Source organism: Cynocephalus volans, chromosome 14 (genome assembly GCF_027409185.1).
Source record: "Cynocephalus volans isolate mCynVol1 chromosome 14, mCynVol1.pri, whole genome shotgun sequence".
Classification (NCBI taxonomy): Eukaryota; Metazoa; Chordata; class Mammalia; order Dermoptera; family Cynocephalidae; genus Cynocephalus; species Cynocephalus volans.
This window is the reverse complement of record NC_084473.1, coordinates 82226979-82298895: the sequence shown is the minus strand read 5'-3', so window position 1 is coordinate 82298895 and position 71917 is coordinate 82226979. Positions and strand designations below refer to the sequence as shown.

Sequence of the window (71917 nt, the reverse complement as noted above, 5' to 3'; positions counted from 1 at the left end):
GTGGCCGTAGGCAGATTTGCAGCATTGGACCGTGTCAGCTCTGCTTCAACAGGATGTGGTGGAATTACTGGTGATGCCCAGGGGAACGTGGGGTGACCTGAGGTTGTGTAGCAGTGCAAATAGCAATGGTGTCTGTGTGGTCAAGTTCCCAACAGGAAGCAAACAGCATCTCAGACCAGACACCTGAGGAGTGTGTAAATGGAGGAAGGACCAATAACTAAGATGTGGGGCAAAGTTAAGGGAAACCTGTGAGAGGTGGTGGAGAGCACAGGGCTGGCCACAGCAGGAAGGCTTTACCTCTCCTGGACCAGATGGGATAAGGGAGGGAGCTAGGCTTTGGGCCACCTGTTAAGAGCTGCAACCTTTGTTAGGGGAACATAGCCAGGGAGAGATCAGGGAATAAATACTCTGACCTCACTCTCTTCCAGTCCCAGTCCTCAGTGGCTTCCACTGTCTGAACCCAACCAGAAGCCAGGGCAGAGTAGCCTGGATGATGCAATTTGTCATTACAAGACACGAGGCATGGCAGAAGAGGGTGGGGGTGGGGGGTCTTGAGGGTTGCTGTGGTTTGAATGTGTCCCCTAGAGTTCATGTGTTGGAAATTGAATCTCCAGTGAAACAGTGTCAAGAGGTGGAACTTTTAAGAGGTTATTAGTTCATGAGGGCTCTGCCTTCATGAATGCATTCATACCATTATCACAGGAGTGGGTTTGTTTTTGTGAGAGCGGGCTTGTTATTGTGGGAGCAGTTTCCTTGCTCCCTCTTGCTCCCTCTTGTGCACATTCTCTTGCCTGCCTGCCTTGTGCCACGGTATGATGCAGCAAGAAGGCCCACACCAGATGTGACCCTTTGATCTTGGACCTCCCAGCCCCCAGAATCATGAGAAATAAATTTCTGTTCATTATAAATTATCCAGTCTGTGGCATTCTGTTATAGCAGCACAAAAGGGACTAAGACAAGGGGCAAGCAGCATATATTCAATTCAGCATTATCCAGTGGAAGAAGCAGTGTCTAGCTGGCCTCAGAAAAAGCTGATTATACTTGTTAATGAGCACACCTGAGCCGCTTCTAGGAGTTCTCACAGGGCACAGGAACTTTGCAGGACTGATGTAAGAAAAAAGTTGAGAAATAAGGTTTTGAATGTGACCTTATCTATACCTACCAAGGTCTGAGGAAACTCAGTACACTTTATTACTGAAGCCCAGCTCCTCTGAGGTTGGCAGGAGAGGGAGAATGTCCTGGTTGGAAGAGCAGGGGAGGTCCCCAAACTTCACTTTGACCTTGGAGACCTCTTATCTCCAGCACTGTCACTACCGTGGCAGTCTCAGGGGAGTGTGGCTTCCACCCCATCTTTCTTATCTACAACACTGCGGTGCATTCTGACACTAATTACCCAGAGGTAGAGCAGACTTCACAGGTTAAGGACATGGTTCCCAACAAGACTGCCCTAACTTCAAATGCCAGTCACAAGTTTGGGGGTCTCCAGGTCATTTACACGTCTAATAACTGGCTACAAATTTGGGGTCCCCAAATACCTCTTTGTGTTTGATAATCTGCTAGAATGACTCACAGAATTCAGGAAAGCAGCTACACTTTCAATTTTATTATAAAGGATATTAATCAGAACCAGTCAAATGAAGAGACCCACAGGGTGAGGTCTGGGAGGGTCAAACAGAGATTCTATGTCTTCTCTACATGGAACAAGGGCACATCACCCTCCCAGCATATTAATATGTTCACCATCTAGGAGGTTCACCTGAGCCTTAATGTCCAGAGTTCTTATTGGAGTTTCATTACATAGACATGATCGAGTGAATCACTGACTGCATGATTGAACTCAATCTCCAGCTTCTACCCTTCTGGGCTGATATCAACTGGCTCAAAGCTGCAACCCTCTAATCACACAGTTGGTCCTTCCAGCATGAGCAGCCCCCATCCTGAAAATATCTAGGGGCCCATCGTGAGTCATCTTGTTAGCATAAACTTAGGAGTGGTCCCAGGGGCTCACCATGAATAGCAAAGGCATTCCAGCCCCTCAGGAAATTCCAAGGGTTTAGAAGTTCTGTCCCAGAAATCCAGGACAAAGATCAGACAATCTTTATCACACAACAATATCCCATAGTTTGGCTGCCACAAGGCTGAAACACTTCAGCTGGACCTGATAAAAGTCTAGTGCTGTGATGGCTGGAGTTTTCCTTGGTCCCAACCTGCTATGGGATAAGGGAGAGTCCTGGAGTGCTGTGTGGAGGCTTCTGAGGCTATATCCAGGATCAGCTGGAAGGAGCGACATGATTAACTAGTAGTGGCAGCCTTGGAACAGAAGGGGATAAGAAGGGGAGGGTGAGAGCATGAACGCTGGGTACTTGCTAACCTGGCCTAAGGGAGTTTTAAAAAAGGGAATAACCACAGAGTCATAAAAATGTTAATGCTGTTTGCAAATGAAGGCTTGCTCATCAGAACATATGAGACCCATTTCATTTTAGCTCCGGTCCTAATGTCACATACTGGGTGCCTTGTTTAACCATCACCCCCCAGGAAGTCATATCTCTTTGTTTCTCTTCCTCAAGATCTAGAGTCAGAAGGAAGACTCAGAGAGAGATGGGAGAGTTTCGCCTGTCTGGCGAGGGCCTGCCCTCTGCATTCTGGCTTCCAACTTAAGGAATCGCTTCTATCCCAAATGATTGTCTTGGTGAATAGGAGCCCCTTCAAGAGATATCGTGTCAACCCACCCACCTGCAGGGCTGATATTCAGCTGAGAGTACTAGTTGCCATCCCAATTGTTAAAAGATTAAAACACTTCCCACTGGTTGGCAAGTCACTGCTGCCCACTCCCGGGGTGCCCTACCACCACTCTGGCTTTCCCGGCTCCTTCCCTGGGACCAGGATAGCTACGGACAGTAATTTGCAGAGTCCAGTGCAAAATGAAAATGCAGAACTCTTTGTTAAAAAATGGTGGATGCCCACGAAGCCGGCCCTGCCAGGGACCCCCTCCAGGCCTGCTCACCATCTAATTAAAGGGTTGACCCTGGCGCTGCAGGGGCCATCAGGACCCTGTCCAGCTCCATGGCCAGTGCCCTCCTGATCAATAGTAGTTGGCAGAATCCTCCTACTGTTCACCCCTCTACCCCTGTGAATGCAGGAAGAGCGTGTAGGGTGAGGAGGAAATCAAAGTCGCTGATGTTTGAGGGCTGTCATCACAGCATAACTCGGTGCACCCTGACTCATACTCAACAATGCCCTACATGTTCTTCAATATTTTGACTATCACTCTGCCCACCTGGTTGTGTCCTTGCAGCCCAAATAGGACAACTGGAGTTGTTTTCTGGAAGAAACATGGTTTGACTGTTATTGGAAACTCTTTCTCAGAATTAGACAAGGCAAAGCCATATTCCCAAACCCTATTTTTAACAGATGTCTTTTGCCAGTATAATGAAACAGATGCTTTCTACTAATGTTCATATAAAATAGTAAAATGTGTATTTATAACATGTTTTAATACGTCCCCACAAAATAGAAGGACTTATGTTCTCATTGGATCTTTTCTTTAGTGAGCTCTGACTTGCCCTCATTTCTCCTGACCCAAGGTGGCAGCCTGAGGAGGCGGAAGGGGAGGAAAGCAGGAGGTGTAGCTTTTGTTGATTTGGGTAGCTGGTCCCCTTCCTGGAGGGGAATCAGGTGAGCAGGAGAGAACAAGAGGCTGAGGAGTGTGGCCTCCTAGGGAAGCTCACGGCCTCTCTCCAAACCTCCCTTTCCTCCCTCCCTACATGCCCTGCCCTCCACGGTGGAGGGCACCAAGGCAGGTGATCAGCGTTGGCAGGGAGTGGAGCATCAGGATGAAAAGATTAGTGTAGCCAGGGGTTCAGGGCAGGGGACGGGGGAGAGGGTGGATAGGTGGTGCAGGGGATTTTTAGGGCAGTGAAACTGTTGCATATGATACTGTAACGGTGGGTACATATCATCATACATTTGCCCAAACTCATAGAATGTACAACACCAAGAGTGAACCCTAATGTAAACTACAGACTTTAATTAATATTGATGTATCAATACTGGCTCATCAATTGTAATTAATGTACCATACTAGCACAAAGTGTTAAACTTGGTGGGGGTGAGGGTTATATGGAAACTGCATATTTTCTGCTCAGTTTCTCTGTAAACCTAAAACTGCCCCCCAAAACAAAGTCTATTAATAATAATAATAAGTGTATATTAGAAAAAACATTCTCATTCTTGGTTTTCATTCCCTGTCATGACTCTTTCTCAGCCAGGCCTTTCCTAACGAATAAAATGGAAATATTCATCAAGAAAGACGAGATTTGGTTGTGAGCTCAGGAGAAAGGCTAAAAGAGACCACTTGGTCTGCTGTGGCATTGGACCCAAGGCCACCACGTACAACTGCCCTGTCCAGGTGGTGCACTGCACATCAAAAAGAACATGCTCTCCTCCCAGACATTAGAGTTTTGTGTGCTTACTACACAAATTCCAAAAAGTGCCTTGTCCTAATTTGCTTACAGGATAAACCTGTCTGGGCTCTTAGACTTCCCAAGCCTGGCAGGCCTCCATGGGGCCCAGCCTTGCCTACCTGGAGGCAGTTTGGGGGTTTGGGGTAAGAACTTCTGTGCATTTACCACTCTTGAGAACCTTGAGATGTGGCAGGTTATGGTGAGGCCTGCATGGGAAGTCCAGAAAGGGACATAAATGGAAAATTGTGAAGCCTTGTTACCTAGGTGCAGAGAAGGAGAGGTGGCCTAGGGCTAGCTCCACCACAAGTTCAGGGCTAGAAGCCACACTTGGAGCTAAATGGCAGAATTAATGTCACGTATAAGAGTATGAGTGGATTCAGGATGCTGGTGGCTGGGGTACAAATGGCTGAGAGCCTGTGGCTCTCTTCTCCTCCACCCAGGCTGCCAAGCCTGCTGAAATTTGGGCTTGTCCACGTGAGATACAAGGGTGAGCTGTGTCTGTCATTCATCCCCATCTTTGACACTGCTTCCTTGCTGCTTCAAGAACAAGCCCACCAAAGACCAAGTGTATGCTGAGCCCACACAGGCCTGTTCTCCCACCTGGACCCTATTCTGGGTGTGGCTCCTGCATGGAGCGGGTGTGGCTCATACAGGCAGCAGGTGTGGGGACTTGGCTATATGGGGCAAATGGGATGGCAACTCTCTGTGAGCCTCTGCTAGCTCACTATCATGATTTACAGTGATGCTTTGTGGGGAAGGACTTTAGGAGGAGACAATAGCAATAACGTCTCAGTAACAGGAAAGCAAACAGATGAGAAATATATGACTGAGCAGACTCAGAAAAGCCAAGTCCCAAGCCCCAGGCTCCTCAGAAGGTGGAAGTGGAAGCCCTGGGAACTTTGAGACTTGGTGGGCCATTAATGGGTGGTTAAAATGGAGAGGACTAGGAGGAGCGCTGTTTAAGAGGGAGTTCCAGTCACTATAGGTAACACACAGAAAGCAATATGTGCATTTGGTGAGCAACTTATGAGGACCTGATGTTACTGTACTTTCCAGGTCCTTTGAGTCCCTCTCCACTTCATTCTGCTGCTCACCTACCCTTCCCTTACCTGAGCAGAAGTTTGGAGCTTTATTCTCAGGAAAGGGTAACTGAGTGGGTCTCTAGACTGGGGGCCCAGGGTCAGCTGAAGTTGAGGTGCAGAATGGAAAATGGAGGGACGGAGGCCAGATGTCATTGATCTCTAAACTCAGGCACTCCCAGTTCTTCTCACTGCATGGTCCCAGAAGGTGTTGGCAGCCTGATCCCACTTTCCACTGTCTGGGGAGTCCGAGCAGTCTAAGAGGAAAAACCTAAAGACACTGTCCTTATGTCCTACAATATGATCAGGCTCTATCTATATATGCTTAGTTGATGAAGAAGTGTCATCTGAGATGGGCCTTGAGGGACTTTCAGGGCACTTAAGGAATTTGGGGTTGAAGAATAGGTTGACAAATGTGCAGAGACAAGACAGAGTGAGGTCTTTAAGAGAAACAGTGAGTAGGGCATTGGGCCAGAGACCAGGTGGGGGAAAGGAAGAGAGATGGGCTTGAAAGGCTGCCCGGGATCATCAGCGGGCTCTGATAAAGGCACCGGGGTGAGGAGGCACGAGCGGGCTAGTGCCCAGGTTGAATTCGCCTTTCCACAGCCATGCGTCCCGGCATGTGGCTGCACCAGCCAGTGGGAAGATGCGTCTGACCTGGTCTGAGCTGGCTGCTGCCCTGGGGACCAGATGTAGGAAGGCCTGTCAGGTGGGCTTAGAAGATGGAAGTTAATTCAGGAGATAATGGGGGCACCTGCTGAGAATTTAGAAATAAGAGAGTGACTTGTGGAGTTGAGTTACACAGACCGATGAATTAATTCATGAGCCAGACACGGTGAGAGGTGATGCTGGGCGACACCAAAGCTAACTGGGAAACTCTTTCCAATGAATGGGTACCTGTATTTATAGGATGAGGAGAAGAGGAGAGACTAGAAAACTGGAATTGCTGAAAAAGGAATTGGGCCCTTTGGATGGGAAGCAAGAACTCCCACGGAATGCAGGAGTAAGGGTTGTGCAAGAGACAAAGAAAGTAGCCACCAACCTGTCTGTGTGAAAACAGACACCTCAAACGTGACAGAGGACTTCAGACATTACCCAGCTTCTTGGCAGCTTTCTCTTCCTTAACCAGAATTATTTTCCTTTCCCCCTGCTGTGGTGGTGTTTCACCTCCAGACAGCCTCATCGAAGCACCAGCCATGTGCCAAAGGGCTGACAAACGAAGGAAGTTTGTGAGGTTGGGTTTCTCGGTGAGTGTCTTGTCCTTGGACATTCGTTTTGCCTCAGCCTTCTGCACAAGGACTTCCCCGACGGAGTTCCAAGGCCCATCCTTCCATGAGCAGAGGTGGCAACAGCAGTGAAGCGTCCTGTGAGGGAAGCAGTGGCCTGCTCCTGTCTCTGAGTAAAGGCAGGAAGGTCTGGGCTACAGTGCAAATCACTGTGTGGGAACGGAAGCAAAACGTGTGTTACTAACCATTCACACCTGGGTTTATTTAGCAGGGCCCAAAGGAAGGAGTGCTTCCAGGATAAATGAGTCACACTTTAGAGTAAATTGAAGACTTTCACACTCATTGTCTTTATCCTTATAGCAACCTCGAGGACATCCAAGGATTATTACCTCCCACTCCCAGCTGAGGCAATGGGGCCCAGAGAGGTTCAGTGACTTGCCCAAGAATACACAGGTAGCTGTCGGCAGAGCTGGGCCTTGAACTCAGGGCTCCTTCCACCCAGTGCCCTTTCTTGGGGGTGGATAGTGGCGTGGGAGCTGTGATGGTCTGGGGTGTGGGGTGCTATCCCAGGTCATGGGCAGTGGGGAACGGGGTCCAGAGCACCTGAGAGGACAAGGCTGGGGAGCTTCCTGGGGCACACCACCACCTGCTGGGTTGAAGCCAAAGTCAGGCTCCCCCGAATCTCACCCATTGTCAAAGCCTCTTCCTACAGCTCTGGGTGAGATGCAATAAAGAGGAGAAGAGAATAGCAGGCAGTAAACCCCAGGCCATCCATCCACCCCAAAACCCAACCTCCATCTCTTTCCCTGGAGAGCCAGACCTACAGTCACTACTAGCTCAAGATTTCTCTATCAGAGGCAAGATCACAGTATAAGGGCTTCTCCCTCCTGGGCAACTCTGCCTGCCCAACATGTGACCTCTCTAGCTCAAAGTCTGAGGACTTTGCAGTGCCCAGAACTCAGAGCTGACTGTCTGTGAGTAAGTCCACAGTCAGTGGGTAAACATGGGAGGCTGCTCGTGGTATAGGAGCTGAATGCTGAACGCTCTCCACAAAGGAATGCTCTCCAAGCTCAGGCCCTGGACAAATGCTCAAGGAACTATATCTGAAAGAGATGAAGAAGTGGCCATAACTCTGGATTCAAACATCTAGATGCCAGATAAGCTGTCTCTTGAGGCCAAAGCCACCTTTCTTCAAGGTCTCCATCAAGGAAGGGGGTTGACTTCAAGCAGATTCATTCACAGAGGAAAAAGCCAGGGGAGCAGACAATTTATGATTGCAAGAACTTTGGCCCCAACCTCAGATGTGGTGACCTTTATCTTCAGGAGGAAGCCCAAAGTGTCCTTTGGGAATTCAAGGAGACCTCTGAGCTTTCTCCACTCGCCACCCCCCCCCCCAGTGCACACCCACTCAACAGTTTGCATGACAACACTGGAGATTTATGGGCCCAGTGCTGCCCATCTAAGGACCTCAGCTGGAGGACCCGTGACCCAGAATGGGACAGGATGACCACTCCTTGCCCCTTTCCCTCAGGCCTCACAAGGGAAAAACAAGAGACTGGGGAAAGTCCCACCCCCTGTCCTGTTCTCAAGCATTCATCAGTGACCCATTAGAACATTTTTCATGCTTTCACGTCCTTAATGGGCTAATGAATGCAATTAATTCAACATAGCATGACAAAGGGCCTACTTGAGTCAGGCTTGATGGTGGGTGCTGATGATACAAAGAGGAATTCAGTGTGATCACAGAAAGCAGTCACTGTGCAGTTGGGAAAACACATACACAACTAGTTATCATTCAAGCCAGTGCTAAGTCAGAGTTATGAGAGGACAGGGGAGGCAAGGATTATTTCTGGGGAGAGGGGGGAACATTTAGGTAGCAGGCTTATAGAGGAAGAGAGTTTGGGTTCAGCTCTGGAACTTGGCCAGGAAGGACTCTTGTCCAAAGGAGAGAGGTGAAATGCAGGTGAGTCAGAGAAGAGGCAAGACTCTGGTAGGAATACTGGGCAGGAGAGGGAAGAGGTGGGTGGGCCATGATCTCAGTTAGATCTGGGGCAGAAGAACATGTATAGGATAGGTAAAGGAGTGTAAGAGAGAGAGATTAGTAAGAGGACTTTGCAGTATTGAACACTTGGGCACTGTCACCAGAACTGGCCAGTTTCTCCCTTAAAGAGTTGCATCTACAATGAGAACTGCATTGAAACCAGGGAGACCATTCCTAGCTCTGGCACTCACAGGCTGGGGGGCCCTAGATAATGAGTTCCTTCCTGGGTCTCAGCAAGCACCTGATGTGCTAGGAATTCCAGATGCAAGGAACGTATGCCTGCCATTGGTGGTGTATAACACTGCATTCCTCCTAGCAGGAAACAGATGGCCCTGTGAAAGGAGGAAGTTGAGAGGGCTTCATGGAGGTGCTGTTATAAAGGGATGGGCATGGTTAAGGGAGCCGGCAAATGATGGGGGAATGCTAGGGACTTGCAACAGCTGGAAATTGTTATCACTCTTGGGCATGAAGGGGCAAAGGGGTGAAACTTAGCTGTGGCAGAGGGTCTGCCTGACCAGACCTGTGCCCTTTGGTAGAGAATGCAGCCACTGCCAATCAGGGAAGGGTAGGATGGAGGCCAGGGTAATAAGTATCCCTACCTTTAACTAACCTCCAGTGCCTCTCGGCTGAACACACCCAAAGGCCAGAGGACAAGGGAGCCAGTTGAGGCAGTCTGTAGAGGTCAGCTTCCCCAACAGAACAGGGCAGGGAATGAACCAGAAGGAGGCAACGGAGAATATCTCAGACAGTAGGCTGACAGCCTATTCGAATAGTTAATTATGTATTTATTTTAATGTGTAATAAAAAGAATAGGGCTAGCATATCAAACTATGAGTTTGTAGCTATTATTGCTTAGGGTAAGACTAAAGCAGATATATACATGATAAAAAGTCAGACAATTTAAAGAAAAACATTAAGTAAGTAATAGTATGGATGGTATAAGGATATAGCAAAAATCACAAAGATGGCATTTGTAAAAAAGTATGAGAAATTCTGGGCTGGATGCTATATAAGATTTCTTCCATCTCTGATACCCGTAGCATTTTTAAATATCTACATATAGCTGTCCTAAGTACAAGGAAAATAGCAGGAAATATTATAATGTACTTTCAGATCATCTTGGTTCAGTACAAAGTTATGATTATGAGTAATGTGGTGAGATAATCACAGGACTCCTCGTCATTCTGCTACTCTTTTTAGATTGCTTTTCCTCTGCTTCAAGGTTACAAAAAGCACCAGATCACCCAAAGACTTGATCAAGAACACTGCAGCAGCATTATTTATTACAGCCTCCAGCTAGAAACAACTCAAATGTCCACCCAGAGGATAAAAAAATTGTGACGTACCCCATCCTATACAGCAATTAAATGAACAAATTAAAGCTACATGTAGCAGCAGAGATGAACCTCACAAACCTGATGTTGAGTGAAAGAAACCAGACACAGAGTCCATACTGTAGGATTTCTTTTAGACAAAGTTCAAAAACAGTATAAACTAACCGATGGGGTGGAAGTCAGGAGAGTGTGGCTACCAGAGCAGGAAAAGAGTGAGGGTGGTGACCAGAAAGAGTCATGGGTAAGGCTTCAGGAAGGCAGGCAGTGTTCTGTTTCCTGACCCAGCGGGCTACATGGTATGTCCACTTAGAAATAATTCACTGACTACACATTTATGACTTTTTAACTTTCTGGTAGGTCTCTTATATTTCTGTAAAAAAAGTTTGTTATTTTAAGTATATAGAAAAATGAAAAGCTGTGATTTTTCCTTGTTGACCCTAGTAAAATAGCCATCAATAATAAAGTTCCCCTCCCGGACAAGCAGAGGGGACATATCCTTGATGACTGAAGGCCCGGTTACTTCTCCCATTTCCACCAACTCCCTTCTCCCACCCTCCTCAGCCTCCATTCTTGGTGGATCTCCTGCCATCCACAAACATTTCACAGGTGCCCAGCTTGTTTTCTAAAGCTGTTTCTACCTGGCTGACCACATGACTGATATTAGCCCCTAGGCATTATACGGTGTCAGAAAAATAGGTGAGAGACCTGCTCCTTTGTCTGTGACTGATGCCTTTGTTACCATTTACCTTTATGCCTGACTGGGGACATCTGCTTCTCTAGAGTCCACAGAGATGTCCTCACTGTGCGTAGCCCAGACACTGTCTTAATTGCAGACCTCCGCTTCCTGCACGGCTGTGGCATTCGGGGGGTCAGTATGTGGGCATCCACAGACATTCCTACCATTCATCTCAGGGGAACTGGGCACAGGTCCCAGACTCTCTAGAAAGCCTCACCCTTTCAATACCACTCCATCCCACTATACCTAGTCAAGGGAAACCCAAATCCCTAGCGTACAGCTCTCCTAAGGGGTGGAGGGAGGAAATAATATCACCAATTCTTTGAGAATGAGACTGGGAGAAGAAGATGGCTAATTTCTTTCAGGTTGTTTGCCCTACTCACTAAAAGCCAGGCCAGATGCTCTCTCCTGTGGAATGTTCAGAGAAGGTGATGTTCCTGCTTGTAAGGACCAGACAGCCCAGCTGGGAATATGAGAGAGTCCCTGAGTTCAGAACAAAACAAAACAAAAACAAAAACAAACTGGCCAGACAATCTAGAGTTTGAAGAGGCAGCAGAGACCTGGGGACCAACCTCTCCAGTTGACCTTACAATACTCCACCATATCAGTGTTTCCACATCTTCACCTTTATCAGTCCAGAGGTCACAGACCTTCAGGCCCTCCACATGGGAGTTTTGTTTCATCCGTACAGTGTTTGTCTGCCCTGTAACTTAAATTTTTTTGAATTTGTTGCTAATATTTAAAAACTGAGATAATTGACATAAAATCCAGATCTCTGGGCTTTCTTGAAAAATCTAAAGATCTAGCAACAAAGGGTGCTCAACTCCCAGATGGCAGCACTTGGCATTAGCTGAGCCATGGCTGTCTCCTTTAGATGGAGCTCTCCAGCTGCCATCGTCCCCACCTATTATCCCCACTTCCCATAGTCTTATACCTGTTTATATTGCCCTTGATCTTGAAAGATGGTTTCCTTATTTTTACAATTCTAGGTTGATAGTTATTTTCTCCCAGAACTTTGGAGATATTATTTCTCTGTCTCCTGGCAACTTTCAGCATAATTGCTATTACTCTGTAGATAATCTGTCTTTTCTCTCTGTGTGCATTTAAAATCATCTTTCTGTCTCTAGTGATCTGCAGTTTCACTGTGATATATCTAGGATTTCTGTTAATTTTCCTGCCTGTGATTTGTTAGGGTTCCTGAATCTGAAGATTGTGTTTTTCATCAATTCTGGAAATTTTTTAGTCTTTATTTATTCAGTTGTTGCCCCTATGCGATCTTTTCCATGTTTTTCTTTCTGGAAACCTGATTAGGCATGTGCTACGCGTTTGACTTATTCTGTCTTCCAACTCATTTATATTTTCTATAATTTTTATTCTCTCAATATCCATCTTTCAATTCACTAATTGTATCTTTACCCACATCTTCTGTTGCTTAGCCTGTCTGCTGAATTATTGTTGGTGGTCTCTTACTTCTTTTATTTCTTAGTCATACGTTTAATACATTCTCTTATTTCTAGAAACTATTGAACAAACTTATTTTATATTTTGAATTTCCTAATTCCATTTTCCGAGTCTTCATTTTATTATTTTTGCTGACTCTCATGTGTAGAGGCTTATTTTCTTATGTGTATTGTGATATTTTAAGTTCCAAATTCAAATCCCTTGAAACTTTGGAGGAATTGTCTTAGGCTTGGGTCTAGACAGCATATCCCTAGAGGTGATCTGCTTTTTACAGATGCCTAAGGGAACTACCAACCTGGCACCACTTAAAACAAGATTTGACTTGGAAGATTTTTGGTCACAAAGGTGGTATGAATTCCAGCCCCAAATCTGCATAAGTGTGGGCTTTTGGTTAGGAATTCTTGGGGGGAACTTTTATCTTTGTTTTGGTTCCACTCTGAGCTAAAATTAGGTATCCTAAGTACCTATGTATAGCAAGTATCCCCTTGCTTCCCTTAGGGAGTGAAGTTTGACTACCTCCATAGAAATTTCTGCCCTTTGAGGGCTCTGGGTGTGCACAACGGTCTCAAATCCAATTTCCCCTTCTGCTCCGTCTAGATTTTGTCTCCTCTCTCCAGCCTGCTTTGCCAGGATTAGCAGATGGCTCCAGGGCAAATGCTGGCTCCTCTTCACCTCTTGGTTCACTCTTTCTCTTTGTTTTTACCTCAGAGGGGTTTCCTCCTGTTCCTGCCAGCTCAGTCTTGCCATAAAACATGCTTTTAATAGTTTCCCCAGCATTTTAGGGATTTTTGACTTGGCAGATTTTTCCAGAATCCAGTTCTCATCACTTACTTCTCTGTCTTCATTGTCCAACAGTCCCCCAGAATTCTTTGTTCATCCTGTTTCTTCTTCCTGGATTACTTTTCTTTGTCTTCTCCATTTGCTAGATCCTACTGTGGTAGGCAGATATCCAGGCTGGCTCCCAAAATTCCTGGCTCCGGGTGTACACACACTTTCTCCCAGTTATTCAAACACTAATCCAAGGGTTGCTGTGATTTTGCAGATGTAATTAAGGTCCCAAATCAGTTAACCTTAAATCTGGGTTGGCCTGCCCTAGTCACATGAGTTTTTTAAAAGCATAGTATTTGTCTGATTGGTAGCAAAAGAGAAAGTCATAGAGCTGCGCTCAGACTAGCCTGGAAGAAAAGAAACATCTACACTCTGAACTTCCTATGTGGCCACATGGCAAGGAGCTGCAGGGACCTCCTAGGAGCTGAGGGTGGTCTCTGTTGGACAGCTAGCAAGAAAGTGAGGACCTCAATCCTATAACTGCCAGGAAATAAATTCTGCCAAAAGAATTGTGAGCTTGGATGAGGACCCTGAGCCCAGATGAGAACTGCAGTCCTGGCCACCACCTTGATTTTGGTCATGTGAGCCCCTGGGCCGAGAATGCAGTTACACTGTACCCAGACTTAAACTGTGAGATAATAAATTTGCATTGTTTTAATCCGCTAAATTTGCGGTAATTTGTTATGCAGCTATAGAAAATGGATACAGCCCCAGATGAATATACCTACAAATATATCCACCTCATCTTTCAAAACCAGATTCAATTTCACCCCTCCGAGGGATGTCCTTGAGCCGGGAGGCCGATTCAGCTGTATGCCTCTCAGTGCTCCTGTAGCTCTTTGTTAATAGGGCTCTTACATCTCATTATATTACTGGATTGTTTGTTTTAAAGGGTCTTTCTCTTCAGTTAAAGCAATTGGTCCTTTAGGACAAAGACCATGGCTTAGTTGAGCTTTGGAGTCTGACGGCCTGGGTTCAAATCCCAGTTTTGCTACTTCTTGGCCATGTGACTTTGGGCAGATTATTTCATCTCCATACATTTTTTAAGCCTCAACTTCCTTAGGTAGTGGGGATAAGAAGACCCTACCTCAAAGGGGTGTTGTGAAGATAAAATAGCTTACGTGAGCACTTAGCATGACACCTGGCACATAGTAGGCACTCAGCAAATGTTTGTGTGATGAATGTATAGGTGAAGGGTGGATGGAGCAAGGGCTTAAAGATGTGCCTGAATCTATCAATACATGTCCCTCATCTTCCATAAGGATTCTGTCCATGTTGTACTATTTCCTCAACCTGAGCCTCCCTCTGCCAACAGACAGCCTTCCCACAATGTTTTTGTAATGTCTCTTCCCCTCCTTTGTTTTACTCTTGCTTCTCCCATGACAGCTCACAGGAAACACTCCTAGAAAAATCTCAAGGGACCGACTGCCTTTATGCTCCAGGGCAGCAGAGTCTGTGTTCCATTGGCTGCAGCTGCGCTCTGCCCCTGGGAGCCTGAGGAAGGGACAGCACCTCAGGAGGACGAGGGCGTGAGCCCAAGAGAAGGGGAAGCCGAGCAGCAGAAAAAAATAAAGACGATGATTCAGTCAGCCTGGACCCGAAAATGCCACAGCGAGGTTTTGTTAGAAAGTGAGGGATTCCTCTCCCCTCCTGTCTCACACACATCCTTGGTCCTGGCTGTGGCACTTTCCTTCCCTTCTTTCCTTCTGGCCACCTATGAAACAGTCACACCAACATCGCCTCTAACAGCTTCGAAGATGCCAGGCCCTCGGGGAAGGGACAGCTTCTGTCTTGGCGTGGGACAAGAGCCATTTGGCAGGCGAAAAGAAACAGGCCATCTGGAGAGGCCTCTGAGACCTCAGTAATTTAAACCAATGACTCCTTCATTTTTATTTATTGTAAAAAACAACATTATAATAACATTAAAGGAAATTTTATAAAAAGGAAAAAAAGACGACTCATGACTCCACCGCCCTAACACCACAACTGTTTTATTTTTCCAAGTTCTCTTTCAGTTTTTGGCCACATGATGGAAGTCTGTTTACAATCTGTGCCCTCTTTTTTATTTTTTTCATTTAATATTATATCCTAAGCTTTTCCCAGTGTTTATAATCTTCACATTGGCCTTTTTTTTCTCCCTGCAAATATTCCAGCCACTTTGATTGAGGCATAATTAATGACACCTTGAGGATTCTTGCTCATCCCCTTGAATATTTGAGGTTGGGTCTTGGCAAATCTGTAAATGAAAGTTTGTTTGTTTGGGGGGCCTATCTGTATCCCTTACAGGTCTTTCTTCCCTGCTAGCATTTTTAGCCCAAGAGTTATATTGCCATATTTCGATTCTCAGTCTGCTCTCTAAGATTTTGCCCCATTCAGCAGGCTACTAGAAAAGTGATAATATAGCCTCTATTTTTTTTTTCCCCTCAATGTAAATGCAATACAGGCTCATGTTGTCCATTTTGGGGAATATAGAAAAGCAAAAGAAAATAAAAAACTACTATAACCTTGCTAGTCAAGATCATATGTCACTGTTTTGACCCCATTCGCCTGTGCTGGGTCCCTTTCCTACCAGACCCTACTGCTCTGCCTTCCAGCTTCATTTTAGAAGCTAACTTGAGAAGCAATGATGATGGCTAAATGAGTAAACCCTAGGAAGCATACGATCCTGAGGCCTTAGGCACCTGTCTGGTTAAAAATATGTACAAACAGGTACACAGTGCATAGCTTGGGGAAACTGAGGTTGGCTAGTTTAACCCACAGAGGAATCATCTCGTATAACTAGAATATATAGAGGCAGGATGGGCTGCAGGGCTGGTTTGATCTAGCAACTAAAAAAACATCATAAAGGAAATAGTTTCTTTGTAACCTCTCTCCTCTGCTTCCCACAGCATTACTTGCTTCCTAAGGTAAGCTCATCTTGTAGTCCAAAGTGGCTTTTTATCAGCAGTCTCTGAGGTTGCTTACTGCCTGTCTCCTCTCTACTAGGAAATAAAAGCATATCCTCCACCATAAGATAAATTCCTGAGATTTCCTCTGATTGGATCAGTCTGGTCCCCATGACCACCCATGAACCAATCCTAATGGCAAGGAGGATGGAGCTACTCTGGGGGACTTAGGCCAGTGGGTCTCAAACTCTGGTCTCAGGACCCCTTTACACTCCTAGCAATTACTGACGTTCCCAAAGAATCTTTTTAATGTAAGTTTTATCTCTTGATATTTGCCATATTAGAAATTAAAACTAAGAAAATTTCAAAATATTTACTAATTCATTAAAAATAATTAATCTATTACACATTAACATAATGTAGTGATAAAAATAACTATATTTTCCAAAACAAAAAGATTTGTGAGAAGAACGCCTCTTTTTTCTTTTAAAACATTTTTGTAAGTCGCTTTAAGTCTGGCTTGATAGAAGACAGCTGGATTTTCATATATGGTTCTGCATTTAATCTGTTACAAATTGTTTTGATTAAAATACGTGAAGAAAACCTGGCCGCATGCTGATAAGTATTTGGAAAGGGAGGAGTATTTTAGTAACCTTTTAAGATAATTGTGGATATTCTTCTTTGATACTACACCGAAACTCTACAAGAGGTAGTTTTGAAAAGGTTTGTTGACAAAGACCCTCTATAAGTTAGGTATAGAGGGAAAGTATCTCAACATAATTAAAGCCATATATGCCAAACCCACAGCCAATATCATCCTGAATGGGGAAAAGCTGAAAGCTTTTCCTTTAAGAACAGGAACTAGACAAGGATGCCCACTCTCACCACTCTTATTCAACATAGTGTTGGAAGTACTAGCCAGAGCAATCAGAGAAGAGAAGGAAATAAAGGGCATCCAGATTGGAAAAGATGAAGTCAAACTGTCCCTGTTTGCAGATGACATGATCCTATATATCGAACAGCCTAAAACCTCTACAAAAAAACTCTTGGAGGGCCGAGCCTGTGGCGCACTCGGTAGCGTGCGGCGCTAGCAGCGCGGCGACACTCCCGCCGCGGGTTCGGATCCTATATAAGAATGACCGGTGCGCTCACTGGCTGGGCGCGCCGGTCACGAAAAAGACAAACAAAAAAAAAAAAAAAAAAAAACTCTTGGAATTGATAAATGATTTCAGCACAGTAGCAGGATACAAAATCAACACACAAAAATCAGTAGCATTTCTTTTCTCCAATAGTCAACAGGCAGAACGAGAAATCAAGAAAGCCTGCCCATTTACAATAGCCACCAAAAAAATAAAATACTTAGGAATTGAGTTAACCAAGGAGGTGAAAAATCTCTATAATGAGAACTACAAACCACTGCTGAGAGAAATTAGAGAGGATACAAGAAGATGGAAAGATATCCCATGCTCTTGGATTGGAAGAATCAACATAGTGAAAATGTCCATACTACCCAAAGTGATATACAAATTCAATGCAATCCCCATCAAAATTCCAAAGACATTTTTCTCAGAAATGGAAAAAACTATCCAGACATTTATATGGAACAATAAAAGACCACGCATAGCCAAAGCAATGCTGAGCAAAAAAAATAAAGCTGGAGGCATAACACTACCTGACTTTAAGCTATACTACAAAGCTATAATAACCAAAACAGTATGGTACTGGCATAAAAACAGACACACTGACCAATGGAATAGAATAGAGAATCCAGAAATCAACCCACACACTTACTGTCAGCTGATCTTTGACAAAGGCACCAAGCCTATTCAGTGGCGAAGGGACTGCCTCTTCAGCAAATGGTGCTGGGATAACTGGATATCCATATGCAGGAGAATGAAACTAGATCCATACCTCTCGCCGTATACTAAAATCAACTCAAAATGGATTAAGGATTTAAATATACACCCTGAAACAATAAAACTTCTTAAAGAAAACATAGGAGAAACACTTCAGGAAATAGGACTGGGCACAGACTTCATGAATATGACCCCCAAAGCACAGGCAACCAAAGGAAAAATAAACAAATGGGATTATATCAAACTAAAAAGCTTCTGCACAGCAAAAGAAACAATTAAAAGAGTTAAAAGACAACCAACAGAGTGGGAGAAAATATTTGCAAAATATATATCTGACAAAGGATTAATATCCAGAATATATAAGGAACTCAAACAACTGTACAAGAAGAAAACAAGCAACCCAATTAAAAAATGGGCAAAAGAGCTAAGTAGGCATTTCTCTAAGGAAGATATACAAATGGCCAACAGACATATGAAAAAATGCTCAACATCACTCAGCATCCGGGAAATGCAAATTAAAACCACACTGAGATACCATCTAACCCCAGTTAGGATGGCTAAAATCCAAAAGACTATGAACGATAAATGCTGGCGAGGCTGCGGAGAAAAAGGAACTCTCATACATTGTTGGTGGGACTGCAAAATGGTGCAGCCTCTATGGAAAATGGTATGGAGGTTCCTCAAACAATTGCAGATAGATCTACCATACGACCCAGCTATCCCACTGTTGGGTATATACCCAGAGGAATGGAAATCATCAAGTCGAAGGTATACCTGTTTCCCAATGTTTATCGCAGCACTCTTTACAATAGCCAAGGGTTGGAACCAGCCCAAATGCCCATCATCGGATGAGTGGATACGGAAAATGTGGTACATCTACACAATGGAATACTACTCAGCTATAAAAACGAATGAAATACTGCCATTTGCAACAACATGGATGGACCTTGAGAGAATTATATTAAGTGAAACAAGTCAGGCACAGAAAGAGAAATACCACATGTTCTCACTTATTGGTGGGAGCTAAAAATTAATATATAAATTCACACACACACACACACACAAACCGGGGGGGGGGGAAGAAGATATAACAACCACAATTATTTGAAGTTGATACGACAAGCAAACAGAAAGGACATTGTTGGGGGGGAGGGGGGAGGGAGAAGGGAGGGAGGTTTTGGTGATGGGGAGCAATAATCAGCCACAATGTATATCGACAAAATAAAATTAAAAAAAAAAAAAAAAAAGAAAGAAAAGGTTTGTTGCACTGTAGAATCTGAAACCTTATCTATGAACTTTTCATTACTGTTAAATTAAAATCCATTGTCTGCCTTGTAGTTTAAATGGATCTTTTACCCATGTATGATTTTGTAACATCATGCATTAACCATCCGGAAAGCAATGATTCACTGAGTAAATGTACGTCTTCCAAATGCTGACATGTTACATGATAATTCCAATATCCAAAAATCATACTCATTAATATCACCATCGACCTCACCAGAAAAGTCCTTAAATATGAAGACACTGTCAAGCTCATGGTGAAACAAGTTTTCCAAAATTCTAAATTTCTCTTGAAAGTTGGAATTTTTTTCACCATTGTCAACAGATACTCAATTGTTTTCTCTGAAGACACAGGCACACTTATTCATTTTCAAGAAAATATCTACCAGATACTCAAGTCAGAATAACCATAGTTTGCCAGAAGTTTTCTCAAGTAAAAATGGTATTCCATGAAGTAAAACGGCTAGTTCAGTTTGTCAAGCAATCGCACAAGTGTTTTTCCTTAGAAAACAATCCCACTCAACCATCTTCATCATTTTGTAGCAAAAGTGTCTTACGTGTAGTTTTCATTTTGTCACATAAAATATTAAAAATTAAAACATCAAATTAAATTTTAATTAAAATATTAAAAAGATGTGTACGCGAGGGTTAGAATTTTAATAATTTTGGTGCCATTCCCCTGATTTGTGAAGACGCCAGCAGTTTTGCCCACCTTTGCTTCTGCACCATCAGTGAAAAAGGTAAATAATGTCTTAGATTATTATGAGATTAGTTTGACTTCAGAGATTCCCTGAAAGGTCCTGAGGGACTCCTTTCGTGGACCATATTTTGAGAGCCGCTGGCTTAGACCAATCAGAGCCCATTCGCAGGGCTAAGAGTGGGGCAAACTTCCCTAAAGTGACAAGATGCATCACAAAGGGGTAGTATGGGATGGATGTTGGGGGCAACCAAAATGCCTGCTCTCAGAATGACCAAGGTAATGAGCTTAAGGAAGTAAAGAATTATGACATCGTATTTGCTGCCCTGAATTTACAAGTAGTCTTACCGCTTTGCTAGCCAGTGTCCAGAAGCTTCTCTGAGACCAACCACTGACTTGGCGAGATACCAGTAAGGGTTTGAGATCTAGTGGCTGATCCTAGTCTACTGTTTCAGGATTTCTGCCTTAATCCAGAACAGTAGCTACAGATAGCTCTGGGACTGGTGAAAAGGGAGTTTGGGGCGGTGCCTATCTTGCTGCACAAGTGGGTCAACCTCTCCCTGTACCACATGTGTTGGAGGTGAATGAGGTAGGAGATGCTTAACAGATGTCCAGTGAGACCGAGACAGGAGGCAGCTTCAAGTTCCCTTTCTTCCTCACTCCCGCCTTACACCCACTCTTCCAGAGAGGGGCGCTGCTGAGTCCTCTGGCAGCCGTCATACTAAGGACCTCGCTTTATAGACCGGGTATCTGGGAGAGAAGGGGAAGAGCAGCCCAAGCGGAGATCAAGCAGCAGGCCTCGGGCTGGTTTCCAAGAGGAGGGTGAGGTGTTCAGCATTGTCCTTTCAGCTGTCACTGACGCAGGCAGCTGCTCTGCCTGGCTAGTCTTGGTCTACCCACTGGATTCAGATAGCCCAGTGACAGCTTTTGCTTCAATATTTTCGAAACGGTCAATATTGTCTAAGGTCCCAGTGTCCTTACCTTAAAATAATCCAGAAATATTTTTATGGCAAAATCCTCCCAACTCTTTCCTTTCCAAAACTTTGGCTCCTGATCTTGATTACCCAGACACCACATTTTTTTTTCAGCACCCCTGCTCCCATCCGGGGAAGAACAGAGACACCTCCAAAGCAACTGCCCTGTGCCAGCTGTTGCAAAAAAAAAAAAAAAAAAAAAAAAAAAAAAAGAATGACGAGGCTCTCAATTTATTTTGGCACAGTGTCTAGGATCTTCCTTTCCAAACCGAGACCACGATGCTGTGTCTGTCAACGAAATGGAAGTTCTGAAAGCAGACCATCTTCACTGACTTCACTGAAGAGTCAAGTCCTGAGGCAAGATAAATTGTAGGCGAACGATACATGCTCAGCTAAGGTGAAAAAATAACCTATCAGTGCTTTGAACTTTTTTAATTCCTAAATTTTGAGATTCACTAATATTTATGCTTTTAAAAATTGTATGACATTTCCTCTCCAGAATCACCTTTTGCTCCCCCCAACATCTAACCTTCGAGAGACGAGTTGGTGCCCGGGACCCTAGTCCCAGCCGTGGGCGCTCTGCTCCCCGCGCGGCCGCCGGGTGGAGGGGTCCCTCGCCCTGGGGGCGGGGCCGCCGCAGGAACTCTCTGGCGCTCTGATTGGTCGCCCGTGTCCTCGTGACGACCGCCCCCGCCCCCGCGCCCCTCCTCCGCATCAGCGCAGGGGAGCAGACGGCCCCGGGCTGAATGGGCGCGGGCGCGGCGCCGGGGGCGGGCGGAGGCGGGGGTGCGGGGCCCGTGGCTAGCGGCCCGCCGGCGCCCCCTCCCTAGCATGCGGACGAAGACGGCGGGCGGCGCGGAGCGGCGTCCCCTGCAGCCGCGAACCCAGGCGGCGGCGGCACCTGCTGGCCGAGGTACGTGGCGCAGCCCCCTCTCTGGCGTAGCGGAGGCCCGCGGGCTGGGGGCGGCGGCGGCGACCCGTCCCTGCCGCTGCCTGGCTGGGCCCGGCGGCTCCGCCCCAGCTCCCGCTGGCAGCACCCAGGGCACGGCGCTCCTAGATGCGTCTGGCGGGGGCTCGGGCCGAGGGTCGTGGCCCGGAGCCGCGTAGACGGGGCGGGGGGCCGCTGCAGCCCGCGCAGGTGTGGACGCGGCGGAGGGGCAGGGACGAGCTGCCAGGGTGTCAGAGCCAGTCTCGGCGGCCCTTTTCCCCACCGCTTCCCGCAGCGGCTCGGGATTTAATTCATTGCTGGAAGCTACCCAGCCTGCAGAGCCGAGTTAACTCATTTCCTCGGGACGGGCTTGGGGGACCCTCTGCAGGGTAACTAGTAGTTCCTGAAATCGCCCTCTGCATCCATCGGGAAGGCGTTATGTGTGGTGACTGCTGGTAGAAATTCGCCAGTGACCTTCCCCGCCCCCTCTCTGCAGCCAGCCCTGCGGAGGAGACACGTTTTGGCGACCTTTTGGTTTCTTCGCAGCAGCTTGCTGCGGGCATGCATTTTTCGTGTTTAAGTAGCCCAAGGTTTTCGGAGAGCGTGAGAGCATCTCCGAGGAGAGAATAGCGAGAGGCGGGTTCCTTCCTACGCCTACCTCACACCAGCTTGGTGACCTTTGCAGACGATGATCCCCTTGGGGGCTTTGGTCTCCTGGTCTGTACTGGGAGGGTTAACCTGCTGATGGCTGAGGTCCCTTCCAAGCCCCTGGTGCAGTGGTTCTGACCATAAAGAATACGTTGATGAGTGAAAACGGCCCTGCGGAAGACTTGGGAGACTAATTTTATATCCTCATGTTTTAATTCATGGCTTTTGCTTAATTAGGTATTGTGCATTTAAAAGAGAAAATGGATTTATGTGCTGCCCTTCATCCCGCACTCATGGGCTGCCTGCACCTGGTGCCAAGGGCCATGCTGGGTGTTGGGGACACAGAGAGAAAGGAGAGTCATCTCCCGCCCTCTGGTGTTGAGCCGAGCCGTCTCCTTGGCTTAGGACTGCTAATCCTCTTCTGCGGAAGGATACACATCTTGGAACTGGAAGAGGGATCCATTTCTGCCGAGTGAAGGGCCACAGACTCAGATACAGTCCGAGAAAGGTTGTGGTTTCACTCGTATGATCCTGAAAGCTTGAGAGCTCAGAGAAGTGTCTAACGTTTCTAGTCACAGGGGTGAGAATCGCCTGAATTCCAACCATTGCTTGGACCAGGGAGAGACTAATATGAACTGCAAGAGCACTGTAATCAGAAAGTTCTGAGTCTTTGCACACATATGTCCATTATGTGGATGCTGCTGTTTCTGGAAGGTGAAATGACCCTTGGATATTCTTGGTTATGAGTAGTAGTGTTTCTTCCTCTAGGTGAGAAAAGAAATGGGTGAGATGGGAAGGTTTGAAGGGGCGTATGGAAAAGAGAGAAAGGGCTGGCGGGCATAAGTTCTAGAGGCTCCCATTTATGACTGTTTAGAAATTCTTATAATTTTGGCAGAAATTGAAAATTGTTTCATGTTATCAGAATAGATTGGTGGTAAATTTTAAGGATAAATTCCAGGCAGAATAAGTATAAACTCTTTGTTCTTTGTCTTGCCTCCTCCAGTTCATCCCTTACGGGTTAGTTTATACAGCAGGTTAGCTCTTGGGTAATGAAGAGAGGTTTGAGGGTCCTCTGTGGGAGTCCATCCCAGGTGCTGAGGGGCACAGGTGGGTGTCTTGAAGCCAATAGTTCCTGGGAGAAGGGCTGAGGCTCACCCTTTGCACCCATCTAGCTCCTGGGGAGCCATTTAATCGTGCTGCCTGTGGAGACAGTGGAGGATTGAGATTGCTCCCAGAGGGCATGCTCCGTGTTTTTAGCCTAGCTGGAAGCTTGGGCAGAAATGAAACAACTGGGAATATACACACGTTAATAATGATACAAACTCCCTAACTCCTGACTGGGGCAAGAGAAGCAAGGGCTGGATCAGTGTGGGTGGCATAAGTTAGCAGGCATCCACAGGCCTGGTGTGGGAGGAAGCCATAAATATGGATGGTGACATGTCTGCTCTCCTGGGAGAGAGACCAACATAAGCACACATGCGGAGGGGGAGCAAGGGAGATGTGTAAGGGAGCAGGAGAGAAAGGAGCTTAGAGGAGTTCAAGGATACCACCAGGCTTATCTGGAAACCAGAGAGACAAAATGATTTTTTTAAGTATAGAACAGATACAAGAAAAATAGACACACCATAAATGTCCTGTTCAATGAATTTTCTAAACTGAACACACCCAGCACTCAGATCAAGAAGCAGAACTTGCTGGGACCCCGAGACATTCCCACGTGTCCCTTCCAGTCATTGCCTCTCCCAGGATCACTCCCTGTCCTGACTTCCTGCGCTCGCCCACTTGCTCGCACTGTGTGTAAATGGAATCCTGCAGTGTCTGTCTTCTTTCCTTAAGCTCAGATTTCTGAGCTTCACTCAGGACACCTCCTGTGCTTGCAATGTGGTTCATTCATTGCTGATAGTGGCCACTAGGCAAATATGCCACATATGTATCCATGCACTATCAGTGGGCATTTGGGTATTTCTAGCATTTGGCTGTTAACAAATAGTGCTGCTGTGACCATTCTAAGTACCTGGCTTTGGTATACGTTTGTGTACATTTCTGATGGGTCTGCACCGAGGAGTAGGATTGCTGGGTCATTGGTGTGTGTGTGTGTTGCTCGGTTTGGGGAGCCACAAGCAAAGCTATTTTATTCTGTTTGGAATAACCACATTGGTAGTTCCTTGCTACTAGCCGATGAGGGCAACAGTTCCAAAGAGAATCAGGCAGGAGTCGTTCCAGCAGTCAGGATCAGTTTCCACCTGGCTGTGCCAATATGGTCTGGGTAAGTGTGTTCACCTCCAGGCTCCAGTCTCCCTTGGAGTCAAGCAGCAGGGCAGGCTGAGCTGTGGGGACTCTGTAGCTCCAAGAGCCCCTGACATTAGAAAAGAATTTCTCTGGCCAAACTGCACTGTCTGTTTCTCTGACCTGCTTTCCCTGCACCTCTGGATTTCTACTGAAGAATTCCCCATAACCTAGAGGAAAAGCCCATTTCTTGTTTGTGCTTTTGAGGTCATACAAGACGTTTTTGTTCTCCTGTTACAGCACAGAAAAATATCCAGGATTAAGTTATTGGATGGTTCACCAACTCCTATGAATTCTTCCCTTTTTTTGTTCCATTTTTAACATCTGGAATTATAATAAAGTATCATGTGGTAGGATTTGATAGGTTTGATAAAAATAACAAGTTAAGAAAAAAGATCTACTTTGATGGAATAGTACTTCTGTCTTTTGAACAGAAAAAGACTCTGTCTTTTGAATAGAAAAAGACTTCTGTCTTTTGAGCTGTTTTTAAGAGCATGTCATTTTCATAGTTAAAGGCTTATGTATATTGAGTTCCAAGCCAGGGCAGTTTTTCTACTAGATGTGTAGAGTTTCTTCTTCCCAGGCCTTCCTCTCTCCTCCTCAGCCTCTTCTATCTTGTTATTCACCCCACCCCCTGCTATTCACAAACATTTTGTTCTCATTTCTTATCTAGACTCCAGCAGCATGAGTTAGGAGACCAGTGTCTGATACTCTTCTCTCTTTGCTTGTCATTTTCTGCAATCAAGTTCTTCGTCACCTAGGACTTGGTGGCTGGTGTGGGCTTCTTGCTCATCCTTCCTCTAGATCAGCACTGTCCAGTGGAAATATAACCTGAGCCACGCATATAATTTTAAGTTTTCTAGTAGCTACATTTTAAAAGTTAGAAACAGGTGGATCAAAGTATCAATTTCCCAGGAAGATATAAACTTCTAAACTCTTATGCGCCTAAAAACACTGCTTCAAACCATATAAAGTAAATTATTAATGAGCTACTTTATATTCTTTTCATACTAATTATGCTCCCTACCCCTGCAAATGAACCCATATGCTGCAAAACATAGGTCACAAGGAGATAAATGCTTAACTAACTCACTTTATCCTCACCTACTGTAGACATGTTGTATATGGCTCATTTGGTGCCATTGTCATCCCCATTTTACAAAGGAGGATATTGAGGCACAGAGAGTATAGGAAACTGAGCAACTTTAGGGGGCAGAGCTGGGATTCAGACTCAAGCCATCTGGCCTGGAGGTGATAAATGAGTCAGTCGTATCTGGTCTTCAGAGCATGTAGTGCATTCCCATCCCACCCCTCAGATCAGCTCCTGTCAAAGTTCATGAGGATTACCTGAGGTGGCTGAGATGACTCTGTTCCCTGTCCAGCTGTGTGCACTCCAGGCAGCACCATCAGCGCTTTGATGGCCTGGGTCTCCACAGCAGCCTGCTAACTTGTCCTGCCTCCCCAGAGGACTTCCCCATCCCTAGTCCAGCCTCGAGAGAGGCCACTCCGAAATCCACTTCCACTTGAAACCCCATCCCCGTTGCTCCCTTTTATTCTCAGGGTAGCATTCCGACCCCCTATGGCATGGCCTGCTTACTTTCTAGCCCTCTCTTGGTACATTGTGCTGCCCTGGGCTGGACCCTTCAGACACACTGTGCTCGAATTGGTGCCTGCCATCCCTGCTCTGGAGGCACCTGCCACCTGCATCCCATTCCAATTACTTTTTGAAGACACACACACCGCAAATCTCCTAAAACGTCTTGTAACACTCTGCTGTCATGTTCAACATAGAATAAGCTAAAAAGAAAAACCATGAAAATAATTACGTTGGTGATCTTCTTGTCTGTTTTTAAAATGAGATTATGAGAACTTTTCGAATGAGGGACTGTGTCCATGTTGCTTATTGTTATATCCCCAGGCATATACTCCAGGTTCGATTAAAAACTGATATGTCTATTTGGGAGCCTGCTCAAATACTCGTTTCCAGATTTTTGGAGCCAAGAGTAAAAGGGAAGTGTGATTGGGGTGTAAAAGAAAATTTTGTGTTTTTTAGTCATTCCTCTTATAGACCTAAATATATGTTGCTGGTTTTAGAAATTCAAACATGATTAACTTGTTCTGAGTTTAAAGTGGCCCAAACAAAATCTTCCTTTGTCTTCTGTATGATTCCTCCCTCTCCTTCAATTCCTAAGTTGCCAGGTCCTGTCACACTCCAGGTTGTTCCCAGTCACTAGTTCTAGGGTCATTACTATTTTCTGATTTGGGGCTTTATATGACTAGTCTGATTCTTCTGTTCCTGTAGGACAAACAAGATTATTGAATACCATAGCAAATCTCCCACCTTCCGTATCCCGTCCACCTGGCCAGCTTCTTCCTGGGGGATATTTCTAAGGTCCTCCTTGGTGATGTCATCTTCATACTCCAGAACCGTAAGAACCTCTACCCTGACCCTTTCTTTCTGGAGTGGTGGGATTTTGGTCATTTTAGAATTTTGCCTAAAGCTTTCCCATCATCTTATACCCTGTGTTTCTCATTATACTCAAATTTAGGGAAAGGTACCCCTGTTGGAGCCTGTTTATACTGGGTTCCAGAATTGCTTTTGGTAACTGTCAATTCTACTGACTTTCACTTTCCTGTATTAAATATTATTTATTCAGCCCAACTGCTTGTATTTCCTTTAGGTTAGGAGGGAAATCTTCCACTAAAGTTTTAGCATCTAGATTTTGCTCTGTTTGTGGCACTCATCGGGTTGCCACAGGCTTGTTGTCCTGTAGCAGATTGTGCATGGATAATGTGTCGTCACATGGGCCCACTGCCCGAGAGCTATTACATAAGGCGTTTTGTTAAGCTTGGAGGGACCTAAGGGGGAGGGGAGGTTCTGGGGGCAGTTTCTTCGGTTTATCTCTAGTGTCATGTCTTGCTCCCTCTGGCCTCTTTGTCTTTGAGGGATACCCTCACCTCTTCCATTAAATCATCTTGAGAATGGTGGCAGCATTTGGAGTCTTCTTGCAGGCCTTTTTTTTTTTTCTCCCCATCAGCAACTTGAATTTGTTACACAGGCTGGATCTTGGCTGGCCCAGTGCTTAAGAGCAGCCCCTACTAGCTCGCTTGCCAGGTCCGTGGTGTCTTCCTCCTCTGTGTCTCTTGGTCAGTCCCCCTCTGGCCTGCCGGGCTCTGGCTCAGCAACTCTATCACCTCTTACTGTGATGATCTCAGTGGCCTCTCGCCCACCCCTGCATCGGCTTCATTCATCTCAGCGCGATCTCACCACTCTCCTGCTGAATAATTTACTTAGGCTGCCCTTCCTTCTGGCAAGGGTAGAGGGCAGTTCCTTCTTAGCTGCATCTTCGGGCCACGGTCCCCAGGCCTCAGCACACTTCTGTCTCAGGGCCTTCGGCATGCCCTTCCATCCATGTGGAATGCCTCCTCCTCTCTCATTTCTTTCTCCTCTTGCTCGTCCCTCAATGACTCATTCACACATCACCTACTCAGTGAAGGTAATTTCCTCTGATAAAACCTGTAGCTCCCTGCTCAAGATGCTCAAGACTTACTGTAGCTCCTCTTTTGTAGTGTTATTCAGTACTTTGAGTATTTGAGTATTTTCAGGTTTCCTGGCAGGATTATTCATTTAAAGAGGAAAGGGGCTGTGTCTTATTTATTCTTATATTCCCAGTGCTTGGCATATGGAAGGTGCTTATTAAATGTTTGTTTAAAGGATTGTTTGGTGAACAAAGCAAACTCTTCTCAACTGAGGCTGTACAAGAGACTTAAGCCCTAATACCCTGAGGCAACCATTGTATGTTATGATTTAACTTCTCTCCTGTGCTTCTGGAGTGATTCTAGTTTTAGACTATCCTTGGGAGAATTGAGAAAAATGGACACTTCAGTGTTTTTTTGTAGGGATTCATTCCCCAGTGGAACCCAGCTTGAAGAAGGCTGGTATAGACAGCATGATCCCAATCGTGATAAAATATACATGTGCAAACAATAGAGGCTGGTAGAATATATGTTACAGTGGATATCACTGGGGTTGGGTAACAGTGACTTTTAAATGTTCTTTCTGCTTCTATGTATTTTCCAAAATTTCTGTGATAACAGAGTTTTAAAAATGTTTCTTGGGTAAGGGAAATTGGAGTTCTTAAACTTGGTCATACTAGAGTAAAAGGAGGTAGACAGCTGAGTTTTTATTTTTAATCACTGAGTTGAGTCCCTCAGCGTTGACCCTGGAAAATTAGGCATTGGTGTGAGGATGACTTGCTGTCAGCTCTCTGGACCTGGGCATTTTTTCTTGCTCACCACCAGATATCTTGTGGATTGAAAGACTAAGTTTCTAGCAGGTGTGGAGCATCAAGAGAGAAACTAGCAGGCTCCCAACTTGTGTGCTGTACTTTCAAAAGGAAGTCCGGAGGGTTTTTTCCCTTAATACTAAGAGTGAATATAAACTCGGGTTCTTTGAATTAAGTCTGATAGGAGTCTCACATGCTAATTCTTGCTCATCAGCTACTGCTTTATCCAGCTCCAGTTTTTATTCCTGAAGTTTGAACCTGTTTGACCTCCCACAAAATCTTATCCTTCTCCCAGCAAGAATCCATCAGCAGCTACTGAAATAGGTAGACTTGATGAAATGAAAAACAGAGTATTTACTTAGTATCAAAGTATCTCCCATCAAGTTACTTATTAATTACAAAGGGAAAATAGTAACTTGACAGTGGAGAAACCTGGCTTACACCACCTTTAACCAATTGATCAAGTTAAACATCACCATCACCAATATGGGGACAAATCGACATCACATGCCTCCTAAGAAAATGCTTTGGAGAAGGGCATAGCATTGCTTCTGTGATATTCCAGCCCAAAACGCATAACTTGAATCTAATCATGAAGAAACATTAGACAAACTCCGGTTGAGAGACATTCTCGAAATAATTAGCCTGTGCTTTTCAAAAAATGCCAAGGTCATGAAAGATAAAGGAACGGTTTGAGGTTAAAGGAGGCTAAAGGGACATGTGATCATGGACTGGACCGTGGGACAGTAAAAAAAAAATTTTTTTTTTTTTGCTGTTTTTTTTCTAGCCATCCTTGGGTCTACTAGCGAAATTTGTATAAGGTCTTTAAATTAGATAACAGTATTGAATCAGTGCTAAATTTCTGATTTTTATCATGTATAGTATGGTTGTACAAGGGGATGTCCTTGTTTTTAGGAAATACTTAAAGATTTAGGGGTAGGTGTCATTTTGTCTTCAACTTACATTAAAATAAATAACTCATTTCAAATAAATAAATGATGTGCATGTTATATACTAATAGAATTACAATGCAAATGTGATAAAATGTTAACAATTGGGGAGTCTGGGTGAAGGGTAGTCAGGAATTCTTTGTACTAGTCTTGCAATTTTTCTGTAAGTTTGAGATTATTTCCAAAAATAAAGTTTAAAAATGTGCAGCCTTCAGGTCAGTGCTGCAGCCAGTCTGGCACCAGAAGCCGTGGTGGGGCTTCTGTGTCTGCCCTTCCCATGGTCATTACTGAAATCGTTTCCTGCCACATTGAGCTCTCTTCAGTTTTGCCTCCTGTGGCATGGGCAAAACACAGGTGGAAGAGACCACTTGCAGCCTGGCTTCACCCGACCAGAGGTTTATGCGTCCTTCTCTGACTGTCTGTTGTGTTGCTGCTGCTCTTCCGAGAGACTCTACTCCTTGTGGTTGTCCTCAGTCATCTGGTCAGCCAGCTCAGACCCACCCCTTTTCCTGAGTTAGACAAGGCCTACAAGCTGTCCTGTGAAAGAAGATTCCCAGGCAAAATGTAACTTTTAAAATGTATTTAAACACATTTGAAGGTGTTTATGCACAGAGGTCAGTGCACTTCACCAAGGTGCTTTGGTCAAGCTGTTGATAAATAAGGCACAAGTTCACGAAGGGCACATTTTACCCAAAGCCTCAGCATTTGCCAGTTAAAGATGGGTCTCTCCCCTACCTTGACAGAACCTCATATCATATGGTTTGGCAGAAATCCTGCATTTACTATGATCTGCCTGAGGAAGGGAGTCCTTTTACAGCCCCCACTTTTAAAAATCCAATTTATGGCAACCTTCTACATTTTTTGCTGGAATCTCTCCTGTGGGGAGGGGGCAGGAGAGACAGCTCCTCGGATTCAAAGGAGAGTCTCTAAGTTGGGGCCTGTGATAAGTTTGTGGGTGGTTCTGCTTATAAGAATTTGCCAAGAGAAGTTCCTTTGAAACTCCCCAGCCCCCGGGAACAGGATGTGGGAAGAACAGTGGCATGGCTGATAGCAAATCACTTTGGTTGAGTACAGTCATGCTCCAGGTAATGAAGTTTTGGTCAAGGACAGTCCACGCGTATGACACTGGTCCCAGGAGATTATAATGGAGCTGAAAAATTCTTGTCACCTGGTGATGTTGTGGTCATCATAAAGTAGCACAATTACTTTTTATGTGTATATAACTATAGTGTTGCCTAAGTGTACAGTGTTTGTAAAGTCTACAGAAGTGCAGAGTAATGTCCTAGCCTTCACATTTCACCCACCACCCACTCACTGATTCAGCCAGAGCAGCTTCCAGTCCTGCAAGCTCCACTCATGGTAAGTACTCTATACAGGGGTATCATTTTTTTATCTCTTATACTGTATTTTTACTATGTTTAGATATGTTTAGATACACATATACTTACCATTATGTTACAATTGCCTACAGGATTCAGTACAGTAACATGCTGTATAGGTTTGTAGCCCAGGAGCCATAGGCGATACCATATAGCCTAGGTGTGGTAGGCTGTGCCACCTAGGTTTGTGTAAGTACACTCTGTGATGCTTGCACAACAACGACATTGCCTTGCAGCACATTTCTTAGAACATATTCCTGTCATTAAGTGACACATGACTCTATTTTATCTCTTTCCTCTTGTCTCAAAAAAAAAAAAAAAAAAAGATCCATTTGCTCATTTGTTCCATGGTTGTGGGTGGGATAGTCATGTGATTTTGTTCACCTCCTCTTCCCTCAACACACCTATACAGTGGGTTTTGTTGGAAAAAGGATCCCGATCCCTGTTCTTCATGTGCCTGGAATGGTCTGGGCACTTAATAAATGTCCAGTGATTGTGGTATTTGGACACATGGAGAGTCTGGCCTTCGCTGCTGGCTTCTTGTTAAGACCATGGTGAATGTGGGTTAACTTTTCTTTGGGAATCTGGTTGCAGGCCACTGGTCAGTGCATTTATTCATTCATCCATTCGTTCAGTCTATAGGTGCTTGTTACATGCCTTTTATATGCTCTGAACTTTTTAGGGTCCTGGATTATAACCGTGAACAAAATGGACACTGTGCCTCCTTCCTGTCTTTTCTCTCCACTTGTCCCCTACCAGAATTTCCTGTCCCCCAACCTCTACTCCGTTTTCTCCACTCTTGTGTCCCTCCACTCTCTTTCTCTGCTCTAGAAATCTTATATTTTAGTGGGGAAAGCAGAGAATAAGTAAATATTTAGCAGTAGTAATGAGTGCTATGAAGTAAAGTAGGAAAATGAAGAACAGAGTTGCACGTTGGAAATGTTGTTTTACAGGGGGTGATTAGAAAGGCAACTTTTGAATGAAAACCAGGACAGAGATGGTGGGGAGAGAGCCACTGGAGGCAGGGCAGAGGGGGTGGCAGGTGGAGGCCAGGAGGTGGGGGTTCGGGCTTGAGGTAGTGCTCGGCTGAAATGGAGCAAGGAGGGATGTGTAAGAGGGAGATGGGGAGGGCGGAAGGCTCAGACTGGACCCTGAGACAGCAGCTGTCCTCTTGACATCTTTGCTACTTCAGTAAAATCTTAGGGAAATGCCATATGTAGTTGTCGGGCATGTTCTAGTTTTGGAGAATGTGTATGTATTCTGAGGGCTCAGAATTAATTGCCTTAACACTTACAGACTTGTAAAAAGCAGGCAGTGGGATGACAGTAATGATGTATTCTCAAGATGAGAGGAATACTGGCTGATTTGAAGTAGATTAAAAAGCCTACCTCAGAATCAGTGAAGTGCTTGCATCTTGGTTCACGGTGAAGGGAGTACAGTGTCGATTGTGCGTTCACAGAGCAACATTTCTGTTCTTCATTGCGGAAGATAGGTCCTCAGAACTTTGCTCAGTTTGTAGGAGAATCTGAAAATCTTTAAGCTAAAATCTGTTGTTAATTCCAAGGGCCTTTCTCCTGCCATGAGAAACTTGCTGGAGAGCAGTCTCTCTCAAAGTGCTGCACTCGCGTAACTTGCGGGAACTTGCTTAAAATGCACATTCAGAGTTCTCACCTGGTCCTACCAGGTGGGACATTCTGGGGATGAGGTGTGAGAATTTGCATACTTTACAGCCTCCTCCAGTGGTCCTTGTACATGGTCGGGTTGGAACATCCCTGGTGGAGACAGCTGTGGAGACATCTATAATGTAAACTGATCAAATGTTAGAAGCTGTTGGGAGATGGTTGGATGTGGTCTCAGCACCAGTATTCTCACTGGCGCCATCTCTGTGGTTTTCATATCGTGGGTTTGATATCATAATTTCACACAGGGTAAAAGACAAATGAGATACTGCCCACCCAGTAGAAACAGGGAAGTAGGATGCACTGGGTGTCCCACCTTCGGTGGTAGGAGTGGAGGGAGATGCTTAGAGGTGCTCTACTTGTGCTGTACAGACCGAGGAAGAGGTGCTTTTCTCCCACCTCCGTGCACAGCTGTGCACACGGCATCAGCCAGCTGTTCACATGCTGCTGGTGCCGTGCTCTGGCTCAGGGTATGGATTCAGGTCTGTGCGTGTCTGTTGGCTCACATACCATCATACCAGTGAAGACACGACCACATATCTTGATGAATCAAGATTTTGTGAGATGGTGCAACACAAACAAAACAAAAAAATTAGATACTGAAACTCAGGTATTGCTCACAATTCTTGGTTTTAGTTTTTGCATTAAGTCTAATTACCCTCATTGACTTCAAAAATAAGGCAATGTTGACATTTTAACGTATACAGATGCTCCTTGACTTATGGTGGGTGGGTTTACATCCCTATAAACCCATCATAAGTTGAAAATATGTCAAAAATGTATTTACTTCCTCTAACGTACTTAACATCATAGCTTAGCCTGGCCCACCTTAAACGTGCTCAGAACACTTACATTAGCCTATAGTTGGACAAAATCATGTAATGCAAAGCTTAATTTATAAATAAAGTGTTGAATATCTCATGTAATTTATTGAATACTATGCTGAAAGTGAAAAACAGAATGGTCATATGGGTATCCAAAGTACAGTTTCTACTGAATGCCTATTGCTTTTACACAGCCGTGAATCTGAAAAATCAAAAGTCAAACCATCATCTGTATGATGACATTGCCCCAATGGTTAAAGTCAGGGTGATTTTGCCCCCTAGGGGACATTTGGCAATGTTTGCAGACATTGTTGGTTGACACAGCTGAAAGGGAGAGAGAGGACCAGAGATGTTACTGGCATCTAGTGGGTGGAGGTCAGGGATGTTGCTAAACATCCTACAAAAGAATTACCTGGTCCAAAATGTCAGTTTTGCCAAGATTGAGAAACGCTGCAAAAGGTGAATACCTCGTATCTCTGTTATTATGTATTCTAAGTGAGCCTTCATATAAGAAAGAGTTCCTCTGCTAAAACTAGATGGAAATTAGCTACCTAGATTGTACAAGGATGGCAGTCTGCTTGGGTGGACAAAGGAAGACAGACTGACTTCTAGAATCCTAAGAGAGAAATAACATGTCAACATGAGCTCCATAAGCCACAGCTAAGGCCCTGGGCTGGTGTGTTCTTGAGCATTTCTTTTTTGTAAATAAATTTTATTGTGTATATTTGAAGTTTACAACTTGATGTTATGGCATGCGTATAAATAGTAAAATGTTTAATATAGTGAAGCAGATTAACATATCTGTTATCTCACAGTTACTTTTTTTTGTGAGAAGAGCAACTAAAATCTACTTATTTCACAAAAATCCCTTCTACAATAAATGTTATTAACTTTAGTCCTCATGTTGTACATTAGATCTCTGAACTTGTTGATTCTACGTATCTGCTATTTTGTGTCCTTTGACGTGTACCCCCCCATTTCCTCTCACCCTGCCCCCACCCATTGTAACCACTGTTTCTTTCTCTCTCTGTATTGGAGCTTTTTTTTTTTTTTTTTTGAATTCTACATAGAAGTGAGATCATGCAGTATATGTCTTTCTGTGTCTGGCTTATTTCACTTAGCATAATGGCCTCCAGGTCCATCCATGCTGTGGCAAATGGCAGGAGCATTGTCCCCCCCCCTCACGCTGCTTCTTTTCAGGTGGGGTGGAAGAGGAGTTTAGAACCTACTCGCACCCCCTGCATTCCAGCCTCCGGACCCCAGCTCTGCCGCTTTTGTCGTAGTGCCCTTGGATGGGGTCAGCAGTCTCGCCTCGGGAGTGAGCTCTCTGACCTCCCCGTGTCTGGCTGGGTGTCAGATGCCATGCTGCTGAACGGTCTTGCCCACAGCCCTCACCATGTTGCTGTAATTACATTCCTGGTATCATGTCCCTGGCCCTTGGGTTTCCAGATAGCTGGGACTCGGTCCATCATTTTGTTTCTATATCCTCACATTGTATGTTGGAGGAACCAGTGAAACCAACTTTTAGAAATCACCGTTTTCTGTGTGTACAGTGGGAGTGCCCATATTATATTTTTAGGTTAAAGCATTTAAAATGCTTTTTTTTTTTTTAAAGGAACTATTGTGCTATTCTCTTAAATGATTGGAATTTCAGTGTTCTGAAACCCAGGCTTGGAATATCACATCAAAGTTACAGAGTTTGCTTAACGTTTCCTTTTCTTCCTCCCCACCCCCTTCAAGATGGGTTTTCCCCAGAGGTAAGATAGGTCTGCACTTTCTTCTTCCACTTAGGGATCTTCTCTCTTTAGAGCAGTCTTAACTTCTTTATCCAAATAGCTCCAGATCCTTCTCTCCAGCTGTGGCAGACCCTACTATGACCTGTTAAAGCGTTCTTCTTTCTTCTTTCCTTACTGACAGAGCCCTAATTCTGTTTGGGGAAGCAGACTGCCCAGCTTATACAACATCCCCAGACAACTCTGCAGCAGGGGTAGACATGTGACTGAGTTCTGACTGGAGAGATACGAATGATGGCCTGTTAGGGATCTCTGAGAAGATTTCCCTTTCCTGATACAGGTGCCACCCCTTCCTTCCTCTCTCCTCCTTCTCCATCCTGCCTTGAAGGTGGAGCAGAGGTTGGCCCCACGCTCCAGAAGATGGCAGGAGCCGGGACTTCCACGACATTGCAGAGTTGCTCTGCTAGCCCTGGTCTGCTTTGTCCCCAGACTTCCTATTCAGGAGGAAAATAACCCCTACTTGGTTGAAGGCCTTGACAGTCAGGTTTCTGTCACCTGCAGCCGGGTATAACTCCTAACTGATGAGACGCTCTAGCGCAGGTCCCTCCTGAGGGCTTCAGGCCTGGGTTTTAGGCTGTCCAAGGGACTTATTGACCTGGTAGCCCACAGGCGCTTGAGACCCAGCAAGGCCAGACCGACCTTATCATCACCACAGTATCTCCTCCTCCTGACCTCTCTCTGCAGAGGGCTCTGCAGCCCTCCCTGCGACCTGAGTTATCCCCCCTGTGCCCTCTCGCCTCATCTGATCGTACTCAAGCCTGTTGGTGCTGCAGCGGGAGCCCTTCCTTCCACCACGCTGCACTGTCCTTACTGAGGCCCGAGCATCTCGTGCTGACAGCGCTGCTGTGTTCTCATTGCTACTCCTGCCCCAGGATTTTTCTCCACATGTTTCATGTCCCCCTCCTGAATAAAACCCTCAGGGGCTCCTCTTTATCATCCAGGACCTTCTGTGCTCTTCCATGCCTTGACCCTTCCATGCTGACCTAACTGCCTGTTGTAGAGGGAGGGCTGGAGACAGAGGTTCAAAGACTCCTGATGCATGCAGGGAGCCCCCAGGATGAAGACAGTAGGGCAGCAGAGGCAGCTGAGCAAAGCCGTGGCCTCGGGTCATCCTCCAGGGAGCTCAGGAGCTTGAATTGCTCGCACAGGTGGTCCCACCATGAAGCAAGGGGGCCGGCCTTCGGTGCCCCTGGTAGTCAGTCATTGGCTGGGGATGGAGGGCAGATCCACAGAGAAGGGGACCGCTGTGTGCTGTTAGCAGCCAACACCAGCAGGACCACAATACTGCCCTTATTCCCCACCTGCACCCCACCCTCACCCCAAATCTGTGCCTTCTTGGCTATACCTGGTCATTTGCTATTCCCCAAGCCAGCCATGCCTCTGTGCTTGGCCCGTCGTTTCTATTCCATACGCAGTGAAGGCCTTCCTCCTCACCCCGGCCCCTCTTGTCACTGCCTCCACCCCAGCTGTCGTGCTAGCTGTTGCGTGGTCTCCATAGTCGAGTTTAATCTGTGTGCATCCCGTAGCTGTCTTCTCCCCAAGGTAAGGCTTTCTGCCTCACCTTCCGTTTTCCTTTATCCAGTGGGATTTTTCATCTAAAATACAAAACTCCAAATCGACTCCAGTAGCTATTTTCTCACTTCCCTGTGGATGGTCAGTGACGGGTCCCAGTCTAGGAAAGGCAGCAATTCATTTGTTCCATGTGGTGCATGTCTTGGGGCTTCATGCTCTTGGACCTGCTGAGAAAGGCTTGCTGGCCGGACATTCTGCTGAGCCCAGTCCACATTTCCAGCTTCTCCTTGGCATTTTCGTGGTTACTTATTGTATTAGTCCCTTTTTGTGCTGCTGTAGCAGAATACCTGAGACGGGGTAATTTTTAAAGAAAAGAGGTTTATTTGGCTCACGATTCTGGGACAGCTGCATCTGGTGTGGGCCTCAGGCTGCTTCTACTCATGGCGGAAAGGGGCGGATACAAGCAGATCACATGCTGAGAAGAAGCAAGAGAGAGAGGGGAAGTGCCAGGGTCTTTTCAACAAGCAGCTCTTGCAGGAACCAATAAAGTGAGATCTCACTCACTACCCCCACTCCCAGGGAAAGCATTAATCCATTCATGAGAGATCCACCCCTGTGACTTGAACAGCTGTCAACACTGCCATATTGAGGATTGGATTTCCACATGAGTTTGGGGGAGACAATAACATCCAAATTCTACCACTTATCATCTCAATTTCATGTCATCACTAAACTATGAAAATTGACTTCCATTCCTGCTTCTTTCCATAATTGGGACCCACATTTATCTGCGTGTGCTTCCTTTCTTTGCTAGTCTTCCTTTCATAGTTTCTCAGCAGCTCTCTGTCCTCACCCCTCAGGCAGCCTGGCATGTAGCAGACTAGTCTTCTTTCTGTTCTGCTGTGAAGTCCTTCTGTTCTCAGGAACCTCCAACCACACAGGGTGTGCTCTGTCAGCTGCCATGTTAATATCCAAGCTGTATCTGTTTACCTTCCCAGGTAGTTCACTGCAGCCCTGTTGGTTTGTTCACTGCTTTCTCAACTTCAGGTTTTTGTTTATAACTGTCTGTGCACTGGCATGACTTCATTATTTAAAAAAACAACCTCCCCAGCACATACACACATAATATATATACTCACCTGTTGTTCCAAGTCCTGCTCTTCCTAAGCACCCTCTAGGTACACGGGCATGAATGTGGAGGTGGATAGATGTGGGTTGGAATTCTCAGCTCCTTTACTTACCCACGTGTGTCATTCAGCAGGTTAAATGCAGAGAGCAATCCAATGAAATAGGAGTTTTGGGGATTCACTGAGATCATGTGCAGCCTTATCCGTCCCAATAAATGTTAGTGTCCTATCCACTCTTGCATCAGTAATCTTGGAGTTGATTTGGCAATTTATTACATACTGCTTTATGGCATCTATTCTGCTCTTGTCTTGATTAATTTTTTATTTTGCAAAAGTTAAATGTTCTACAAAAGGACTGAAAGCCCAGTCTTGCCCTTACATTTCTTCATCAGGGCCTTAATAAGAATTATTTCTTCATCAGACATATAGGCTCTTAAGAAGATTTTCCCCCCAAATGAAAATAGTTTCAGTTTTTCAGAAGTAAAACTGGTATGTACGGAATTCAGGTAGTGTAAAATGGAATGCAAAAAGAGAAGTTAACTCACCGCAATTGCACCACCTGTTTGTAACAGAGAGGTGTACGTTCTTCCAGGTGCTCTTATACCTGTCATCACTTTTGGATACAAAAACAGTCTTTCCCTACATTCTGATAATTATTGTTAGTTAAAAGTGTAATTGCCATTGAAATTTATGGCACACAATTATTCCAACAGTTTACAAAGCAGGCCTGTGATTCAATGTTTATATAATTGAACCTTTAATTGCAACCCCCTACTCCACCAAACAGAACATTAAAAATGAAAGAAATGAATGAAAACAGTGCAGATGGTGTAGAGGTGATCACAACTTTCAACAGTAAACCCCGGGTTCTCCGAGGGAGATCTTAAGGCCACTTCGCTGTTTGTCAGTTGTACATCTGTGACGATGACCCATGTTGGCCCTTCTTTTGTGACGTTGAGGGGTATGGAATTTACATGGTCCCTTGTAAATCAGAAGAAATAAATATCTGCTGAGCCCAGCTAGGGGGATTTGATGAAACTCCTTGGGAAGTTGAATTCTCATACCTTGAATGGATACATCCCAGAACATAAGTACATGTGTACATACGTACATTTTTACAAACTGCTTTTTTCCCTACAGTATCTTTCTGTGTCAATAAATGTACCCAGTACGTTCAGCTAGTGCTTCTCTTACACTAACGTTCATGTAAATCCCCTGGGGATCTCATTAAAATGCACATTCTGAATCAACAAGTCTGGAACAGGGCCTGAGACTCTGCATTTCTAACCTGCTCCCAGGTGATGCAGATGCTGCTGCTCAGAGACCCCATGCTGTAGCAAGACTTAATGAATGCAGAGTATTTATGTGGTTTGTGCTGTAATTTACCAACAAATTTTCCACTGTTAGTTTAGATGTTTCAATAGATCGTTATTCTTGCCATTATAATTTCTGTTAACATTCAGTTTTGGTTTCAATCTTAACCAATATTGAGAAAATGCTTTTCATGGAATATTAGGCTACAGACATGTAATGCACATTCCAATATATATTTTATTTTATTTATTTTTAAATTTTTATTGAATCTAAATTGATTATACAAATTTTTGGGGTTCAACATTGAGATATGTTGATCAAATCAATATTACTGGCATATATATTGTTACAAATTGTAATTATTCTTTATGCCCCTTGTCCAGTCTCTCCCTACCCCCCCCCATTACCCTAGATTTCTTCTCTCCCTCTGAAAGAATAATGGTTACTCTGTTGATTTGTTGCCTAGATGATCTGTCCAATTCTGAGAGGTGTGATCAGATCCTCCAATATTATCATAGAGCAGATGCTTCTTCTGGCACTCTGAAATGGGCTTTGTGGAGAGAGACATCCTCTTCTTTTCTTTATTTCTGCTGGTGACGCTCCTTGTGTCAGTGCATTCTGGTGGCTGGTGGACCATCTGCATGGTGGTTGTGGCATCTAGCTGCTTTTGCAGCAGCCATGTTTATAGTGGTGGCTGTGGTTGACTACCCACATGGAGGTGATGTTTTTGGCATGCTCCTATGTGCTGGCAGTGTGCCTGGTTGTGGGAGAGGGTTCTGGTCCCTGGCTCCATGCCTCGGGTCTCTGGGCAGGCCCTGAGGTGCTGGTGTGGTGTGCCTGGTTGTGGGAGCAGAGTCCAGTCCCTGGCTCCATGCCTTGGGGCCTCGGGTAGGGCCCTGAGGCCCCATTGGTGTGCCTGGTTGTGGGTGGGGTGTCCGGTCCCCTTCTCCATGACTTGGGTCCCTGGGTGGGCCCTGAGGCACTGGTGCGGTGTGCCTGGTTGTGGAAGGGGTGTCCAGATCTCAGCTCCATGCCTCGGTTCCCCAGGTGGGTCCCAAGGTGCTGGTGCAGTATGCCTGGTTGTGGGTGGGTGGTCTGGTCCCCGGCTGTAAGTCCTGGGCCCCTGGGTGGGCCCCAAGGTGCTGGCAGTATGCCTGGATGTGGAAGTGGGGTCCAGTCCCTGGCTCTAAGCCTCGTTTTCCCAGGCAGACCCCGAGGCACTGGCAGTGTGAGTGAGTGTGGGTGGGGGTCCGGTCCCTGGATCTATGCCTCATGTCCCCTGGTGGGCCCCAGGGCGCTGGTGGTGTGCCTGGGCCAGAACTAATTTTTTGTCCTTTGCTTCTAAAATGGGGGAACTTCCTGTGGGAACCAGTACTTAGCTGTGTGGTTGAGCTAAATTGCTGCTTTGCTGCTGTTTCCTTAGGGAAGGCTTTTTGTGCAGCTCAGGGTTTAATGGTTGACCTTATAGGTACTTCTGGCTCTCCAGAGACCGGGTGCACCTCGGGTGTGTAGAAACTCTGATCTGGGCATGAGTTTTTCATTGAACTGCACCCCATGCAATTCTGCATTCCCGACCAGTCTCCTTTGAGTGGTCCCGTGCTGATTGGGGGACGGATTGGCTGTCTTTGCTGTGTCCCAGTGTTCTCCTGGTGGTCCTGTCTCCCCCACTGCCCATGCTCCAAACACTTCCCATAGGGTGGGCCCTGTGCCAGTCCCTTGCAATGACTCACCAGCCTCTGAGTGGCTCCCTTTTTTCAGCTGTTCTGGCTCCTCACTCCTGCGTGGGTCCATGGGAACCCTATTAGTGGTCTTGCTGTCCTGGGGGCCACCAAGTCCCTCTTCTCCCCTGCCACCTCCAAGTAACTCCATCTGAAGGGCACAGCTGTGGCTTCTGCCGTCTCCTGCTCCATGCGCTCAACAGCTTGAGCCTTAAAGCAGCTGTGGCCTGAAAGACTCAGCAGTTTTTTCTTCCTCCCACCTTCATGAACTCTGTAGGTCTCTCCTTCTCTTCCCCTGAGCTCTAGTGGCCCCGGCTTGGCTGATGTTACATCTTTATAGTTGTAAATTCGTTGATTTATGGGAGAGAGTGATGCTGCGGACCGTCTATTCTGCCATCTTGACCAGAACCTCCCCGATATATATTTTAGAAAGTTGGCTTTGAGGAGACAAAATTGAGACAGGGAGTCCAGGTAGGTGAATTCTACTAAAGGAGTGTTGTTGGCAGGGGAAATTAAGAAGGTGTTATTGACAGGCCCTGGGGATTGACTGGGGTTGAGAATGAAAGTCTGGAACTGACCTGCAGGTATTTGGCTTAGATGGCCGAGCATATGGTGCAGCTACCAACCAAATATGTAAGGAATAGAGGAAGATGCCGGCTTCTGTTTAAGATTGTTGCTTGAGATGAAGATAGGTTGATAAACGGGTCTGAGCTCGGGTGAGAGGTCTGCATCAGAGAGATGGATTTGGGGGTCAGGTAACTTGGGGAGGTAGGTAAAAGGCAATTGGTGAAATCTTGTAGTGAATATGTGTGGGGCAAAAAGAAAATTGTGTAGAGGGTGGAAACCAGGACCTGAAGTCATAGGATGTGCATGTGGGAATTTGGGATTGCAGAGATTGTAAGAGAAGGGGTGGTTCCAAGGCATCCAGGCATGGCATGCAGATGGAGTGAAGGAAGAGACGCAGGAGGGGAGTGACTTGGCTGTCAAGTGGGGCAGGGACAGTGGGGAGAAGAGGCCTAGGAAGGTAGCATGAGCATTTAGAGGTTCTGTAGGTTTAGAAGGGAGGTGAGGGAGGGAGAGGATGCTGAGTGAGTCCTTACTCAGGGTGAGTGCTTGAGGGCCTTTGGGAGGATGTTACTTCTCCAGAGAAACTGCGGAAGGGTACTGGAATGAACTGAAGAAATGACTGAGCTAGGTCTCTGGTAGGGCTGGAGCCGAAGCCCATGGCTGGAAGTGGATGTGACAAGTGCTGTAAAGCCCTGTCGGATGAGCTGTGTAGAATGACACTGGATGCCATTAACTTCCCTCTGTGTGTAATAATGACAGCTACAGCAAGCCTTTACATAGTGCTGATTATGTGCAACTGCTGTTTGTAGTACTTCACAGATTGTATCACAGGTATTTCTTGTATTAACCCCGTGAGGTAGGTTATACAGTTATACCCATTCTACAGATGAGGAAACTGAGCTACAGAGAGTTATAATAACTTGCCCCAAACTTCACAATGGCAGGTGGAAGAGCTGAACTCAGGTGTCAGGCTGTAAATGTTGTGTTCCCATACTAGCTCTCCTAAGATCCTCTCCAGTGTGATCAAAAAAAGCTTTTTTGAGCACTTTTGAATGGATTGTGTGAGTGTGCTATCTGGCAGAGATGGTGAGAACAGGCAGGAGTTCAGGACTGTGGACTCTGCTGTCACCTCCAGGGCTCCTTTTCTTGCCTGATTCCACTTTCCTGAAAGTGGCAGGAAAGAATCCTCTGATGAACCAGTCAGTGTGCAGCAGGAAAACAGAAACCCCGGTAGTTACTTCAGGCAGAGAGGTTTTAATACAGGGGATTGATTGCAAAGGCCCCAAGACAAAACGAGAAGGAAATGTTCACCAGACATTAGGAAACTGCTGTCACACCTTGGCTGAAGCTTGTCACAAAGCTGCTGGGAGTGCCACAGCCACTGCTGCATAGAAACTTCAGATCCTGGCTGCCCATGGCTGCTACTGGAATCACATGGAGACACCCTCTGTTGCCTGCTTATATCAGGGCCACTGTCAGATGCTCCACCAAGTCAGGGATAGAAAGATGACTTCTTTCCTCTTGTCTTCCACCTTTCACCAGCACATCCCAGGATCAGAACTTAATAGGAAGCCAGCTGGCAAGAGAGAGTCTGGGAAATGTCATTTACAGGTATGCAGTGCAAGGGGCACAGTAGAGCTGAGAGCAACAGCACTGTCCAGCCAACACACCAACAGAGTATGCAGAGATGGAAGCCTGGGTTTTTTCTTGTACTCTCACTGTGGTCAGCTTTGTTCTCTAAAAGGCCACTTTCGTGTAAACTGAGGGTCATTCTGGTCATAAAAACACAGATGTCTTAGAAACTCCAATTTTATTTATGTACACTTGTCACCTCTTCCAGGGTGACAGAGATGCAAAAGATTACTCAAAGCCCATTTCTTCTGAGCAGTGGGAGACCCTGAAGGGGTTAATTTCCAGGAACCCCTCAAGAGAGCAGCATTCCTTGGAAAATTAACACCAAACTAGGGTTTTTTTCTCAGTATTTATTCTCCAGGCAGGAAAGTTACAGAAAAGGAACATAGGTGGTTACAAAGAGAACAGTAAGATAATTGTCATGGCAGCAGTCATTAGGTTTGGCTGCACCAAGGACATCTGTTTTTAGAGCCTGCAATTTTACTGTGTTAATTCTTTTTCTACAACAGAGACTTTAGCCTGGGGAAAGTTTTCTGTCTTTCACAAGCTTAACATTTCTATGTGTAATTTTAAAAAGTTAGGCCCTGTGAAATACATTTGCTTTATAAATGTTAGTATACTCCACATATACTGGCTGTAGGTAGCCTGTCGGCCGCACCACTTAGTTGAATATACATTAGGTAACCACAGAGTTGTGTGTGGCATTGGAAAACCTTGCAGGGTCTCAGTTTTTGTAACTTCTCTTTTAAGAATTCAGTACGTTCTTTATGTTTACTGAAGTCCTTGGCACTGTTTTTTGAAACCACTCAAATAAAGTAATATACATAGCAGTAAAAATGTTTGCATTCTAGTGCTCTACAGTTAGAATTGGAGTTGAGGGAGAGATTGATTGTTTATAGTAGCAAAAAAATTAAATACTCGAATGTCAGTTCAAGTTGAGATAAAAAGATTTCATTCATAGAAAATGGCAAAATCCTAATGGGGAAAATAAAGTGAGTAATGGGGTATAACTTCCTCCTGATTGGAAGACTAAATATAATAAAGATATTATTTGATAAATTCATATATGTTTATTGTACTAGCAATTGTTCTCCATATTTGTCGAGATATAACTTTTAGTTAATAATTGCTTAAGCAAGACGCAAGTTTGTTCCTCCGTCATCTGACAGTCCAAAGGTGGAATGGTGGCTGTGCCCCATGGGATTGTCCAGGGAGCCAGGCTCCTTCTCAGTTATTGCTCCTCAGTTGCTTGGGTAATGCCCTCTCTGTTTAGTATAAAGTGGCTTATCATGTTTCTGTATTTGGACCAGCAGGAAGAGGAATAAAGGAGAAGGGGGAATGTGCCAAGGGCTGCGTCCTGGAACTTGTATTTGATGTTTCTGCTTGTATCCTGTTGGCTAGAACTTAGGCATGAGGCCAAACTTAGTTAGCTGCAGGGGAGGCTGGAAAGTGCAGTCTTTATTTTGTGAGGCCAGCTAAAAACCCAAAGTTCTGTTAAGTTGAGAGAAAGGGGGAAACTGATATGGAGGGAGATGTACCAATTTCTACTACGGCACCCTTTGGAATATTATTTAAAACTTCAAAAATCGAGAATAAAATTAATTGAAAAGAATGAGTAGGCAAGCATACCCAAGAACATATTTTTTTAAAGAAAAGTTTCTTTTAAAATTGCCATATTTTTAATTTTTTTTCTTAATGTAGCAGTTTCATTGTTTCTAATGTAACACTTTCTCTTTAAACTTTTTTATTATGGAAATATCAAACATATGCAGTAGTGGAGAGAACCATATAATGAACCCCATGTACCCATCTTACAGCTTCAACAGTTACCAGTTTAAACCTAGTCTTATCTCATTCATTGTCCCCCTGACCCCTACTCACCTCCTTCCTGATTTTTTTGAGAGAATCAGATCATCTTATTTTTGCTGTTTCATCTGTAAATATTTCTGTATATATCCCCCAAAGGTAAAAGTTTCCTTTAAAAAAAAATTTAAACTATTTTGGGATAGTTATGGATACATTTGGAAGAAATAATCCAGAGAGATCCTGTGTGCCCTTTACTCAGCCTCCCCCAATGGTAGCACCTTGCAAAACTGTCATACCAGATCACAACTGGGATTCTGATGTGGTGCAGCCAAGATACAGAACATATACATCGCCACAAGGATCCCTTGTGTGGCACTTTTATAGCCATACCTACCTCCGCCTCCAAACCCCTGACACCCGTTAATCTATTCTTTATTTCTATAATTTTGTTGTTTCAAGAATGTTAGGAATTATACAGTATGTAATCTTCTGGTACTGGCTCAGCATAATTTCCTCTAGATCCATCCAAGTTGTTGCATATATCAGTAGTTCATTCCATTTCACTGCAGGGTAGCGTTCCATTGTATAGATGATGTACCACGGAAAGGCTCTTTTAGAAGCATTTCCACCTAACTCTTCCTTCTTTTTTTCACCCACTGTGCTCTTTCCCTGTCTCTGCAGCAATGCCGAGTGAATATAATTGTGTTAGACTGAGAAGTGATTGCTCAAAGCCTTCCCTGCAATGGTACACCCGAGTTGAAAACAAGATGAGAAGACGCAGCTTGTTGTTAAAAGACATCCTCAAGTAAGTCCAACCCCTGGGGCCATAAGATCCCATTGATTTGGGTCAACTGTGTAGAATCAGGAGAAAAATTCAATGACAGCCCTAAAGATTGCTGATGTTGGAGAGGCATAGTTGGTCAAAGGATCATTTAAAGGCACATCTGAGTGAAGATTCAGTGCACTGATTAAATGGGTTGATGTGTCCAGCTGTACTTGGTTAGAGTAGAGCCCAGTAGCCATTCAGGCTCTGTGCCTGATCTTGGGTGCCCAAGAGAGCAGTGTTACGGTACATGCTCTTCTTGCCATTATTTAACAAAGGAGGGCTTTTTCCCTTAGCTATTTTAGGTTACTCTAAAATGTAGTTAATGTTCCCTGAAGGCATTTGGATACCATTAAAAACTGAGTACCGAGAAGGATGACAGGTGTTTCAGCCAGGTCATCCTTATATCCGAGTAAGTGGTAGAACTGATAAAGAACTTGTCAGGTTTTTTGATACCAGCCAAACCAAATTTAAAATTACCCTTTTTTCATGTCTAAAGATAGAAATCCAGCCTTGAAATCTGTCTCCCGTCTCACTTTACTAATTTAGGAGGTGTAGAAGGAAAAAGGTGAGAAAAGGAAATTTATATGAATAAAGATTTGTATTCAGTAAGTCTCTTTTTAGTCATCAACCAATATTCATTGATGTGTACCATGTGCCTGGCACTGTGTTGGGTGCTGACCACGTGGCCGCAAACAGGATAGACCTGGGCCACATGCTATGCATGGCGTGGGCGAGACAGACTCACACCTGGGATTACAGTACAATGTGATAAATGCTGTAGATACTGGGCTTGCTTTGAACACCCTGTTCTTTACTTCTTTCTTTTCTTTTTTTTCCTTAAATCAAAATAAAGGAAGTATTACATTCGCTGAAGGTAACACCTTTTCTGGGGGCTGGAGAGAGGAATAGTAATACTAAGTTCACCAGACTCAAAATTCAAAAGCTATAAAAGGTACTGGGCAAAACATCCCATCCCTACTCCCCACATTTCACCTCCACACTATAGATAACCGATGTTACCAGTTTCTTGTGTCTATGAGAAATATTTTGTGTATGCGTTCTCCCTTTCCCCCCTGGCCAACTTTATTTTCTACACAAATGGTAGCATTGTATTCACTTAACATTATACTTGATCCCAGGGAAAAATTAAACTCACAGGTTTTAATTTTTCATGGGAAGCCTATTGAAATGAGAATTAAGACGTCTTGAGAACACTCCCAGCAACATGTCCTCTCACTGTCATCCTCAAACCTTAAGAAGTATTTAGCATTGTGTACAGGATATTATGCTAGATGTTATGTTTTTAAAACTGCCCCTTTCTACAGAAAATGGATTATTTTCCTCTTAAGATTATTCCTTAACTTTGTCTTTCCAAGAACACGAATTATTTAAAGCAATGGTTCTTAAACTTTGGCTTAAACATTTTTTTTTTTTAACTTTTAGTTTGTCAGTGTCACTAGGGAACTTATTAAAAATGAGATTTATAGAATCAAGACTTGACTCAGTTCTTTATTTTCTCCAAATCCTGTCTCTGTGTGTGTTAAACTGTATCATAGCGTACATTTATCAGATCTATAAAAATAGATTTTTTAGATGGTTTTAAGAGTACCTAGTGGTAATATCTCACTTTAGCCAGTCTCATTTCTGGGTAGAAGTATTTACAAGTGTTAAAAGTTGATTGTTTCTTTTGTCTCCCCCTGCTTTTTTTAAGGCCTGCCAATATTTTAAAGTAGTAAAAAATAGAAACTTAAATTCTATAGTTCAAATCTATTTCTTGATTTTTTTTTTTCAGTCCAGTAATCTGCATTGTGATTCAGATTTTATTATGGTGCCCTTCCAAAAAGTTTTTTTATATTTGTATATAACAACGAGAGTCATGAATGATCAGTTTATCTTGTTAGGAAAATAGGAAATGGCACCTTCCTTTCACCCTGGGGTCAATTTAATAATAGTACTTTTATGTTGCATGGCAGGCAAACCTGATATTATTTCTCATGATTATCACATGATGGCATCATGCTACCTAATTGATTTTTTTCCAGATGCACATTGCTTGTGTTTGGAGTGTGGATCCTTTATATCCTCAAGTTAAATTATACTACTGAAGAATGTGACATGAAAAAAATGCATTATGTGGACCCTGACCACGTAAAGGTTAGATATTCTGTTGGTGTGGTTTCAAGCATACACTTAAACTATAATATCATCTCTAATGTGTTACAAACAAATGTTAGTGAAAATTTGACAATGAAGGGAAAATACTAAATCTTAGCACTACAAAACCAAAGACAATCCCCCACCAAAAAAACAACAAACTGACCCATCTACCCCACAGTATTCTTTGTTTGTTTTAGTTTATCTTATTTAAAAAAAAATTTTGGCCTCAAAATAAGTCTTAATACATTTTAAAAGACTAAGATCATAGAAAATATGTTCTGTGACCACAATAACAGAAGGCAATTTAGAAAATTCACAAATGTGTGGAAATTAAACAACATCCTTCTAAAGAAACAATGGGTAAAAAGAAAAATCACAGGGAAAGTAGAGAGTATTTTGAGATAAAAATCAAAGTGTAACATATCAAAATTTATAGGATGCAGGGCTCATGCAGTGCTTAGAGGAAACTTATACTTGTAAACACCTATATTAAAAATAAGGAAAATCTCAAATCAGTAATGTAAACTTCTGCTTTAAGAAAATAGAAAAAGGAGAGCAAACTAAACCAAAAGCAAATATAAGTAGGAAAGAACAAAGATTACAGCAGAAATATATGAAATAGGGAATTAAAAAACAATAGAGAAAATCAACAAAACCAAAAGTTGATTCTTTAAAAAGATCGACAAAATTTGCAAACTTTTATCTACACTGACCAAGAAAAAAAGAGAGAAGATCAAAATTATTATAATCAGAAATAAAGCAGGGTCATTATTACATTGTCAGTGTGGCTTTTTGAGGTGGTAAGATTTAGTTTCTTTTTCTCATTTGCATTTTTGTTCTACCAGTGGGTTTTGTTCTTTCTAGGGTATTAATGGTAGTGATTATCGTTTTTTGGATTCCAGATGCAGGACTTCCTTGAGGATTTCTTGCAGGGCTGGTCATGTGGTGGTGAACTCCCACAGTTTTTGTTTGTCTGGAAAATACACTATTTTTCCTTCATTTCTGAAGGAGAACCTTGCTGGGTATAGTGTTCTTGGCTGGCAGTTTTTTTCTTTTAGAGTTTTGAATATATCATCCCATTTTCTTCTGGCCTGTAGAGTTTCTGTTGAGAAGTCTGCTGTTAGTCTGGTAGGGGCTCCTTTATGGATGACTTGATGCTTTTCTCTTGCTTCTGTTAAGATTCTCTCTGTCTTTGAGCTTTGATAGTTTGACCATAATGTGTCTTGGAGAGGAACTTTTTAGGTTGAATCTGTTTGGGGCTCTTTGAGCTTTCTGTATCTGAAGGTCTGTGTCTGTCCCTATACCTGGGGAGTTTTCTGTTATTATGTCATTGAATAGATTTTCCATACCTTTTCCTTTCTCCTCCCCTTCTGGAACACCCATGATTTGAATGTTCGTGTGCTTAAAGTTGTTTGGTAGCTCTCTTAGATTTTCTTTATTTTTCAAAATGCTTTTTTCCTCCTGGGTTATTTCAAAAAGACTATCTTCATGATCAGAAATTCTTTCACGGGCTTGTTCTAGCCTGCTGCTTAAGCTGTTAGTTGTGTTTTTCATTTTGTTGAGTGAATCTTTCAGTTCCATGAGTTCTACTATATTCTTTTTTTAAGGTATTAATCTCTTTGTATATTTCCTTCTTCGTATCCTGGATTTTTTTTTCTCATTTCGTTATGTTGTCTAACTGAGTCTTCTTGTATCTCAGTGAGTTTCCTTAAAATTGTTGCTCAGGATTCCTTTTCAGTCATTTGAAGGATTTCCTGCTCTATAGGGTCTGGTATTTGAGAATTACTATATCCTTTTGGTGGTGTCATATATTCTTGGGTTTTCATATTTCTAGTATCTCTACATTGCTGTCTGGTCATCTGTTAGAGTGGTCGCTTCTTCTATTACTCTGGAGTGGGCTTTGAGGAGAGAAACATCGTCTTCTTTTCCTGTTCTCCGCTGATGCCTCTCCTTGTGTCAATACAGTTGAGTGTCTGGCAGGCCACCTGTATGGTGGCTGTAGCTACTAGTGTGGTGTCGAGCTACTTTTGCAGCAGCCGTGGCTGTGGCACTGGCTGTCGTGAGCCACCCATGTGGAAGTGGTGTGTTCAGCGTGCTCTCTTGCCTGCTTCTGGGTGGAGGGAGCTGCCTTTGGCTCCTGCCTAAGACCCCAGGTGTTGCTCTCTTTTACCCCCACAGTATTCTTCTCTCATTTATTGCAGCCATGGCATGGGGTGAAGTGGGTTCCATTCGACACACTCTAGGGCACTTGTCATGGAGTTAATATGCCCCAGTGCTGCCTGTGTGCATGTTCTTAAAACAGACAAGAAAGAAATCCTCTTAATATTACCTGTCATTCCTGTGTTTTGTTTTAACTATCTTACATTGTATTTCAAGGTTTTTCTTTCAACTTATGTTTATTTTTCTAAATCAATTTACATATTAAATGCTAATTTTACTGATAATTTGAGTGGTTAAATTATCCAGTAATGTTTAGCTCAGGGTGAAAGAAGAGATGATTTTTAAATAAGGTAGCGTGGTAGGAATCACAACTGACATGTACAGATGCTTTCCATATGTTATCTCACTTAATCATTGTCATGACTGGCATACATACGAGTATCATCACCATCTTACAGATCAGATGACCTGGAAAGTTGAGCTGCTTACCCAAGTCCACATCTAGCTTAGTTAACTGGTTCAGTTGACCTAGATTAGTGTTTACTGTTGTAAAAGTGTGTTAGCAATATTAACTCATTTAACCCTCATAACAGTCCTGGGATGAGGTACTGTGATCATTCCCATGTCACAGCTGAGGAAACTGAGGGGCAGAGAGATTAAATAACTTGAGCAAGGTCACCTAAGCTAGTAAGTGGTGAAGTCAAGTAAGTGGAGTAGTTGCACTCAGTGGTGTGGTTTCAGAGTCCGAGCTCGTGACCACTCTGCTGACTGCCTGGGTGGGAAGTATCCACAGAGAAGAAGCCAGGATTTGTAGACAGCATGGTCCAGAGAGGAAACAGCTTAATTTCTTTTTTACCTAGATTCAAATTTAATTGCCAGTTAGTAACAATTAAACCTTAGGCAAGTTACTTAACTGTTTTGAGTCTCAGTTATCTCTATTGTGATATGTAGATAACAACATCTGTGTAATAAGATATTCATAAAAGTTGAATCAGATACACAAAGCTCCTTTTCTAGCACTGATTTTTATTCACATGGTTCTACTTTAATCTGTATATCCTTTGAAGTGCCTCAAATTTTTTTGTGGTAAGACAGCTATAAACAAGTAAATGAAGAGCCTGGTTAATAAATGCACAGCTTGCATCTGCAGAATCATTGAGTCTTAGGGGTCTTACTGGTCATAGAGCCTTTCTTTGCCTTCCTTTCCTTGCTGTGTATCTGTGCTCAGATGTTCACTGACCCATTTCATTTCATCCACATTAAGACATCTGCTTTGGTGGAGCAGGATGTGTCCAGTCTCCTCTGCTTGGGTTTCCCTGTCCTCCCAATCTGTCCTGCCTTGCAGAGATCCCCCAAATCCCTTTCAATTCCAAGGTGCTTCACAGTTCCCTTGGAAAACGTTTCTAGACATCCTGTCTCTGTTTTTTATCTCCTGGGAATGGCCTAGAATAATGGCAGCAGGTGTGACTCATGGGTGTGCTGTGAGCCCTTCCCTTTGTTTCTTTGTTGCACTTTTTCACTTTTTTTTTTCATTATTGAGTTGTAAGAGCACTTGGTGTGTTCTGGATACCAGTCCCCCATATCAGGTAGATGATTTGCAAATATTTTCTACCATTCCTTAAGTTGTCTTTTCACTTTCTCGATGGCATCGTTTTCAACACAGGTGTCTTTAATTTTGATGAAGTTTGGCGTATTTGTTTTTTCTTTTGTCATTTATGCTGTTTGTGTCATATCTAAGAAACGGCTCTAATTCTGTTTTCTTCTAAGAGTTTTATAGTTTTAGTTCTTACATTCAGGTCTTTGATACATTTTGAGTTAATTTTTGTATATGGTGTCAGGTCAGAGTTCAACTTCATTCCTTTGCATATGGCTCTCCCTTTGTCCCAGCACCATTTGTTGTAAAGACTTTCCCCTATGTTTGCTGCATTCTTTCTTTCTTCTTTGCCTGAAGCCCTTCCTTGCCCTTTGCCTCTCTGTTATTCATCTTTTAAATATCAGCTCAAGGGTTCCCTCTTCTATGAAGCCCTCTCTTATCATCCCCCTCCCTGTTTCTAGAAGCCCCTTTATCCTAATATTTATCAACATAGTATTTTAACTGTTTGTCTTTCTCCACTTGTCTTCCAGGCAAGCTCTTGGGAGACGGGTAATGTGCTAACATTTTACATTAGTTAATATGTACTTACGTATGTTAAACTCTAGAGGGAGAAGGAGATATTACTTGAATCATAGTGCAATCTTTCATTATCTTTGAAGTCCAGATTGTACAGAAAATCCACAGTTAAATAGCAGGCAGTTCTTTGAGTATATTCAGTAATGCGCATTGGGTTTAATATCCCTTCAAGGAATAGGACTGATACTTTGTTCAACTCTAAACATCCACTGGTAGACAGAGAAAAGCTCCCCTGTCCCCTTCTCTCTGAACCATGAAATATAAGTTTTTTCATGTAGGCCAGTGGGGCCAGCTCTAAGACCCTAAGTTCACAGCTGGATCAATAATAGCCCTTCCCAGGTAGCAGTGCTCTGCCTTGGTTGGCTTCAGTGAGGATTCCTGACCAATCACTGACAAGGGGGTGGGAGTACCTGGCGGGCAGGGTCAGCCTCCCAGGTGCCACTACCTGGAGAAGATGCAGTGGCTTCCTGAACAAAATGGAGCAGGCAGCCCACAGTGTTCTGAAAGATTTCTAAAAGGTTACTTTTTCCAATCATAAAAAGAACACCAAAAATTCAAATAATACTTAAGAAAGGGAGAAAGTCCCCTGTAATTTTTTGTGAGGAAAGAAGAAGGAATAGAGGGGAAGTTGTGTAAGTCAAACACGTTTGTAAAAGTCTGTCAGTTCAGAAATTAATAAAATAGGGGGCCGGCCCGTGGCTCACTTGGGAGGGTGTGGTGCTGATAACACCAAGGCCACAAGTTTGGATCCCTATATAGGGATGGCCGGTTAGCTCACTTGGGAGAGCGTGGTGCTGACAACACCAAGTCAAGGGTTAAGATCCCCTTACCGGTATCTTTAAAAAAAAAAAAAAAGAAAATTAATAAAATGGAAAGTGAAAGCCTGCTATAGTCATGGTGGAATTAGAGGTGTCTTTTATTCTCTTACCGGAGACTTTTTTAAAGAAGGTTTTTAATGTTTTCACCCTGTCAAAATGCTTCACTTTTCAAAACAGGTAGGGGGTCGGTGTGTGCGAACACACAAGCCTCAGCGGCCTTTGCCCATGGGAGGAATGGCAAGAGCTGCAGGTCGCTGAGGATTTGGGTTGGGGATAGCAGGACATGAGACTGCAAATGAGACAGGGCCAGATAGTAAAAGGACTTGAATGTCACACTGAGCAGCTCCTTAATTTGCTATCTGGTTGTGTATCGCTGAAGCAAGAACAGAAGCCACCTCCAAGTCCCCAGAATAAAGGAAATGGCCATGCGGTCCTCATGTTCTGAATGGCCGTGAGATGGAGTTGAGTGTGCGCTCCCTGCAAAGAAAACCCTGTCTCCAGGTTGTCGGTGAAGATTTGATCCTTACCAGCAAGAGCATGCGGGCAACTTTGCGATACTGTGGATGTATATTGGCAGAAGAGGGTCTAAGAACCATGGTGGTGGGGCCCTGCTAGCTTTACTGGTTACACTTAGCAGTTGCAATGTGAGGGGGACCCTGCTAGCCCTGTTGGACTTGAGCAGTGTCTGCTTGCCCTGGGCCCGGCCTGCATTAACACAGCCAAAGAGGACGTGTAACCATTGTCACTTATGGGTGTCATATTTTCTATTTAAAGATGTCTCTTAATGTGCCAGTTGTTAAAAGACTTACAGTAGTCCACAGGGATGCTTGGACACTGGAAGTGTAGTTCAGATGAAAAATTGCACTTAAGAGGTGTTTGAGGAGAGACGAGGGCACATTTGTGTCAATTAAGTTTGGGTTGTGTGGTAGCAACAATTTGAACTTGGCTCTCTCTCCCGGAGAGACAAAGACCACATATCACCCTGGGGACTGCAGCTGTAACGTGTAGTTAATTATGGCCAAGTTCAACTGAGGTTATGACTCAAATTTGACGCAGTTATGACTCTGGTTCTCCCTTGTCATCTTGCCTGACTCTGCAGGCCCACACTGAGGTGTGTCAAGTAGGCAGGGACACCTGCTGAGTTACTCCGTGAACTCAGGCACTAGCACCTCCAGACCGTCTTTTCTCTCCCTGGTGCTGTTCCCCGTTTCCCCCAGACCATCCTGGAATATCTTAGAGGTGAGAAAACTGAAGCCTCCACCTAGGGTTAACTGCTTTAACCAAGATTACCCCACTAGTTAAATAGTTCTAGAATTGGGTCCAGCCTCCAGATCTGATTGTTTTTTCTTAACAATTGATGGTGATAAAATCTACATAAGATTTACTCCTTTGAAGCATGCAGTTGGATGCGTGTTAGTGAATTTATACAGTCACGCCACCATCAGCACAGTCCAGTTTTAGAACACTTTCATCGCCCATGTTAGTTCCTGTGAGTCCCTTTGCAGTCAGTCCCCACCCTCAACTCCCAGCCCCAGGCGACCACTGACTGGTTTTTTACTGTGGTAGCCTTTTTGTGACTTGGTTATTTAAATAATTTCTGCTTTTAACTGGGTAAAAGTTATAAACAGATAAACATGAGTTAAATGTGTCAATAACTTTATTCTGAGTTACTGTCTGTGTGTGATACCAGACAGGTCTCCTCATGCGTCTGTGAGGAGGAGACAGTACTGGAGTTTATAGGTGTGGAAATGAAAGTTTCATGAGGTGCCTATTGCCACCAGATCGCCGGGTCTGTGGCAGTTGGGCTCCTTCCCATATCCGGTTAACTCTAGACCCAAAGTTCTCCTTCAACCCCAATGCTCTGCCCTGTCCTAGATTTTATTTAAAAAATAAATATCATAGAACATTGCCTTTTACTAAGAATTGTGCCACTTACCTATATTTCTGAGAAAGATTATCCTTAAACTTATGGAGTGGAATTGAAAGTGGAGATTTTGCTTCGGAAAATGACTTTGATTTTTTAAATTACCTTCAGTGAATTCTTACCTTGAGGTTTTCCACAGCAAATCATCATGTCATTGACCATTGGAACTACCAGATGTCTGTTTAGTCTTAACTGTGGGCAGCCTGCAGGCTCAGCCTGGAAGACTTCTAAAAACTGAAAGCTTTATTTCCATCCCTGGATTTGGGACAAGTGCAAGTTCTTGTGCCTTGTGAGAGTCACCAGTTCCCTGCTTCCCAGTAGGCCTCTGGGATGACATCATCCAGGCCCCACGCGAGGGCCCAGTCCTCCCTTGTTCGGCTGCTTTGGCTTCCCAATTCGGAGCCATCTGCAGCAGATAAGGGACGAGTCATGATGATGCTTCCACTCTTTGTCACAGCTCCTTCAGAGGAGGGTCCCCTCCCCGAGGCATTTTCTTCTGAGTTTGAGCCACAGACAAGTGGCAAAGAGGGAAGAGAGAGACTGAGGGGGATTGCAGGGACTGTCTCAGAGCTTGTCAAAAGAGGAGAAGGGATTGCTGTAGCTTTAGACATTTCCAGTGGCATCAAGAAGGTTTATTCACTCAGCATTTATTTACTGACCCCACTGTGAATTAGGCGCAGGAGGGGTTATAGTCAGAAGATGATCACCAAGCCACGTGCTTCTGCTCAGAGTCTAGAAAACAAAGATTGGAGCTTGAAATTGGACTCTTTGCCAGAATGGAAATGGAATGAAATTTCGCTCCTTTCCAAATGAAACTTGTAAAGAGAAGATTAGGCAGCCGCAGAGAGCAGTGCACTCTCCAGTTGCTCACCTGCCCCTCTCTCCAATCATGAGTCAATCTCTGCACCTCCCTAGGCCTCTTTTGGCACTTCTCAGATGCTCCTTTCTATCCCAGGAGATCTGTAAAACCAGATGCTTGGAATGTCATTCTGTAGTGAAGAACTAGACTTTTGGGTCTCTAAAAATTGCTGTTCACGATTTTGGGGCCTAGAGTTTAGAGAGAAATGCTTATGGTAAGGGTGGCCCCTCTGTTTGCCTCACCTCCACCGGCTGCCCGCTAGGTGTACAGCATCACCTGCTTGGCAGGCCCGCTTGGGAGCGAGCCCCTCAGGGGGTTCAGGGTCCTGACGGGTTCCCTGCTTGGCTTTCCCACTGATTCCTAATGAAGGTGCCAATCCATATTCAGACTGTTGTTCTCAGTGGTGGTGTTCATGTGCTATTTTCTGTAGGTAGAGGCTGCTGTTTTAGGAGCTGGGGAAGTAATCAGCACAGGTTGTTATGCCACCCAAGCCCACAATGTGAAGACACTAGTGACCATATTGCAAGGTGCCATAGATGTCGTGAGGGTGAACTGAGATAGGGACTATGCATAGTGTCTTCAGCATCGTCTCTGAGGCTCAAAGGATATCAGCTCCCCTTTTCAGAAATGCGGCTAGATCTTCAAGATGTAGACAGTGTTCTCTTCACAGGTACTAGTAACTTTTCAAAGCTACAGTATTTTTTTAAAAGATGTCTCTGCTATAATAAGATAGATGTGTTCTTTAAAAAATGTATTAAAAATCAGATAATAAAAATAACAAGGTTACACACACACACACACACACACACACACACACACACACACACACACACACACACAGCGTGAAGGTAGCTCAGTGAGAGTAGGTTTCAGGCAGGGCCAAGGCTACTGAATATAATGAATATGGAGACAAGGATGAAAAGCACAGAGATTAGGGAGTACGACCTGACGAGCAGTTCTGAGGCAGCATTTGTCCAGAATGAGCCAAGAGGAAGACTGGGGGGCAAGTGGGCATCTGTACCCGATTTTTCCGAGGTTTGTTATGTTCAGCTGGGCTATTGTACCTGACATTCAGCAGCTGTTCCTTGCTGATGCAGAATGTTAACCTGCTGGGAAGAGGCATATGAAACATTTGCAACTCCTGTGTTAATGGGACATTATTCCCTGACTACATTTAAAGTGATTTGCATTCCAGACTGTATGAAGCTCATTACCCCACCTGGTAAATAAGCCTGTTTCTCATCCTGCTAGAAGGGAACCTGCAATATGAAACTTCATTATGGTAAAAACCCACATAACGTAAAGTTTACCATCTTCATCATTTTTAAATGTACAGCTCAGCAGTAAGTATATTCATATTGTTGGAAAACAAATTTCTAGAATTTTTTCATCTTGCAAAACCGAAACTATGTACCCACTAAACAAAAATTCCCCTTTCCCCCCTCTCCTCAGCCTATGGTAACCATATGTTGCTTCCTATTTTTATACACTTGATTACTTTAGATACCTCACGTAAGCAAAGTTAAACAGCATCTGTCTTTTTGTGATTGGCTTATTTTACTTAGCATAATGTCTTCAGGGTTCATCAGTGTTGTCACATATATCAGAATTTTATGAAACATGATATCTTAAACACCTCAAAGTCCATTTTTTATCACAAATGTATTAGAACTGTGTTAGGCCAGAGCTAAGAGGTGGGAGTCCTTCCTGCTTTACTTGTGCAATGAAATAAATACCCTTGTTGAGTTTATCTCTTTGTCATGTGCTTTTTCCAGGTTGTTTTTTCAAGTTTCTGAGCATAAATTAACTCTAAAAGGCAAATGTTCTATATTAAAGACAATAATCGATAAGGGAGCTACATCAGACATCATAAGACTAGATCTGTAAGAGTACATTTCTAATGCCGGGGAATTTTTTAATCTTAGATTGGTGTGATTCCATTCCAGAGAGCTCAGAAATATGCCCAGCAAGTCTTGCAAAAGGAATGTCGACCCAAGTTTGCGAAGACGTCAATGGCACTGTTGTATGAGCACAGGTATAGCGTGGACTTACCACCGTTTGTGCAGAAGGCACCCACAGCTAGTGAGGCCGAGTACAAGTACGATCCTCCTTTTGGGTTCCGGAAGTTCTCCAGTAAAATCCAGACCCTCTTGGAAATATTGCCTGAGCACGACTTTCCTGAACACTTGAAAGCCAAGAGTTGTAGGCGCTGTGTGGTTATTGGAAGCGGTGGAATACTGCACGGACTAGAACTGGGCCATGCCCTGAACCAGTTCGATGTTGTGATAAGGTACATTGCTTTTAAAACCAACCTTTCTCCTCTAGAATTAAGTTCACTGCTCTGGATGAGGGCAGCTCCAGGAACAGTGAGGGATGCAGGAAGCTCTTCACGGTCCTTACCCTTACGTGACCTTAACCATTTGAGAAGTTGAAACAAAATTTCAAAATGATTAGATAGATGTCCCATATGGTGCCATCCTGACCTTAAATTTGAGAAGCATGCTGTGGCCTGCAGTCACTGGCAAAACCTTTACAGAGGAGGTGAGGTGTGGAAGGGTGGATAGATTCAGGTGAGCCAGCACAGGAGGAAGACTAGGCTAGGCAGTGGCAGGAGGAGGACACAGTAGAAGGACTGAAGAAGGGGGATGCCCGGGCTTCTGGAGCAGGGCCTGGGGCTGGTGAACCCCAAAGGCAGTGCCGGTTGGGACGTAGAAAAGCACACAGAGGAGTCTGAACTCACCATGACAGGAAATAGACACTTGTCCTAGATTCTTTTTGGTTTAGCTGGTTAAAAATTGTTTTTCAGATTTTTAAAGTAAAATATGCTTATTATTAAAGATTGGAAAAATATAAGGAAGAAAATAACAACCAGTTACAGCACAAATAACCACAATTAATTTCCTGTGTTTTTTCAACCTTTGTTCTATGGTGCCTTTATGTTTTTATGAGGCATTTTGCTTTTTTGACTTAACATTATGAATCATTTCTGAGGTCATTAAGTATTCTTTGGAAAATTAACTTTTGTAAATGCTCCATATTCCCTTAAATGAGGATATTATAAGTTATTTAGTCGTGCTATCGCTGGATATAGAGAATGTTTCTATTTTTCTTTGTTATTGTGAAAATGCTTGGCATATTCTTATTCATATCTTTATGTCCGTCTCTGATTATTTTCTTGGAGAAGTTCCTTAAAGTAGAATTACTGGCTTCAAGAGATTTGGATATTTCCCAGGCCCATGGTATATGGTAGTCTGTTGTCTCTGTCTTAAGGATGTGCGTAGCCAGGAGCGTGACGAGAGCTGGGTCTTGGTTGCCTCTCCCAGCAGTAGCGTGTGGGCTTGACTGAGGCGGGAGAGAATAGGGGTGGGGCCCTGGTTTAGAGGTGGCAGTAATCAGGAGCGTGAAGTCCACAGGGCTGGTGCAAGACACAGGAAGTGGAAGCAGTGACAAAAGATTGAATCTGAGAGCATATCGAAAAAGCAAACGATGGGACTTTCTGACGGTTTGACAACTGATGTCAGGAGACCCCAAGATTTCTAATCTGAGGGGTCTAAGGCCTTAGTGGACACTGTCAAAAATGGGGTAATGGAGAAAAATGTCTGGTTAGTGAGGGAGGATGACACAATCTCTTTTGGACATTTTGTGCCTAAAAGTAATGATGCGTTCCCATAGTTCCTTTGTCCTCAGTAGCTCTTATTTGGGGCGAGTTTCCGCTTTATCACACTTGCTTTATGATTTTCTGTACATACATACTTTTATTCTTTTCTGAACCCTTTGAGAGTTAGTTGCAGATATCAAACCCCTTTATCCCTAAATATTTCAGTGCGCATTTCCTATGAACAAGGACCTTCTGTAATATAACCACAGAACAGTATCCACAATTAGGTAGGAAGTTAACACAATACACATAATAAATTATATTAATCAGTCAATACAATGCAGACCTTATCTACAGACTTTATTCAGAATTACTAGTTATCTTAATAATGTCCTTTATTTTAAAAAAGAGAAGAAAGGAGAAAAGAAAATATGTATCTGGTGCAGGATCATGCCTTGGATTGGACACAACAACTGTTGTGTCGACTAGTATCTTTTAACAGTACAGGGGTTAGGTGTTTAAGATCTCAAAGAGGAAGTAACATTGGGGTAGAAGAGAAAGGTTAGAAGCAGGTGTGATAATACAGATGAAGAACAGAGCATCCTTTTTTTGAGGTTTCAAAACTGTAACTGGGGGAGTGGTATTGCTTTGGGAAGAATTCTTAGAATTTCCCCCCAAACAACTACCCTGGTAAAGCCTTCATTGATCTAGCAGTTGTGAGTGCCCCAAGTCCTCGCTCTAAGACCAGGTCGCACACCTGGGGCCAGTGCCCTCTTTGGTCCCCTACCCCATAGAACTGCAGTTTGTGTCTACCTTGCCCTGGTTTCTAGGTTTTCCTTCTGATTTACCTTTTGGAAATTCTGACGAGAACCACTAATACATGAGCACAATGGAAGGTTTTCAAGAAAACTTTACCAGCACCTGGAGAAAGCCTACAATGTAATGTATTTGGATTGGCTTAAAATATCAGGAATAGCTGGAATTGCTTGACATTCGGGGATTAGATATGGGCGTTCAGTCATGGACTGAAGGCTGCGTTCATCCAACACCTGGAAAAGACAGAGCTATGTGGGGCCACGAGGCCTCTGGGAGGGGGCCTGCTCCCAGCACCTATCATTCCTAGTCCTAGCAACGGGATGTCATATGGTGTAACAAGGTAGTTATGGCTTCTTTTGTCAATGTGTCTTTGTCCTTTTTATTTAAATAGGTTAAACAGTGCACCAGTTGCGGGATATTCAGAGCATGTTGGAAATAAAACTACTATAAGGATGACTTATCCAGAGGGTGCGCCACTGTCTGACCTTGAATATTTTTCCAATGACTTATTCGTTGCTGTTTTATTTAAGAGTGTTGACTTCAACTGGCTTCAAGCAATGGTAAAAAATGAAACCCTGGTAAGCACTAGAAATTCATCTGTCAAATGCGCCTTAGTAAAAAGTCAAGGAGTCTGTAATTGTAATTACAGACTTTCATTTTTAAATACACATAGTGGAATGCATACTTCCGTGTTGTCTTGCAAAATGATAAACACTCTTTGTGGAAACCCCTCGGATCTCCGTGTTGTGAATTGCTGTCAGAACCTGATTAAGAGTCACACGTGAAAATGGTGATCATTACTTAATGGGAATATCAAGTTTGGGACCAAAATTGCTATTTCTGAGGCTCCTTGCCCACCTTATTCTTCAAACTTGAACTTGCATGGCTTTTGGCTAGTTCCACAAAGTAGATTTACTTCATTACTGAAGATATTCAAAAGAATATACATAAAATCACTAAGGAATATTCCCAAAGAGATTCTCTGAAAATGGTTTGGTCAGTGGTCCCCCTGTTGGAATAAATTTACAGCAATATTCCAGAGGGGCAGACATGGAGGAGATGGACTTCACTTGGTCATATTCCTTTTGTCTGTCTTTACCATAATTGATCACATTACTTTATAGTCCTACCCATTATACTCAAATTTCAGAGGTCAACTGTCGAGGAGTATGTGCGCATTTATATACACATGCACAAACTAGCTGTCTGTGAAGCTAATAGGACATAGTATACTTTTCACATAAACGCCATGTGGTGGAGAATTTGTATCTCCAAAGTTTGACTCTATGCAGGTTATGTGATCTTCTGGATTTTCTGTAGGGTACAAGTTTTAGTTGGAAGCGGAAGCACATATGGAAATGACTTACAGTCAGTTCCTGGGACTGGGAAATAGGTGAGTGGAGAGAGGATGCAGAGTGAGGGTCCCATCCAGCGGGGCTCTCACAGCACTGCATAATCTTGAATTGGACCTATTCACTAGGTCTTCCCTGGACAAAATAATGGCTTTAGGTCCTAAGAAGGCTTACCATCTTAGGTCACTCCCTGAGGAATTTCTTCCTTAAACAAACAAGAGTTGGTTCTACGGTTCCTCTCTTTGTAAATTGGATCTTTTAGAGTTACTTTTTTGAGTTGAGGTGCTGGATGTGCATACATCCTAGTGGCTTTGCTGCAGAATGCAGTGCACAAGGTGACATGGGTTCATGCCCATGACCTTGGCCTGATTAGCTGGGAATGCTTTCTCACCCTCCACTGATAGGATAAATTTATTAATCCCTAATGATGACTTGCTTTTCTTTCCTTAGCCATTTTGGGTGCGACTCTTCTTTTGGAAGCAGGTGGCAGAAAAAATTCCATTACAGCCAAAACATTTCAGGATTTTGAATCCAGTTATTCTCAAAGAGACTGCCTTTGATATTCTTCAATACTCAGAGCCTCAGTCAAGGTTCTGGGGCCGAGATAAGGTATTGTTGCTACTGAAAGTTAACTGTCTTGTCTACGTTTGAGGGGAGATTTGTGTACAGTACTCGACTGTATACCAAGAAGCATGGCCAGAGGAGACACTCAGTCATTGATTAGACTCTCCATATGTATTTACCTCTCTGCAACTTGACAGCAGGGTTTCTCAATGTTTAATTGACCTTCTCCTGTGACACTTCCCTTTAGTATCATATCATCAGCACATTAACACTTATGTCATTGAGATACCACTTAAGGTATTCTTACTCCAGGCAGGATACTGAAAGGCACTTTAGTGGTCTGAAAAGTTCTTCACATTCTAACTTTGTGGGCCACTCAGGTGAGAATTGATGGTTATCATCCCTTTATAGGTGATGGTAAATAAAGCCAGCCCTCTAGAACAGCACTTTTCAGTTGATGCCTGGGTCCCACCCAGATATTCTGATCTAACTGATCTGTGTTATGGTCTGTACTTTGGGATTTTCAAAATTCCCCTGGTGATTTTATTTTATAGCCTAATTCGAGAACCTTTGTGCTTTAGGCTGTTCATTGCAGTAGAGATTCTTTACCTGGAATTAGCATGTGCTGCCACGAGGGGGTGGGGTGGGGATGCCTTTATTACTTGTGGTTTCATGATTTGAATAACTAGAGAACTTTTGAGAACTTTGTGAAAATCTTTCTTAAACAAAATCTATCACATATATGACAGAGTAAACACTCCCAAAATACATAGAGCTTTTATTAAATCAAAAAGAAAAAGATGAGCCAATAAAAAACATACACAAAGGATAGGAGCAGGCATTTCACCTTAGAATAAATGTAAATAGACAAAGAATACATGATAAAATGTTCAACTTCACCAGTAATCAAATAAAAGCAAATTAAAGCCATAATGACATTTTTTGCCCACATTTTTAGCAAAGATTTAAAAGTGTGGCAGTGTTTGGCAGGGATGTAGGTAGAATAAATTGATGCTTTTTCTGGAGAATAGTTTGGCAATATAAATCAGTTTTAAATATGAATAGTTTCTGACCCAGCAATTTTACTCCAAAAATTTTATTATAAGGAAATTAGAGAAATCTGCAAAGATGGGTATTCTAGAATGTTGACTATATGGCATTAATAGCAAAAAACCAAAATTAGCCTAAATGTTCACCATTATCGGATTGTTTAAGCAAATAATGATATAGTCAATGCAATATGAAGAAAACCTCATAGATATGAAAGCACCTCCACAATATATTAAGCAATAAAATCAAAATACAGAACACTTATGCAATCCCATTTTTGTTTAAAAATAAAATGTGTGTGTGTGTGTGTGTGTGTGTGTGTGTGTGTATATTTATGCATAGAAAAAAAGCTTGGAAATACACACCAAACTGAAGAATGTCCTTCTATGGCAGTGGAGTCTGTAGAAAACTTTTACTTACTACTGTATAATCCATTTATTTATTATTTGAATTATTTATTCTTATAATTGATAAAATGGCATTTTTCTTTTGGATAAAAACAGTAATGTAAAAGGGGACTTATGATGTTCAGCTATGTTCCAATAAAAAAAAAAATGAAGAAAGATTTTGAAAAGGTAGTGGGGGATGGCTTATGATGTGAAATTGCAGTGTCAGAAAATTCCACATATCCATGCCCTTCCAGCATTTGGAGAAGTCTGTTGTGTGATTGTAGGGGGCACATGTAGAGGTCACACGCTTTGAAGAGTTTTTAATCATTAGTGAGTTCTCCCAATACTCATCGGAACAGTTGATCTCACACACTCCTTCCACACACACTTATTGAGTATTCCATATGTGCGGGGTGCCAAGTGAGTCCCTGGGGATTCTCAGGGATATGTGTGTGGAGATGATGGAACAGTGCCTTAGCATCCTACAGCTAAACAGGAGCAAAGCTTCCTTTGCATTAATTTCTCTCAGTTTCTGTACCAATCATGCAGAATGACTGTTGAATTTCTTTTTAACAAGTGGGGTTGTCTTTGAGAGATAGGTGCAGCACACTGAGGATCGGGAAGCAGTTTTTCATGAATGACTGGTTCACTCCATCTTCCCTAATCCCACCTAAATCTATGGACTCTGGAGCATCCACTGTTGTTCCAATTTACAGAAAAGGAAAGTCATTTATGGGAGCCACACACTCGACTAAGATGAATGAACAGAAGGTACATTTGCACATGAAAAACTACACAAAAGAATATTAATTAGTAGATCAGTAGCAGCCTTCAGAGAAGGCTTAGTCAGCAGCAGGTTTTCTGTGTTTCTCCCTGTCCTGTGTACTATCTTTACCCAAGACAGGGATGGAGATCCAGAAGGCACGATGCCACATGTGCATGTTCCAGGAGGCATGGCAAGATACCAGTCACAAGGAGGGAGTGGAGACACAGAATCTGGAAGGGTTTGGGCACTGGGCATTCTAGGCCAAAGACAATAGGATACATTTTAAAAGGAACAAATGTAAAAGTCCTTAATTCAGGTATAAAAATGTACTTGCCTAAACAGGGTGGAAAGAAACTGGTTTAGCACTGTGCATATGAAAATGGGCTGGAAATGTTATTTGCCAGAAAAGCAGAGGAAGACCTTATGTGGGACATACCTGCAGGTCAGGGTGAAGGCACTCTTTACCACTGGGAACTGAGGATCCTCTGTTCCCAGGCAGAGCCTGCCCCACAGGAAGGGACAGACGCCAGAGACTGCCCTGGGAGAGACTGTGGAAGGTCCTACGGCCACTTATTCCAGAGCAGACCTCGTAGACATTTGTCGTTCGAGAGAAGAAATAGGCTTGTTTGTGATTCTGGACATCATATGTAGGACCAGAGGGTAGTAGTTTTAGAAAGAACACCTTTTAGCTTGGTAGAAGAAGAATTGGCAGGCTGCCTCTTGAGAGTGATAGAAGTATTCACATCACAGACCGTGTTTTAGTCTAGATTGCTGACTTGCATGGAGAGTTAGACTTTGAAATTCTGTGATAGATAAAATTAGTGTAGAAAACTGCAGCCCACCATGCAGCTTTTATGACTCTGCTAGCATGCACGGTCCCTGCAAAGCAGTGACTGCGCTGAGACGTGTTTCTTTTCCCTTTTGCAGAATGTCCCCACAATCGGCGTCACTGCTGTTGTCTTAGCCACTCATCTGTGTGATGAGGTCAGTTTGGCAGGTTTTGGGTATGACCTCAATCAACCCAGAACCCCTTTGCACTACTTTGACAATCAGTGCATGGCCGCCATGAACTTGCAGACCATGCATAATGTGACAACAGAGACCAAGTTCCTCCTCAAGCTGGTCAAAGAGGGTGTGGTGAAGGATCTCAGTGGCGGCATCCATTGTGAATTTTGAACACAAAAAACCTCACCTGGAAATGCAGCTCTGACTCTGAGGGCTGTTTTTAACAGCCTTCTTGATGCATTTCATCCTGCAGATACTTTGAAGTGCAGCTGGTGTTTTAAACTTTTAATTTAAAAACAAAAACCATTTAACTCTTCCCACTTTTTTCTTCTGTTTATTCGAGGTCAGTGTTTTTGCACAACATTTTGGACATTAATTTTAAGAACTGAATTGGAAAAACTTTCAAAGAGAATTGTATGTAAATGATGTTTTATTGAATCTTTAGAAAGTCATTTAATTTGTAAAAACTCTGTGTATACTGCACATCCTGTGCCAGGTAGTGAAGTAGAGGGACAGAGGAGGTCGCTCCTTTGACGATGGCTTTGAATGCCTGATGCTGGTCTTTGCTACTGTGTTTGGTGGGACTGATGGAGGAGGCACTTCCAGGACGTCGCCCAGCAGCTCAGCCACTGGTACTAGTTCAGTGGTGCAGCAGCCTGACACCTGAGCCGGTTGGAGGAGCTCACGGCGCCCTTCTCTGTTGGTCTGTCCTGAGCTGAAAGACTCGCAGGAGTCCACCAAGGGAGCTGTCTTGGAGGTTCCTGATCAGAGAGGTACACAAGACATTCTTTGTCCTCTGAGTACTGTGAAGCCACCATAGGCTGCAGAAACCATGTCTTCCCAGCAGTTATGATAACTCTTGAATTTCTTGAGAATTTTTTACCGCCCTTCTAAAGCACTTAAGTGTTATAAGGTGTTCCAGTGTCTGTCTGAGGTGTCTTATAAAAATGAGGACAAAACCTCTATTATCCAGAATCATGGGGCGGGGGGGGGGGAATAAACCCTTTCTGGGAATAATTACGTTTTCTGAAACACTGAAATAAAATCCTCCCAGTGTTAGAAATTGCCTATTTAGAAAAAGAAAAAAGAAAAAGTTTTTTGAATGCCTACCTGGCAGCATATGCCAGGTGATGTGTTGGTCAAAAAAATAAATAAAAGCTTTTGAGGAGCCTCACAGTCTGGTTAATTTGTGTTCTCATTTGTTTATTTGTTTATTTTAAGAAAATGAGTTTGTATGTCTACCAGGGATGTCTGTCTTGGGTGCTGCTGCTGGGCAGAGACCTCATTGTGAATACCAGTAGTGAGGGACAGAATAGGGTGACTTGTCCTGCCAGGTCTTCATCCCAGACAACGGCAAGGGATGAAGATGGGTGTCGGCGGCTTCCTTTCCAAGGACAGGCTCGCTCTAGCTTCTGTCTGTTCATTGCTCTAGTCTCTGATGGCAGATCTGCTGCTGTGCTGCTCGCACCCTGCCCTGTCCCTGCGCCGCTGTCTCTGCTGTCCAGCTCTGTTGCTGCCGCCGCTGCCACTACCACCTCCCTCGGTTCTCGTTTCCCTTCGCCACTCATGCAGCCCCGGGGCAGCCTTGAGCCCAGCCCATTCTAATGTCTTCCCCACGTGCTGCCACCTGTGCGTATGCAGGGCAAAGCGCCAGGTCATACATTCAGAGCAGGGTCCCTTCGATCACCACAGCACTGGGGTCCAGCTCAGACTGGCCAGGAGAGCAAGTAGTATTTCTCTGGTTTTGTATCTTCTCTTAAAATGTTGGGTGGGTTTTGCCACTGTTTATTTAAGAGATAGTGCACTTTACTTTTTTGTTGTTGTTGTTCTGGCAGCTGGCCAGTGTGAGGATCTGAACCCTTGACTTTAGTGTTATCAGCACCAGGCCCTAGCCAAGTGAGCTAACTGACCAGCCCTGTTTATTTAAGAGTAAATGTTTCAAAATTCTCACCAGTTAAATGACTCCTATTTGAAAATTGAGTCTTGGGAAGATGGGCCACAGCTGCCCTGCAGCTCAGGTGGGGCCAGGCTCACATCACCCCACTCTACCCCCGGCTCCCTCAGAGGCTAGTTGGAGAACCTGGACTTCCTCAGATGACTTTCTTAATGCTGTGAGCACCTCCTCACTGGTACATGTGGACTCATGTCCCACCTGCCTTGCCAGGATGCTGGGACATGTGGCGCTCAGCACCCCGCACTGGGTCACCTTTCAGCAGCTGTCAGGCCTGGTCCTGTCCCCACCCTGCCTTTGTACGTCTTTCTTGCATCCTTATCTTGCTCTGCCTGCACCTCTCAACTTTTACTTACTCACCCTAAAGGAATAAAAAGGCATGCTTTTTTTAGGCATGCTTTTTTTAGGCGTGCTTTTATGGAGTCCACCAGCCAGCAGGAGTTGGCTCTAGGTCATCCTCCAGAATGTTTAACACTTTTGGCATTTATATGTTGGAAATTGCTTCTTTGCTTCAGAGTTGCTGTCCCTGTATCCCACCCCACCCACACCTGCTTTTCTGGGAACAGACCTTCTCTAGGCCTCCGGTGTCCTGAGATTGGTCTCCAGTCACTGACATTTCACTGCCACTCCAACAGCTTTACAGAGCGTTCTAGGTACACACCCCCCTATGTAGGTGGCGTCAGTGGTTTTGAGGCAACTTGGAAGACTTACACATGGTCTAAATTTTAATGTACTTCTGGAACACTGAGCCACAGAAAATTTCAGTGAGTTTTAGTTTTTTGTGCTTTTCTACAAAGACCATATTCTCTCCAGGAACCCAGGCTGGCCTTACAAAAGCACTTTAGGGACTGGGATGAATATATCTCAAAGAGGCGTCTCATGTTTTTAGATACACTACACTGGGATCTTGTACAACAACTTATGTATTCTAGGTATTCCCTTGCTTTCTTCATTGGTCATTTTTGTGGCACACGCTGGTTTTTTCATTTCCTAAGGACGTATGAGGTTACTTCCAAAAGTCCATGGAAAAATGGAATTAAAAGTTCCATGAACTTTTCAAAGATTTGTATTAATAAGCATTGGCAATGTCTATTTCCACAAAATGTGGGGGGGGATCTCATCATTTGTTGGGCTGATTAGTTAAAATAAGTTGTCAGACTAGTTTTTGGTGACTGTTTGGGTTGAACAATGGATGACCTCTTGGTCACAATGGTTTGTGTGGCGGATATGGCCTTAGTTATAATAGAAAAAAAAAAAAGCCATGGTCACAAGGTAGTCTAGATTATTAGAGGTTTCTAGAACCAAGGATCACTTTGTTTTGGTTGCATTCTAACCCCAGCACTTTGGGACCTCACTAGATATAAAAGAAATTGTAGAAATTGCCTATTTACTGACTCACCCTTTTAGACCAGCATTGTAGGAAGATTAAGGAATGGCCTCATATCCTCTACCTTGTCAGGCTTACAGCATCCAAGCGTGGGCTATTTTTCCTCCTTTCTTTGGGACTCTTCAGTAAGTTCATTGAGCATTTAGAACACTTGTGTACAGCAAGCAAGAACTATGGGACACTGGGGCCTTTCTTTCACACACAGTAACCAAATGCTTCCCTCAAACAGGACCCTATGTTTTCTGCCTGTGGGACCAATGTCCTCTACTCAGGCACTGACCGCACCCAAATGACCACACACTCGGCTCTCAGATCAGAGGGAAGCAGATTCCAGCACATCAGAGCACACCTGAAAACACATCTCAGTCCCTGCCCCTTCCTCTGGAGGGTGAGACACCCTGGCCCAACCTTCAACACTTTATTCTGTCCTTTCCTGCTTTTGAATGTCATTTTACACAGCGTGGATCTGTATTCACAAAGCAAGGTATTTATCTGGGTTGGGGTAACCTTTACCTACAACCAACACTCAGTATAAGACAACTAAATTGAGAAGGAGGACTATTTACTAAACATATACACAAATTTTATTGACTAAAAATTAATGTTCCCCAAAATGAAATTGCAGTCTTAGTAGTTTAGCTTTCATTATCTGAACGATTCTATTTGACTAACTCCCAATATTAAATTTCAACCCATTTAACAGAGAAGAACATCCATGTTAGTATGATATGGTGCAACAAATATGAAATTTATTTGTAGCTTTTTAAAAAACAAATTTTTTCCAATGGGTTGTGTCAGTAAACCATGTAGGAAGGAAGACAAGTTTACAGATTTTCTTCTGTCTGAAAAAAGTGAGATCAAGTTTGCGTTAATGTCAGGCTGCCATTCAAGACTTGGCAGGTGCAGTAGCTACAGACTTTGTGTAGCTGGAAATGTAAGAAAATGAATTTTCAGAAAGCGTAAGGAAACCAACTCGTCAGTAGATATTCATAGCAGCAGTGCTAATAGCTGTCTACTAAAAATGTGGAAGTTCTAAAAGAGCAGTATATTTTCACTTCATCCTGTGTTACCTGGCTTGTATTTGAGTATCAAAGAAAATCAGTTCCAATAAAAATTGATATTAATGACAAGTTTATTTAAAATGTTAGGTCCCTGATGTAAAAGACCTCATAGATGGTCTAAATTACCTGTTACCAAACAGTGGTATGACCATGATAGATGAATAAAGACAGGGGCAGGTACAGTGAGGGCTAGTTAAGGCCAATTAATAACAGTAATCAAATAAAAAAGTAGCTTCACATTCACTATTACTTATAATATATCAAGATATCCTATCAGATTAGTGCATTTGAGTGGGAAGAAAATTGACTATCAGCCCTAAAGCGAGGAGAATTCAAGTGTACATGTGTAACTCAGTTATAAACTCTTCCATGACAGAATTTTGTACTTTATTCCATCTAAAGCACCTGTAACTAGGTCTCGCCTATTGTAGGCATTCAGTAAATATGTTTTGATTTTATTTGATTTCATATCTTTGATGGAACTTAAATTTGGCAGTTGACGATCTAAGACTGAATCTAAGGAGCTCTTGGGTCTAGAATCGGGGTTGAGGGAGTCTTTTATGTTAAGAGGAATGGAATAGAGGTAAGTGAAGCAATCAGTGAACACAGCCACTTTTTCTATACGTAATTGCCCTAGTAATTTAAATTACATTTTTAAAAAATGTGTCAGAAGCCGAATAGGCCCATTTAATGGCTATATACGTATCCATACATTTTGGAAAAACAACTTACTGCTGAAGCTTACAGGACAGGTGTGCACCTTACCTTTTCAAAGGCCTGCCAAGGTGTATCGAAGTGTGGGGTGGAGTTTCAGACTCTTAACAGGGAAGCGCCTGAGTCAGAGACTCTTTTGTATTCAAGGCAGTTGTAGTGAGTTAGTTATATGGAACTTGGAAACCAAGAGTATCACAGATTTGTCTGCCCTTTTTTTTTTTTTTTTTTTTTTTTGGCCATCTACTGTTTGCTTGATAAAAATTATTCTTAGATGATGGTAATTACTAAAGATCTGATCATTTTGAATTGTGCAGCCCTGTCTTTAAAATAATGGTGGACCAAAGACCTCTTGACTATGGGGTTTTGTTTTGGAACTGCTTGCTCTGATAGTATGACATGCGAGTGAGCTTCAAAATCTTCACACACACACAGTCTTTGTCTGTTAGGGCTGCTATAACAACATGCCATAGGCTGGGTGGCTTATAAACAACAGACATGGATTTCTCACAGTTCTGGAGGCTGGGAAGTCCAAGATCAAGGCGCTGGCAGATTCACCATCTGGTGAAGGTCCACTTCCTGTTCATAGATGGTCATCTTTTCTCTATGTCCTCACATGGTAGAAGGGACATAGGAGCCCTCTGGGGCCTCTTTTATACAGGCACTAATCCCACTTATGAGGTCTTCACCCTCATGACCTAATCACCCCCCAAAGGCCTCCACCTCCTAATCCCATCATATTGGTGATTAGTTTCAACATAAGAATTTGGGGTGGGGGACAAACATTCAGACCACAACCCCCCCCCCCGCCACCAACGCACACACATACTCCAAACAAGCAAAACTGTAGACTCTAGCCTAAACCAAAAGTCTTCCTCAAACTAAAGGTTGAGTGGGATGTCATATCAGTGGCCTTTCCCTCCCCATCTATTGCCTGTGGCCCATCTGTGTCACTTTTGTCTGCAAATTTGGCCTAAATTTAAGAATTCAGTGTGCACTGGGATCCCAGGGAGTTAGCTAATGAGAGGTCAGAAGGGACA

The 71917-nt window shown here is 43.8% G+C and overlaps 1 protein-coding gene across 4 annotated transcripts; it reads left to right on the top strand.

Moving 5' to 3' along the window:
• Window positions 1-21659: 21659 nt before the first annotated feature.
• ST3GAL5 (ST3 beta-galactoside alpha-2,3-sialyltransferase 5) lies at window positions 21660-66734 on the top strand. Of its 4 annotated transcripts, none has more exons than XM_063078384.1 (7): window positions 21660-21777; window positions 45995-46118; window positions 48182-48293; window positions 58174-58517; window positions 61033-61219; window positions 62444-62602; window positions 65690-66734. In XM_063078384.1, exons 1-7 carry the CDS (start codon window positions 21696-21698, stop codon window positions 65936-65938), a joined length of 1257 nt encoding a protein of 418 aa, XP_062934454.1. In that variant the 5' UTR covers window positions 21660-21695; the 3' UTR covers window positions 65939-66734. The 4 variants fall into 4 exon arrangements, with proteins under 4 accessions (XP_062934454.1, XP_062934455.1, XP_062934456.1 ...); XM_063078385.1 differs by lacking the exon at window positions 65690-66734 and adding an exon at window positions 64592-64654; XM_063078386.1 differs by lacking the exons at window positions 21660-21777; window positions 45995-46118 and having other exon boundaries at window positions 48205-48293; window positions 58176-58517.
• Window positions 66735-71917: the final 5183 nt, after the last annotated feature.

Coding starts and splice junctions, on each gene's coding strand:
- ST3GAL5 (XM_063078384.1), top strand. CDS start 21,696: ATGCGGACGAAGACGGCGGGCGGCGCGGAGCGGCGTCCCCTGCAGCCG. Junction 48,294..58,173: donor TGGACCCTGACCACGTAAAG/GTTAGATATTCT, acceptor ATTCCATTCCAG/AGAGCTCAGAAATATGCCCA. Junction 61,220..62,443: donor TGGTAAAAAATGAAACCCTG/GTAAGCACTAGA, acceptor TTCTTTCCTTAG/CCATTTTGGGTGCGACTCTT.